Source organism: Aethalodelphis obliquidens, unplaced genomic scaffold (assembly GCF_003676395.1).
Source record: "Aethalodelphis obliquidens isolate GAN/ISIS:26980383/991018 unplaced genomic scaffold, ASM367639v1 scaffold94, whole genome shotgun sequence".
NCBI lineage: Eukaryota > Metazoa > Chordata > Mammalia > Artiodactyla > Delphinidae > Aethalodelphis > Aethalodelphis obliquidens.
This window is the reverse complement of record NW_020838038.1, coordinates 4,235,379-4,307,467: the sequence shown is the minus strand read 5'-3', so window position 1 is coordinate 4,307,467 and position 72,089 is coordinate 4,235,379. Positions and strand designations below refer to the sequence as shown.

The 72,089-nt window shown below is 41.7% G+C and overlaps 1 long non-coding RNA gene across 2 annotated transcripts; it reads right to left on the bottom strand.

Annotated features, from left to right (window-relative positions):
- Window positions 1-26,637: 26,637 nt before the first annotated feature.
- LOC113614341 (uncharacterized) lies at window positions 26,638-60,073 on the bottom strand. 2 transcript variants are annotated; one of them, XR_003430593.1, is made up of 4 exons: window positions 59,910-60,073; window positions 45,207-45,321; window positions 28,675-28,783; window positions 26,638-26,994 (listed from the first exon to the last, which is right to left on the bottom strand). It is a non-coding gene; the product is annotated as an uncharacterized LOC113614341 (long non-coding RNA). The 2 variants fall into 2 exon arrangements; XR_003430592.1 differs by lacking the exons at window positions 26,638-26,994; window positions 28,675-28,783 and adding an exon at window positions 36,651-36,698.
- Window positions 60,074-72,089: the final 12,016 nt, after the last annotated feature.

The following is a 72,089-nucleotide window of genomic DNA, read 5'->3' as shown; positions in this document are numbered from 1 at the left end:
AACTCTACAAACAATAAATGCTGGAGAGGCATTTATTGGAGAAAAGGGAACGCTCTTGCACTGTTGGTGGGAATGTAAATTGATATAGCCACTAGGGAGAACAGTATGGAGGTTCCTTAAAAAACTAAAAATAGAGGTACCATATGACCCATCAATCCAAGTACTGGGCATTTACCCTGAGAAAACCATAATTCAAAAAGAGTTATGTACAACAATGTTCATTGCAGCTCTATTTACAATAGCCAGGACATGGAAGCAACCTAAGTGTCCATCGACAGATGAATGGATAAAGAAGATCTGGCCCATATATAAAATGGAATATTACTCAGCCATGAAAAGAAACAAAACTGAGGTATTTGTCGTGAGGTGGATGGACTTAGAATCAGTCCTACACAGTGAAGTAAGTCAGAAAGAGAAAAACAAATACCGTATGCTAACAGAGATATATGGAATCTAAAGGAAAAAAATGTTTATGAAAAACCTAGGGGCAGGACAGGATTAAGGACACAGACGTAGAGAAAGGACTTGAGGACACGGGGAGAGGGAAGGGTAAGCTGGGACGAAGTGAGAGAGTGCCATGGACATATATACGTTACCAAATGTAACATCAATAGCTACTGGGAAGCAGCCACATAGCACAGGGAGATCAGCTCAGTGCTTTGTGACCACCTAAAGGGGTGGGATACGGAGGGTGGGAGGGAGATGCAAGAAGAAGGGGATATGGTGATATGTGTATATGTATAGCTGATTCACTTTGTTATACAGCAGAAACTAACACTCCATTGTAAAGCAATTATACTCCAATAAAGGTGTAAAAGGAAATAAAAAAAGAAAGCCCAGAGAAAAACCTACACACCTATGGTCAACTAATCTATGACAAAGGAGACAAGACTATACAATGGAGTAAAGACAGTCTCTTCAATCAGTGGTGCTGGGAAAAATGGACAGCTACATGTAAAAGAATGAAAGTAGAACACTCCCTAACACCATACAGAAAAATAAATTCAAAATGGATTACAGACCTTCATGTAAGACCGGACAGTATAAAACTCTTAGAGGAAACAGGAAGAATACTCTGACATAAATCACAGCAACATCTGTTTTGATCCACCGCCTAGAGTAATGCAATAAAAAAGAAAACTAAACAAATGGGACCTAATGAAACATAAAAGCTTTTGCAAAGCAAAGGAAACTACAAACAAGACGAAAAGACAACCCTCAGAATAGGCAAAAATATTTGCAAACGAATCAATGGACAAAGGTTTAATCTCCAATATATATAAACAGCTCATGCAGCTCAGTATTAAAAAAACAAACAACCCAATACAAAAACGGGCAGAAGATCTAAATAGACATTTCTTCTAAGAAGACATAGAGATGGCCAAGACGCACATGAAAAGCTGCTCAACATCACTAATTATTACAGAAATGCAAAAAAACCTACAATGAGATATCACTTCACACCTGTTAGAATGGGCATCATCAGAAAATCTACAAACAACAAATGCTGGAGAGTGTGTGGAGAAAAGGAACCCTCTTCCACTATTGGTGGGAATATAAATTGATACAGTCACTATGGAGAACAGTATGGAGGTTCCTTAAAAACCTAAAACTAGAATTACCATATGACCCAGCAATCCCACTACTGGGCATATATCCAGAGAAAACCATAAATCAAAAAGACACATTTACCACTATGTTCATTGCAGCACTGTTTACAATAGCCAGGTAATGGAAGCAACATAAATGCCCAGAGACAGACGAATGGATAAAGATGTGGTACATATATAAAATGGAATATTACTCATCCATAAAAAGGAATGAAATTGGGTCATTTGTAGAGACGTCGATGGATCCAGAGACTGTCATACAGAGTGAAGTAAGTCAGAAAGAGAAAAACAAATATTGTATATTAATGCATATATGTGGAACCTAGAAAAATGCTACAGATGAACCGGTTTGCAGGGCAGAAATAGAGACACAGATGTAGAGAACAAACGTATGGACACCAAGGGGGAAAGCCGTGGTGGGGTGGTGGTGGGATGAGTTGGGAGGTTGGGATTGACATGTATACATTTATATGTATAAAATAGATAACCAATAAGAACCTGCTGTATAAAAAAATAAAATTTAAAAATTAAATAAAATTTAAAAAATAATAAAACAGAAAACAAAGTTCTTCCCTTCCCATAGATGTATTTATATGAATGAATTATTTCCATGCTTATATGTATAAATACAAAGAAGAGGAATAAAACCTACCTTGAACCAAAAAAGAAAAAAAGAAAAACAACCCAGAAACCACCAGTTAAACAGAGGAAAACCCTATCAGGGCACTTGCTCCAGTAGTAAACAATTCTGAAGTTGGTCAGAGGTGGGGAATCGTCTCCCATGAAGCCAGCAGCCCACCCACAAGGAGCGTCCTCATTGCAAAGCTGGGGGACCGTGCCGAGGCGTCTGTGAGTAAACGTGAGCTGAGCCCCAGGCCAGCTGCTGCTGAACTGTTCCCACCCTTCCCAGGTAAAACACCGGAATATGTACAAGGACTTGAAAGCCTAGAGGAAGGGCCGTGGAGCCACACCAGCGACAGCACGCCGGCCGACTTGGTGCCTGCAGGCCAGCTAGGATTGTCCTGGGCCCGGGCACTCTTCTGGAAGCTTTCCATTTCCCTGCCTGAGATACCCCTCCTGTCCCAGCCCCCACTGCTTTTTTCCCTTCCTCACCTCTGCCTGGGGAGAAATTACAGCGGCAGGTATGGGTGACACATCCTCTTCTTTAGCAGGTGGCAGCTTGGCAACTCCTGCAGAAAGTCCAGCAGCACCCCACTCACACTGGGCCAGCCACAAACCCGTATCCCCTCACTCCCACCCACCAGCCCAGCCCTGACAGTGCTGACGGGGCAGAGAAAATGGCGTCAGGCACGGCTGCGGGGAATCTTGCTGCCTGGAGCGGTGTTTATATTGACCTCAACAAGGCACACCTGGGGAGGGCTGGCCCGCACGGTCAGGCTGCCCAGGTCAGCCAATCCTCACCCCTCAGGGGCTCACAGTTGCAGAAAATGGACCTTGCTGAACCGGCCAAGTCCAAGGAACAGGTGTGGGCTCCTGAGAGTCAGGATAGACAAGGGGCTGCAGCTCCGGCTTGTTTTCTAATCATTTTACCTGGCCCATGAGTGGGAGACAACTTCAAGAAAACCCTCTCCTAATGAGAGGAAGCCAGGAGTCAGGGAGAGGAGGGGTGGTGGGTGGAGACAGAGGCCTGGTGCCCCAGCTGCAGTGGAAGTCTCTGGAAGACAGGTGGAGGGAAGCCCCACAGAGTGATGCCCAGGGTCACAGACCTGTCAGAGCTGCTGTTTGTTAGTTCAAGTCCTGCTCTGAAGTGCTCTGTGTCAGCTCTGAGCAACAGGTGAGCTGGGGTTGCTCTGCATTGAGGGCTATATGCATGGTTCCTGTGTGCCCAGCCCTGCCGGGATACCTGCCAAGGGAAGTTCCATATCCTGGGAGGTGCCTGACCAAGAGAGCCCGGGTGGCTGCTGGGTACCTGCCCAGGTGAGTTCCATATCCTGGGAGGGGCCTGACCACGAGAGCCCCGTGGGCTGCTGGGGACCTGGTAATGGATGTCAGGACAGTCAGTGAAGCCACTGAGGATATACATCCAGTAGTTCCTAATTCCTACACACTGCTGGTCATTCTACCATCCACCAGGACATGGTATTCTGTATTAGACTTCAATGATGCCGTCTTCTGTATACCATTAGTCCCAGAGTCACAAGAAATTTTGGCTTGTGAGTGGCAGGACTCAACATACAACAAAAACAATACTGCTGGGCCATCCTGCCCCAAGGGTTCAAAAATTCCCACACCATCTTTGGGGAAACGTTAGCTAAACACCTAAAAGTTCTACCTCTGGAAAAGGGAACCCTCCTTCAATATGCAGATTACTTTCTGATCTCCAGCCCTACTAAGGAGGCCTCTGAACTACCTAGCCAATAAAGGATAGAAGGTGTCCAAGAAAAAGGTGCAAATATCACAGACTAAGGTGGCCTACCTGGGCTTCATTCTCACAGAAGGTCAGATAAGCCCATCCCAGGAAAGGGAAGAAGCCATTTGCAGCCTTACCACTTCTTAAACTAGAAGATAGCTCAGGGGTTCCTGGGAAGGCCGGGGTTTGCTGCATCTGGATCCCTAACTACAGTCTAATAGCTGCGCCTCTATAAGAAACACTGAAAGGAAAAGATGATGATCCTTTTGTATAGAACCCAGAAGTGGTCTTTCAAGAATGGAAAGAGCAGTCAATTCAGACCCTTGCCCTGGACCTCCCTAATTTAGCTATACCCTTTGACCTTTACATTCCCAGTCAAAGGTGAATCGCCCTTGAAGTATTAGTGTAAAAACTGGGACCACCTGAAATGGAACAACGCAAGAATGCCCTACAGGTAGGATAAACTACGGTCACCAAGGGCTTGGCCCGCCGCCCCATCCAGCTAGGATACTGGGGGTACCTAAAAACCTGGAAATCAGCAGCCCGCAAGGCCAGCTCCCTCCTAAGGGAAAAGGACCCCATGTGCTTATCCTAACCACCCACCATGCCCTGAAGATGCAGGGGTCGCTCCGTGGGCACACTGACCTCGAGTGAGGAGGCCCTCCAGCTCCAACCTCCAGAGAGACAACCAGGGGCAACGGGCCCCCATGACGACTCGTGTGACCATCACTTGACCTGGACCTTCTCTCAGAAAACAACAAGAGTGTGCCCCAAAAGAGCAGACTACTGCTTGCAGGACTTACTGCACCCAGAGGGGTGCTAATAAGCTTGGCGGGGGAACCGTATATCACGCTGTCACCATAGAAAAGCCTACAGACACCGCGGTGATGGCAGCCAATGAGACCGGCTGGACTCCTGTCTACTTCAAAAGGCCGTTGACTCAGTGGCCGTCATGGTCCTGGATCACCACCGACCCTGGACTGTTTGGGAGTTGAGCAGGCAGGGCTCTGACACCTGGTGCTATTTGCACGTTAATTCAGGGGCCTAATTGAAGAAAGCACAGACCACTGGTCAGAGCATCTAGGCTGGCAGAAACCGTCAGCCTAAGGTGGCCTATCAAATGTGGGGCGGGGTAAAAACGGCCCCCCCCAGCGTCTCTGCACATCTCTTTCCTGGACCCTTCAAGGTCATTGGAATCTATAACACTTCCAATGCTGGTGCTCAGGCGGACGAGCAGTGAGGCAGGAGGCCTGGGGACAATCAACCTCACCTGGAGGCTGCTGGGGAGAAGTTCTGCCCCTCCCCCCCGGGTATGAGGACTCCCAACTCAGCACGAAGCAGTAACAGAAGAGGGGTCTGCACCCTCAGCGCCCCAAGAATGAGGAACGGGACAAAAGGCAGAGGAGGGGTTTGTCACCGGCAAAGCCCATGAAAAATTCCTGGGAGATAAAAATAGAATCTGGGCAATAAAATAAAGTCTAACCTTTTTTTCCTTTGTGCTTTGTCTAATTTCACGTGCTCCTAGGGTCCCGCATGCAGAGGTCCCACACCCGGCACTTCAGACCCGATTTCCTAGTGCAGAATGGCTGGGTCAACACCTCAGCTCCCGGGGCCCGCGTGCAGACTCCTCGACATAGAGCCTGAGCTGCAGCCAACCCGGCCCTCGAGAGCTCCGCCCCCTCCCTCCCGCTGACGCTGCTGGGATCCCTACACAGCAGCCCGACCCACAGCCCGTGAGGGAGCGCACGCTCTCACCTTGCATTCTCTGATCAAAATATAAAGTTTCCTTTGCTTCTGAACCAAACTCAGTCTCGATCTGTTGGCTCCAATGACACTGGGCAGGGGGACCCTTGTTGGGGCCAACTCTGGAGGATCAGTAACAGAAATTGAGAACACTGTAACTTCAATGAACAGATGTGTGAGCCAAACTGTAATTAACATAGAGCAGTGTATAAGGCTCGGGTAAAATAAGATGTTTCTAACACTTCCATTTGATATTTCCATCACTTTATTATAAGCAAGTTCAGTGAAGGGGTTTGTCTTATTTGTCAGGTCAACATTAGAGAAATGAAGTGATTTCTTTCCAAGGATGTACATCTAATAATCTTGGCTGAAGCTTCAATCTTGTTTTGAATGCTTTGCCATTGAAAATGCTACCTCTCTTTCAGCTCACCCATTTCTGAGAAGTATAAAATCTTATAGTTTATTATTACCAAAGGGGAAAGGTGGGAGGAGGGATAAATTAACAGTTTGGGATTAACACATACACACTGCTATGTATAAAATAGATCATCAACAAGGAACTACTGTATAGCACAGGGAACTACAGTCAATATTTTGCAATAACCTATAAGGGGAAATAATCTGAAAAAGAATAGGTATTTTTATCAACATCATCTATCAACGACAGATAAAATGTAACCTAAGGGAGGCCGATGGTGAGCGCTTCTGACCCTGAACACTTCAATCATCTAAAGTTCGGACTCTGCCTACTTCCCAAGGCCCTTAATGAACATACGTGTAGCCGTAGCTTAAAAATTTCCCAGTTTGGGGTTCGGGGAGACACTGATTTGAAAAAATCGCTGGTGTTCTCCTTACATGCACGGGACCCTTCCTACTGCTAAAACATGCCTGTCACACCCAGGAGATGGTACACCATTTGATCAGGAAGAGTTTGGAAAAGGCATCTCATCTCCTCATCTCTTGGTGCTAGGGTTCACCCCTCCAGCATCTTTCCTAACAATCTCCCCACTTGGCGATGTCAGCACTGTCAACATCCTGTTGCACACAGTTTGGAATCTGTCCAGAGGATGAAGCGGAAGGATGAGAAACAATGAGAGACAAGTCCTAGGTGTTCGGACAGGCACATGTCACGCTAATTTCCAATCAGGAAGACGTATTGACCAAAGGCTAAGATTACCCACGGAAACAGAATAGGGCTTGAGGAAATCCTGCTGTTTTGTGGCCAGTTTCCAAAAACACAAGTTGAAAAATGGAACACAGGGGCACTGAAATTCACGAAACTTAAGAGCTGAAAATATCTATCGTTGAAAAATGTCTTGAGGTAAGTCACCGAAAAGGACTTGTAAGCAAGGGAGAATGGCAGGAAAGGGATTTGAAGAGGTAGAAAGGACTCGTCATTAAAGCACAAGAAAAGGGGCTGAACATCGGCAGCGATGCAGTTGGCCAAAAAGGGCGTATGCGTTTTTTCTGAATATATTCAAGAAAAGGGCATACGCCCTTTTTAGCCAACCAAGCAGGTGGGCACTGGAAATCAATACTACAAAAGGTATCACTTCGCATCAGTCAGAAGAGCCATCCTCATAAAGTGTAAACACTAGAAATGCAGGACAGGGCGAGGAGCAAAGGGAGCCCTGTGAGGCTGATAGTGGAAATGTAAATTGCCAACGGCCACTCTGGAGAAGTGTATTGTGTTTACTAAATCATCTAAAAAATGAGCTACAGAGCATAGGGCACTTGCACTCATGGGTGTATATCTTGGGAAAAACAAAAATCGACAGGACACTGGCACCCCAACATTTACCGCCTGTCTGTTTAAAAGAGCCTCGACTTGGATATAACCTAAATGTCCCTGGAAGGAAAAAATGGATAAAAGAGATGTGGTACTTATGTAGAGTGGAATATTAGCCCAGAAATTAATGAAATGAGTCCAGTTGCAACAACTCCAAAGGAGTTACGTACGATCATTCTAAGTGACATACATCATAAAGAAAAAGACACATATCATAAGATAGCACTTAAATGTGGAATCAAAAATGGCTACACATGAAATAAATTTAAAAAGATAAACATAGTCAAATATGTAGAAAACACACATAAGGCTGCTAAAGGGGAAAGGTAGGGAGGGGTGAGGCATTATCCAGGAGGTTGAAATTAGCAAATATACCGTTCCAAATACCAAACTGATAATCGAAAAGGCCTATACGGTACCTCAAAGAATGGTACTCAGCACAATCAAGTCACCAGAAAAGAATATATATGACTGGTAAGAGTCTGAAGAAGAATTTACTGATGTCTCTCTATACGTTAATCAAGTGGATGTACAGCAGCAAGAAACAGACCACTGAAAGTCAGCTGTAACCAATATAATAATAAATTTTAAAAAAGACAGTGAGACAGAAAAATTCTTACAACTTTTGCTCAGGGGCTGTTAATCAACATGGATTGAATACATATAGACGCACAGCAGGATGAGACATAAGGCTGGAAACTGATCGCGCTAAGAGAATTAGTGAGGTTGGGTGAGGAAATGCAGACCCTTTAAAGTAATACTGCCTGGTACCCATTGCATGGGTCCCAAATCTGCAGGTTCAAGGGCACTGCCTACAGGCAAAACATGCATGGGAAACCCAGAGGACTGTACACCGTGTGAACGGGAAAGGTGTCTAAAATGCACCTCATTTTTCATCTCCTGGTGTTCAGGTTCACCATTCCACCCACTTTACTAAAATTCTCCCCACTAGGAGAATCAGCACCTTTAACCTCCTGTTTCGCACAGTTTGCAATTTGTGCAGAGGATGAACGGGAAGAGGGGGAAACTATGAGACACCAGCTATGGGTGTTTCGACAGGCACATGTCAGTCAAATTTCCCATTGGGAACAAGAATTAACCAAAGGCTCAACCTGCCGACCCGAAACCAGAATAGGGCCTGAAGCAATCCTGCAGTTTTGCAGCCAGCTCAAAAAAAGAGCGAGTTGAAAAATGCAGCTCATGGGCAGCGCAATTCACAAAACTGCAGAGTTATAAATGACACCTAACGACCAAAAATATATTGAGGTAAGACAACGAAGAGGCTCTGAATGCAAGGCAGAATTTCAGGAAACCGATTTCAAGAGTTAGATTGGTCTAGCTATTAAAGCACATGAAAACCGTCAGAACTTCGACAATGATGCAGTTGGTCAATAAGGGCGTATGCGTTTTTTCCTGAATATATTCAGGAAAAAACGCATACGCCCTTTTTGGCCAATCAAGCAAGCGGGCAATGCAAATCCGCACAATAAAGAAGTCTCACTTACCACCAGTCAAAAGGGCCATCCGAAAAAAGTGTAAAAACCAGAAATGCAGGACAGGCCATAGAGAACAGGGAGCCTTATTATGGGGATGTGCGTGGTGTAAATTACCGAGAGCCACTCTGGAAAAGTGGATGGTGTTTCCAAAAACATTTAAAGAACAGAGCGACAGAGCATAGGGCACTTCCACTCATGGGCGAATATCTTGGGAAGACTAAAAATCAACAAGACAAAGGCAACCCAAAGTTTAGGGCTGCTGTGTTTACAAGAACCTCGATTTCGGCTGACCTTAAATATTCCAGGAAAGAAAACAATGGATAAAGAAGTTGTGGTACTTATGTACAATGGAATATCACTCAGCCATGAAATCAATGTCATAAGGCCAGCAGCAGCATAATGAGTGGATTTACGTCCGATGATTCTAAGTGAAATAAGTCACACAGAAAAAGAAACTTATCATAAGATATCACTTTTAGAAGGAATGTAAACATCGCTACACATGAACTAAATTACAAAACAAAGCAGAGTCACATTTAGAAAACACACTTATGCCTGCTTAAGTGCAAAGGTGAGGTGGGGTGATGCTTACTTAACACAAGAGTTTGAAATTAGCACAGATACCGTTATATGCATCAAATATGTAATAGACAAGACCTACTCCTTGCTCAATGAACTAGATTCAACACCCCCTCTTCACCAAAGAAGAATATATCTGACTAGTAAGAATCTTAAAACCTATGTATTGATATGTCGCCGTAGGGGAATCAAGTGTGTGTAGAGCGGCATAAACACAGCAGTGAAACTCAGCTAAACCCCATTATAAAAATAAATTTCAACCACAGACACAAAGACAGCGAAAGAGAGAGAAATTCTTACAAAATGCGTTCAGGGGCTGTGATGCAAACCGGACTGACCACATCTACAACCACAGCTGGATGAGACATAAGGCTGGACACTCTTGTGGCTGAGACGATTGGTAGGGTTGGGTGAGCAAAGGCAGACCCTTTAAAGTAATTCTGCGTGCTACGCATTCCATGGGTCCCAACTCTCCAGGTGTAAGGGAATCTTCCTACAGCTAAAACACGCATGGGAAACCCAGAGGATGGTACACCGTGTGATCTGGAAAGGTTTCTAAAACGCACCTCATTTTTTAATCTCCTGGTGCTCGGGCTCGCCATTCCAGCTGCTTTACTAACAATCTCTTCACTTGAATAATCAGCGCCTTTAACCTACTGTTTTCCACAGTTTGCAATTTGTCCAGAGGATAAACGGGAAGAGGGGGAACCAATGAGAGACTAGCTGTAGGTGTTTGGACGGGCACATGTCACTGTAATTTCCCATCAGGAAGAAGAATGAACCAAAGGCTCAGCCTGCCACTTCAGAACCAGAATAGGGCCTGAAGCAATCCTGCTGTTTTGCGGCCACCTAACAAAATGCGAGTTGAAAAATGGAGCTCAGGGGCACTGCAGTTCACAAACCTGCAGAGTTATAAAGGACAACTATCGTCCAAAAATATATTGAGGTAAGGCAACGAAGAGTATTTGAAACCAAGGCAGAATTTCAGGGAACAGATTTCAAGAGGGAGATTGGAGTCACCTTTAAAGCACATGAAAAGTGTAAGAATTTCGACAATGATGCAGTTCGCCAAAAAGGGCGTATGCGTTTTTTCCTGAATATATTCAGGGAAAAACGCATACACACGTTTTGGCCAACCAAGCAAGTAGGCGTTGCAAATCTTCACTACAAAGAAGTCTCACTTCCCACCGGTCCAAAGGGCCATCAGAAAAAAGTGTTAAACCCAGAAAGGCAGGACAGGCCATGGCAAACAGGGAGCCTCGTTACACTGATGGACGGGATGTAAATTGTCAACAGCCACTCTGGAGAAGTGTATGGTGTTTCCTAAAACATCTGAAAAACAGAGCTACAGATCAAAGGGCACTTCGACTCATGGGCGTATATCTTGGGAAAACTAAAAATCAACAAGACACAGCCACCCCAAAGTTTAGGGCTGCTCTGCGTACAAGAACCTCAACTTCGGTACACCTTAAATATCCCAGGAAAGAAAACAATGGATAAAGAAGTTGTGGTACTTATGTACAATGGAATATCACTCAGCCATGAAATCAATGTCATAGGGCCAGCAGCAGCATAATGAGTGGATTTACGTCCGATGATTCTAAGTGAAATAAGTCACACAGAAAAAGAAACTTATCATAAGCTATCACTTATAGAGGGAATGTAAATATGGCTACACATGAACTGAATTACAAAACAGAACTGAGTCACACATTTAGTAAACGCACTTATGCTTGCTTAACGGGAAAGGTGAGATGGGGTGATGCATAAAACCAGAGTTTGAAATTACCACAGATAGCGTTCCATAAACCAAATATGTAATAGAAAAGACCTGCTCCTTGCTCAATGAACTGGACTCAACACCTCCTATTCACCGCAGAGGAATATATCTGACTAGTAAGAATCTTAAAACCTATGTATTGATATGGCTCCATAAGGGAAACAAGTGTGTGTAGAGCAGCATAAACACAGCAGTGAAAATCAGCTAAACTCCATTATAAAAATAAATTTCAAAAACAAAACACAAAGACAGCGAAAGAGAGAGAAATTCTTACAAAATTCGTTCAGGGGCTGTGATGCACCCAGGATTGACCATATCTACAACCACAGCTGGATGATACATAAGGCTGGACAGTAGGGGCTGAGAGGATTGGTGAGGTTGGGTGAGCAAATGCAGACCATTTAAAGTAATACTGCGTGTTACCCATTCCATGGGTCCCAACTCTCCAGGTTTAAGGGAATCTTCCTACAGCTAAAACATGCATGGGAAAACCAGAGATGGTGCACCGTGTGATGGGGAAATGTTTCTAAAACACACCTCAATTTTCCTGTCCTGGTACTCGGGTTAGCCATTCCAACCACTTTACTAACAATCTCCCCTTTGGAGAGTCAGCACCTTTACCTCCTGTTTCGCACACTCTGCAATTAGTGCGGAAGATGAACCAGATGAGGGGGAACCAATGAGAGAATAGCTGTAGGTGTTTGGACGGGCACACGTCACTCTAATATCCCATAAGGAAGAAGAATTAACCAAAGCCTCAGCCTGCTGCCCGGGAACCAGAATAAGACCTGAAGCAATCCTGCGGCTTTGCGGCCAGCTCACAAAAAAGCGAGTTGAAAAATGGAGCTCAGGGTCACTGCAATTCACAAACCTGCAGAGTTATAAAGGACAACTATTGTCGAAAAATATATTCAGGTAAGGCAAAGAAGGGAATTTGAAACCAAGGCAGAATTCCACGAAACAGGTTTGAAGACATAGATTGGAGTCTCCTTTAAAGCACATGAAAAGCGGCAGAACTTCGACAATGATGCAGTTGGCCAAAAAGGGCGTATGCGTTTTTTTCCTGAATATATTCAGGAAAAAACGCATACGCCCTTTTGGCCAACCCAGCAAGCGGGCAATGCAAATCTGCACAACAAAGAAGTCTCTCTTCCCACCGGTCCAAAGGGCCATGCGAAAAAAGTGTAAAAACCAGAGAGGCAGGACAGGCCATGGAGAACAGGAAGCCTTGTTACCCTGATGGGCGGGATGTAAATTGCCAATAGCCACTCTGGAGAAGTGTTTGGTGTTTCCTGAAACATGTAAAAACCAGAGCTACAAAGCATAGGACACTTCCACTCATGCGCATATATCATGGAAAAACTAAAAATGAACAAGACACAGCCACCCCAATGTTTAGGGCTGCTCTGTTTACAAAATCCTCGACTTCGGTACACCTTAAATATCCCAGAAAAGAGAAAAATGGATAAAGAAGTTTCGGTACTTATGTACAATGGAATATCACTCAGCCATGAAATCAGTGTCATCGGGCCAGTAGCAGCATAATGAGTGGATTTAGGTGATGATCCTAAGTGAAAGAAGTAACACAGAAAAAGAAACTTATCATAAGATATCACTTATAGAGGGAATGTAAACATGGCTACACATGAGCTGAATTACAAAACAGAACAGAGTCACACATTTAGAAAACACACTTATGCCTGCTTCAGGGGAAAGGTGAGGTGGGGTGCTGCATAAAACCAGAGTTTGAAATTAGCACAGATACCATTCCATAAACCAAATATGTAATAGACAAAACCTACACTTTGCTCAATGAACTGGACTCAACACCTCCTATGCACCGCAGAGGAGTATATCTGACTAGTAAGAATCTTAAAACCTATGTATTGATATGTCTCCGTAAGGGAATCAAGTGTGTGTAGAGTGGCATAAACACTGTAGTGAAAATCTGCTAAACCCCACTATAAAAATAAATTTTAAATATCAAAAAAACACAAAGAGAGCGAAAGAGAGAGAAATTCTTACAAAATTCGTTCAGGGGCTGTGATGCACCCTGAATTGACCTTATCTACACCTACAGCTGGATGAGACATAAGGCTGGACACTTGGGGCTGAGAGGATTGGTATGGTTGGGTGAGCAAATGCAGACCCTTTAAAGCAATACTGCGTGCTACCCATTCCATGGGTCCCAACTTTCCAGGTTTAAGGGAATCTTCCTACAGCTAACACATGCGTGGGAAACCCAGAGGATGGTACACCATGTGATCGGGAATGGTTTCTACAATGCACCTCATTTTTCATCTCCTGCTGCACGGGTTCGCCACTCCAGCCACTTTACTAACAATCTCCCCATTTGGAGAGTCAGAGCCTTTAACCTCCTGTTTTGCACAGTCTGCAATTAGTGCGGAGGATGAACGGGATCAGGGGGAACCAATGAGAGACTAGCTGTAGGTGTTTGGACGGGCACATGTCACTCTAGTTTCCCATCAGGAGGAAGAATTAACCAAAGGCTCAGCGCGCCGCCCCAGAACCAGAATAGGGCCTGAAGCAATCCTGCGGTTTTGCGGCCAGCTCACAAAAGAGCGAGTTGAAAAATGGAGCTCAGGGTCACTGCAATTCACAAACCTGCAGAGTTGAAAAGGACAACTTTCGTCGAAATATATATTGAGGTAAGGTAAAGAAGGGAATCTGAAACCAAGGCAGATTTGCAGGAAACAGCTTTCAAGAGGTAGATTGGAGTCTCCTTTAAAGAACATGAAAAGCGGCAGAACTTCCACAGTGATGCAGCTGGCCAAAAAGGGCGTATGTGGTTTTTCCTGAATATATTCAGGAAAAAACGCATACGAACTTTTTGGCCAACCAAGCAAGCGGGCAATGCAAATCCGCACTACAGCAAAGTCTCAGTTCCCACCGGTCCAAAGGGCCATCCGAAAACAGTGTAAAAACCAGAGGCAGGACAAGCCATAGAGAACAGGCATCCTTGTTACTCTGATGGGCGGGATGTTAATTGCCAACAGCCACTCTAGAGGAGTGTATGGTGTTTCCTGAAACATCTAAAAAACAGAGAAACAGAGCATAGGGCACTTCCACTCATGTGCATATATCTTGGGAAAACTTAAAAGCAACAAGACACAGCCACCCCAAAGTTTAGGGCTGCTCTGTTTTCAAAAACCTCGACTTCGGTACACCTTAATATCCCAGAAAAGAGAAAAATGGATAAAGACGTTGTGGTACTTATGTACAATGGAATATCAGTCAGCCATGAAATCAATGTCATAAGGCCAGGAGCAGCATAATGAGTGGATTTAGTTACGATGATTCTAAGTGAAAGAAGTCACACAGAAAAAGAAACTTATCATAAGATATCACTTATGGAGGGAATGTAAACATCTCTACATATGAACTGAATTACAAAACAGAGTCTCACATTTAGAAAGCACACTTATGCCTGTTTAAGTGGAAAGGTGAGGTGCGGTGATGCATAACACAAGAGTTTGAAATCAGCACAGATACCGTTCCATAAAACAAATATTTAATAGACAAGACCTACTCCTTGCTCAGTGAACTGGACTCAACACGCCCTATTCACCGCAGAAGAAGATATCTGACTAGTAAGAATCTTAAAACCTATATATTGATATCTGTCTGTAAGTGAATCATGGCTGTGTAAAGCTGCATAAACACAGCAGTGAAATCAGCTAAACCGCATTGTAAGAATAAATTTCAAACACAAAACAGAAAGATAGTGAAAGAGAGAAAGTCTTACAAAATTCGTTCAGGGGCTGTGATGCACCCTGAATTGACCACATCTACACACACAGCTGGATGAGACATAAGGCTGGACACTCTTGGGGCTGAGAGGATTGGTGAGGTTGGGTGAGCAAATACAGACTCTTTAAAGAAATACTGCGTGCTACCCATTCCACGGGTCCCCACTCTCCAGGTTCAAGGGGAAATTCCTACAGCTACAACATGCATGGAAACCCAGAGGATGGTACACCGTGCGATCGGGAATGGTTTCTACAACGCACCTCATTTTTCATCTCCTGGTGCTCGGGTTTGCCATTCCAACTGCTTTACTAATAATCTCCCCACTCGGAGAGTCAGCGCCTTTAACCTCCTGTTCCGCACAGTCTGCAATTAGTGCGCTGGATGAACGGGAAGAGGGGGAACCAATGGCAGACTAGCTGTAGGTGTTTCGACCGGCACATGTCAGTCTAATTTCCCATCAGGAAGAAGAATTAAACAAAGGTTCAGCCTTCCCTCCGGAACCAGCATAGGGCCTGAAGCAATCCTGCGGTTTTGCGGCCAGCTCCCAAAAAGGCGATTTGAGAAATGGAGCTCAGGGGCACTGCAATTCACAAACCTGCAGGGTTATAAATGATAACTATCATCCAAAAATATATTGAAGTAAGGCAACGAAGAGGATTTGAAAGCAAAGCAGAATTGCAGGAGACAGTTTTCAAGAGGTAGATTGGACTGTCCTTTAAATCACATGAAAAGCGGCAGAACGTCAACAATGATGCAGTTGGCCTAAAAGGGCGTATGCGTTTTTTCCTGAATATATTCAGGAAAAAAGGCATATGCCCCCTTTTTGGCCAACCAAACAAGCGGGCACTGCACATCAGCACAAAAACTAAGTCTCACTTTGCATGGTTCAAAAGGCCATCCTGAAAAAATGTAAAAACCAGAAATGCAGGACAGGTCATGGAGAAAAGGGAGCCTTGTTACACTGATGGGTGGGATGTAAATTGCCAAGGGCCACTCTGGCGTAGTGTATGGTGTTTCCTAAAACAACTAAAAAAACAGAGCTACAGAGCATAGGGCACTTCCACTCATGGGTGTATATCTTTAGAAAATCAAAAATCAACAGGACTTAGGCACCCCAAAGTTTAGGGCTGCTTTGTTTATAAGAACCTCGACTTCGGTACACCTTATATATCCCAGGAAAGAGAAAAATGGATAAAGAGGTTGTGGTACTTATGTACAATGGAATATCCCTCAGCCATGAAGTCATAAGGCTAGTAGCAGCATAATGAGTGGATTTAGGTACGATGATTCTAAGTGAAATAAGTCACAGAGAAAAAGAAACTTACCATGAGATATCACTTATAGAGGGAATGTAAACATGGCTACACATGAGCTGAATTACAAAACAGAACAGAGTCACACATTTAGAAAACACACTTATGCCTGCTTAAGGGGAAAGGTGAGGTGGGGTGATGCATAAAAGTAGAGTTTGAAATTAGCACAGATATCGTTCCATAAACCAAATATGTAATAGTGAACACCTACTCATTGCTCTATGAACTGGACTCAACACACCCTATTCACCACCGAGGAATATATGTGACTATTAAAAATCTTAAAAAGTATTTATTGATATCTCTCTATACGTGAATCAAGTGGGTGTAATGCGGCATAAACACAGTGGAAATCAGCTAAACCCCATCATAAAAATAAATATATTCAGGAAAAACGCATACGCTCTTTTTGGCCATGCAAACAAGCGCCAAATGCAAATCAGCACTACAAAGAAGTCTCACTTCACATTCGTCAAAAGGGCCATCCTGGAAAAGTGTAAAACCAGAAATGCAGCACAGGCCATGGAGAAAAGGGAGCCTTGTTACGCTGATGGGGGGGATGTAAATAGCCAAGGCCACTCTGGAGAAGTGTATGGTGTTTCCAAAACATCTAAAATGCAGAGCTACAGAGCCTAGGGCACTTCCACTCTTGGGCGTATATCTTGGGAAAACCAAACATCGACAGGACACAGGCACCGCTACGTTTAGTGTTACTCTGTTTAGAAATGACTTGGGTACAACTTACATGTCCTTGGAAGTAAAAAATGGATAAAGAAGATGTGGTACTTATGTACAATGGGATATTACTGAGCAATTAAATCAGCGAAATAAGGCCAGTTGCAGCAACTCGTGGAGTCTGAGGTACAATCATTCTATGTGACATAAGTCAGACATAAATAGAGACTTATCATAAGGTATCACTTATAGATGGTATCTAAAAATGGCTACACATGAACTCAATTACAAAACAGAAACAGAGTCACACATTTAGAAAACACACTTATGGCTGCTAAAGGAGAATGGTGGGGTGATGTATAAACGAGGAGGTTGGAATTAGCATAGATACAGTTCCATAAACAAAATAGGTAATCGACAGGACCTACTGTATAGCTCAAAGAGCTGGACTCAGCACACTGTTGTCACCGGAAAAGGACATATAAGACGGGTAAGAATCTGTAAAAGAATTTATTGATGTCTCTCTTTAAGTGAATCAAGTGGATAGATGTAGAGCAGGAAGAGAGACAGTATTGAAAATCAGCCATACCCCATTATAAAATTAAATAACAAGAACAAAAAAAAAGACAGTGAGAGAGAAATTCTTACAAAATTTGTTCAAGGGTTGTGATGCAACCTGGACTGAACACATCTAGACACACAGCTGGATGGGACGTAAGGCTCTACACTCGTGGTTCTGAGAGGCTTGGTGAGGATGGGACAGCAAATGCAGCACTTTTAGAGTAATACTGCCTGGCCCCCATTCCATGGGTCCCATATCTCCAGGTGCAGGGGACCCTTCCTACAGCTAAAACATGAATGGGACATCCAGAGGATGGTACACCATCTGTTCGGGAAGAATTTGGGAAAGTCACCTCATCTCCACTTCTTCTGGTATTCGGGTGCCCCAGCTCCTTTCCTTAGAGTCTCCCCACTTTGGGAAGGCAGCACACTCGAGAGCCGGTTTTGCACAGCTTGGAATTTTCCATGTGCAGAAGGGGAATGGGGGGATGGAATGAGACACAAGCCCTAGATGTTTGGACAGGCATATGCCACTCTAGTTTCCTAATCTGGAAGAAGAATTTCCCTATCCTTCAGGTGCCCCAGTAACCGGAATAGGTCTGTAGAAATCCTGCCCCTTTGTGGCTGCTTCCCTAAACAACAAGTTGAAAACTGGTGCTCAGGGGCACTGCAATTCACAAACATGCAGGGTTGTAATTGACACCTCTAATGGAGTCATTTCTTGAGCCAAGTATTCCTAAAGGCCTTGTAAACAAGGCAGAATTGCAGGAAAGGGATTTCAAGAGGTAGTTTGCACTCGCCATTAAAGCACATGAAAAGCTGCTGAACATCGCCAATGATGCAGTTTGCCAAAAAGGCTGTATGCGTTATCCCTTAATATATTCAGGAAAAACCCTTACTCCATTTTTGGCCAACAAAACAGGCGGGCAATGTAAATTAATACTACCAAGAGGTATCACTTCCACCAGTCAGAATGGCCAAGCTCACAAAGTGTAAAACCTGAAATGCAGGACAGGGCGTCGAGAAAAGGGGACCCTGACAAGCTGATGGTGGGAATGTAAATTGCTAACAGCCACTGTGGAGAAGTGGGTGGTGATTCCTTAAAAGTCTCAAAAACAGAGCTTCAGAGCATATGGCGCTTCCACTCCTGGGCCTGTATCTTGGAAAAAACATAAATTGACAGGACCCAGGCACTCCGAAATTTATGCAGCCCTGTTTACAAGAGCCTGTACTTGGAAGCTACCTAAACGTCCTTGGAAGGAAGACTGGATGAAGAAACTATGGTAGATATGTACAATGGAATATTACTCAGCCATGAAATGAATGGAATAAGGCCATTTGCAGCCACTTGGAAGGACATAGATACATTCATACTAAGTGTCATAAATCAGACAATGATAAATATCATATGATATTACTTATCGGTGGAATCTAACAATTGATACAAAGGTACGATCTTACAACACAGAAACAGAGTCCCAGACTTAGAATACAAACTTACGGTTACCAAACTGGAAAGGTGTGTTGGAGGCATAAATCATGAGGTTGGAATTAGTATATACATATTTACAGAGAGAAAACTTGTAATCAACATGGACCTGCTGTAGAGCACTTGGAACTCTTCTCAACACCCTTTAGTAACCTCCATGGGAAAATAATTCCAGAAAGAATATATAGTCATCTCTGTATAAGTGAATCATGTTGGTGTATATCAAAAACGAACACAACATGGTAAATCAACTAAACTCCATTATAAATTTAAAATTGAATTATAGAAAAGAAAAATGATCACTAAATTCGTTTAGTCTCAGTTAACGTGCTAGTGTCACATCCCTGGACACAGACTCAATTTGGTCCCAAGGCTGGACTGTTGTGGGCCTGAGGACCTCGGGAGGATATGCCAGCTAATCCGACCCCTTAAACATGTAGTACCTGGTCCCCTCTGCATGGGATCACAATCTCCAGATCTAAGTGTTCCCTCATACTACTAAACTAACGCTCTGACACCCAAAGGATGGTGGACTCTCTGGGCTGGATGACATTTGGAAAATCACCTGGTCTCAACATATCCTGGTGTTTGGGTTCCGACCTCCCGACTCCTTCGTTAGGGTCATCCCACTCTACAAGACAGCACCCTCAACAGGTGATTTTGCAGGGGTTTATACTTGTTCGGGGGATGAAGGGTAAGGAGGAAGAATGAATGGGACAGAAGCCCTTACATGTTTGGTCAGGCACATTCCACTCTAATTTAAAACCCAGGAACAGGACTTTCCCTACATCTAAGGTTGTGTCAGTAACCAGAGAGGGACAGTAGAAATCCTGCCGCCTTCTGTTTTTCCCATAACAACAATTCTAAAACTGGACCTTATAGGCACTTCATATTCACAATGCCTGGGGAGCTGTAAATGACAACAGCCCTCAAGAAATGTCTTGGGGTAGGTAATCGAAATAGACTTCAAAACAAGGCAACCTTTCAATAACCCTTTTTCAAGGGGTAAATTTTACTCACACTGTTCAAAAAAAAAGCACATATGAAGATGCTCACCGTTGCTTTATGTTAGACAAATGCAAATCAGATGTACAAAGAAGTATCACCTGGAACCACTCAGAATAGCCATCCTCACAATGTCTAGAAACAAGAAATGCTTCAGAGGGTGTGGAAAAAAGAGAAACCTACTACTTATTATTATTATTTTTTTAATCTGCGTTGCGTCTTCGTTGCTGCATGCGGCTTTTCTATAGTTGCAGCAAGCGGGGTTTACTCATCGTTGTGGTACACAGCCTTCCGTGTGCAGTGGCTTCTCTTGTTGTGGAGCACAGGCTCTAGGCACACAGGCTTCAGTAGTTGTGGCACGTGAGCTCAGTAGTTGTGGCTCGTGGGCTCTAGAGCACAGACTCAGTAGTTGTGGCACACAGGCTTAGTTCCTCTGCAGCATGTGGGATCTTCCTGGGCCAGGGCTCGAACCTGTGTCCCCTGCACTGGCAGGCGGATTCTTAACCACTGTGCCACCAATACTACGTTACTGGGGGCAATGCCAATTGGTAACAGCCACTATGGGGCACAGAATGGAGGTTACCAGATTAAGGGGAGGTAGGAGGGATAAACTGGAAATTGGGATTGACATATACACACCACTATATATAAAAGAGATAACAAATAAGGGCCTACTGTATAGCACAGGGAACTCTACTCAATACTGTGTAATGACCTATATGGGAAAGGAATGCAAAAAGGACTGGATATATGTATAACTGCTTCACTCTGCTGTGCAGCAGAAAGTAACACAACATCGTAAATCAACTATACTCCAAAAAAATTGAAATGAAATGAAATAAAATAAAATAAAATAGAGCTACCAGATGATCCAGCAAGTTCACTCCTGTGTGCATATCTGGAGGAAAGCATAAATCGAAAAGACACATCTTCCCCAATGTTCACTGCAACACTCTTTACAATAGCGAAGACATGGAAGCAACCAAAATGTCCATCAACATATGAATATAGGTAAAGAATATGTGATACATATATATAATGGAATATGACTCAGCCATAAAATAGAATAAAATAATGCCAATTGCAGTAACATGGATGGACCTAGAGATGATTGTACTAAGTGAAGTAAGTCAGACACAGTAAGACAAATATTGTATGATATCACTTCTAGGTGGCACTTAAAAATTGATACAAATGAACTAACTTACAAAACAGAGGCAGACTCACAGACTTGGAACACAAACTTATGGTTACCAAAGGGGAAAGGTCGGGGGGCAGGGATAAATCAGGAACTTGGGGGAAACATACGAATACTACTATATATAACGTAGATAAGCAACAAGGACCTACTGTATAGCACAGGGAACTCTACTCAATATTCTGGGAATACCTTTATCAGAAAAGAATCTGAAAAAGAATGAATATATGCATATGTGTAACTGAATCACTTGCTGTGCAGTTGAAATGAACACAACATTGTAAATCAACTATACTCCAAGAAAATTTAGATTACAAAATAAAGAAAATCGCCTATATTTCAAAAGATAAAAAGAATTCCCACATATTTTTATGGCTTGATAGCTTACTTTTTTAGTGCTCAATATTATCCCATTCCCAGAATTATTAATACTATATCATTTCATTCACCTATTGGAGGACACCTTAGTTTCATTCACATTTTGGCAATATTGAATTAGGTGCTATAAATATCCATATGCAGGTTTTCGTCTGGAAGTATGTTTTAAACTACTTTCAGTAAATATACATGAGAACACTTGCCGGATTATACAGTAAGGGAATGTTCAATATTATAGCAAGTGTCAATCAGACTACCAAAGTAGCTGTATTATTTTTCATTTCCACCAATAACACATGACATTTCCTATTGTTCCACATCCCTTACAGAATTTGTTCTTGTCACTGTTCACATTTTAGCCATTCTAATGGCTAAACTCGTATGCAATTGTATTGTTAATTTGCTTTTTGATGGCAGCATGTAATCTGAATTATTCTTCTGTATACTTATATGCATAGTGTCTATTTTCTTTGGTGAGGTGTCCGTAAAGTATATTGGTCCACATTTTATTTAGGCTGCTTTCATTTTTTTCTACCCAATCTGTATTTGTTTTATTTATTTTCATGCCTTATTGCATTAGCAAGGACGTGGAGTAAAATATGGAAAAGGAGTCATGAAAGGGAACATCCTTGCTTTTACCTGAACTTAGTGGAAAAGCTTCATGTTTTTGATCATTAATCATGATGTAAGATAAAAGTTTCCTGTAGATCTTTGTTATCAACTTGAGAAAGCTCCAGTCTATTTCTTTAACTGAGAGTTTTTATGAAGAATGGGTGTTAGATTTTTTCAAAGGTCTTCTGAATCTATTGATATGCTAATGATTGACTTTAGAGTGTTTATATGATGGATATAATTATTTGATTTTAGAATGTTGAACCAGCCTTGCATACCTGGGATTATTCCCTCTCATTCATGATATAAAATTCTCTCAAAATATTGTTGGATTCGATTTGTTAATATTTTGTTGAGGATTTCTGCATTGATGTTCCTGAGAGATATTGGTCCGTTTTCTTTACTACTCATATGTTCCTCTAAGTTTGGATGTTGTGGATTTAGTATCAGACATTCATTTGGGGGAGATTCTCAGTCATTTTTAAAAAATATTTTCTGTTCTTTGTTATCTTTATTCTCCTCCTGCCATACCATTATGTATAGGTCACAGCATTTTCATTGTTCCACAATTATTGATTACTCTGTTCTGTTGATTTCTTTCCTGCCCATTTTCTCTTTTCTTTTGAGATTTAAAGGTTTCTCTTGATATGCCTTCAAGCTCACAGATGTTTCTCCTCAGCCAGCTCTTTGACTGCTAAAACGAAATACGGGAGACTTGGTATTTTATAAACAACAGAATATTTTTGTTTTCTCGTAATTGCTGAGGCTGAAAAGTTCAAGAACAAGTTACCAGGGGCGTCGCTGGTGGCGCAGTGGTTAAGAATCTGCCTACCAATAAAGTGGACACAGGTTCGAGCCCTGGTCCTGGAATATCCCACATGCCATGGAACAACTAAGCCCGTGCACCACAAATACTGAGCCTGTACTCTAGAGACCACAGGCCACAACTACTGAGCTCGTGTGCCACAACTACTGAAACCCGCACGCCTAGAGCCCATGTTCTGCAACAAGAGAAGCCACCCAATGAGAAGCCCGCACACAGCAACAAAGACCCAACACAGCCAAAAAATTAATTAATTAATTAATTTTAAAAAAAGAACAAGTTGCCAGCTGACTTAGTGTCTGGTGAGGGACCAATATCTGGTTCATAACGTGGGTCTTCTCGCTCAGCAATGAAATCATGTGATGGGCATGAGATCTTCTGTGTGCTACATTTATTAGGTCACTAATCCCATGTTTGAGGTGTCTGGCCTCATGACCTAATCACCTCCCAAAAGCCCCACCTGCTAATACCATCAACATGGGAGCTGGGTTTCAAAATTTTAAAATTAGAGGTACAAAATGTTTACACCATAACAGGGACCACAGAGTTAACTGATTTTTCCTTTCATGTTAAAGGTTTGCACATTTATATTTATTATATACTCCCAAAACCCTTGTTGTTTTTTTTAAGATTCTTTTCCCGTATATGCCAGTACACACCATTGAGTAGAGTTACCTGTGCTATAAAGCAGGTCCTTATCAATACTTATCTATTTTATATATACTAGTGTGTATAGGTCAGTCCCAATCTCCCAATTTATCCCTTCCCTACTTATCCCCTGGTAACCATAAGTTTGTTTTCTATATCCATAACTCTATTTCTGTTGTGTAAATTAGTTCATTTGTACCTTTTTTTTCTTTTTTAGATTCCTCATATAAGCAATATCAAATGATATCTGTCTTTCTGTGTCTGACTTGCTTCACTCAGTATAACAATCTCTAGGTCCATCCATGTTGCTACAAAACCCTTAATTGTTAAGGATAACTCTCAATTTTTTCCAGTATCATCAGCAATTCTTTCTGGCAGACATTTGATAACACTTTTTAAACAGGGATATTGAGACCAAGGCTCCTGACCTGCAAACAAACAAAACATCATTTATATAGTGAAAACTTTGCACGTCAAAGGATGAAAGCACTTGGTCTAAATCCCTTTGCACCCACTGCTGACAGAGGGCAGAGGAGTTTGACTCACTAATCTTCCTTACGTGCACTTCTTCCTAATGGGGTATTCCATCTAAAACTTATAAGAAGCGGGAATGCATCATGGAACACACCAATCTCTACTACAGATTCTGAAGCAGAAAAAAAACAAAAACATGATGAATCCATCCAAAGGGTTCTGTCCACATTGTTACAATAGTTTCCCTGGCACTGTGAACCCTTTTCAAATCCTATCACTTGAACCTACTTTCATTTTTTTTCAGCAAAAATAATGCTAATCTGCAGTCACACACTCCAGTAATATTACACTATCCCTTGTGCAAGGATGTAGGGATTCGAGGAGCTATGGGAGGCTATCATGAGAGGTTGCCTAGAGTAATTAGGACATTTCATTTAATGTTGGCTCTACTCCCTAAGATGTCTGCTGTCCTCTTCTTTTTGTAGCTACTAGCATTGAGAAAGTGAGCAAGATAAGGCCCTTCTCTTTTACTGCCCATGAATGTAGCTGTGATTAACCCCACAGACCTTGGTGCTTCCAGAATCCCCTGAACCTACTGACCCTCCATGCATGGCATGACATAGATAAGGATGGTGATGTGTATACTTGTATAGAACATGCTATAAAATTTTTGACTCTTCCCTTCCTCATAATTCCAAAGAATAGATTTCTTTGGATTTCTGCTTAATGCTACTGGAGTTGGTACATAAGTTGAGGGAGGTATCAGGGCACACCAAAAGAGAAGGTATCTGCACAGAAAATACAAGCAGGTACATTTCTGTGTAGTTTCAGCAGCTCATTTCCTATATCAACCATGGTGACAGGTTGAGCCTTCCTCTTTCTACTAGTAGTACAGCAAACATAAAGGATATTTAGGCTGCTTGTTTTATCCCCACCTCTCTCAATTGATCTGCATTCACATATAGGACAATGAAGGGTCCTTTCTACCATCTTAACCAATACTTGAGAACCAGAAAATGTCCAGATTTTTCCAGGGATTATTTTCATATTCCCCAATCAGGCATATGAAGGGATCTTACCTATTGTGTTTGATGAAGTCATATCTCTGATGGCATCCCACCATCAACAAAACTGGACAGAAATTTGAAGGGTCTTAGATTTACCATATTTGAAATTCCAATATTTTAGCCTGACACGTTTTTGGATTTTAGAAAAAAATATTTTAAATGAGACAAAAAATCATTTTTATGACACAAAAAGACAGCAATAGTTTTATATTTTTATCTGTTCCACTTGCACACAAAAGTCTCATGGGGTTATGTAAGGCAGTCCTTTTGGGTGCTGTGCTTGGTGCAAATATGGATTAAAGCTTAGGAATCTTGGGCTTCCCTGGTGGCGCAGTGGTTGATGCAGGGGACACGGGTTCGTGCCCCGGTCTGGGAAGATCCCACATGCCGCGGAGCGGCTGGGCCCGTGAGCCATGGCCGCTGAGCCTGCGCGTCCGGAGCCTGTGCTCCGCAACGGGAGAGGCCACAGCAGTGAGAGGCCCGCATACCGCAAAAAAAAAAAAAAAAAAAAAGCTTAGGAATCTTAAGCTACAGTCACCTGAAACTTTTAAAGTAGGATGCAAGCAATCCTGTCGAACATTTGAACAGAGCAAGACACTGTCTTTATTTTATTTGTCAGGTAATTAATCTGTCTTTTTCCCCAAGGAGAGAAACAACTGACATCTTCCATCAATGTGTTGTACAAAAATCTTTGAACACAGAGTGCAAGCAGAGGCTGATACAAGATGTGAAAAATAAAATGAGAGACCCTTGTGGCATTTTCTCCTAACTTATTGCAATCTCCCATTTAAAATGTGGGAATAATCAATCTTCTGAGGAAAAAGGCCCAAGGAAGGTTTCTGCTTCTGTGGAATAATGGGATTGCTAAAGATTTCAGGAGGCAAGACGAATTAGTAAGAATGACCATGAGAAATCAGAGAAAAGTCAGACCCATGGATGAAGTGATGTTTACCTCTATGAATCAATGAGAAGTAGGAGCAAATGAAAAGAAAGCTGAATACAACATTTTCTGAATAAATGTAACCTTTCAGCTGTCACAGAAAAATTAATACTCACTATGATACAACATATTTAGTTTAGAAAGTTAACTTAAATTTAAAGATTAATAATTAGATTTATTGAAGAAACGAAAACATATTTGTGGTTTAGAATAAATAATGTGTTCTGCTACAGATAAGAAGACTACATAAATAAATAGAAATAAGACTAAATAAATAAATAAATAGGAAAATAACAAATTAGATGTTATTAAAAACTGACACTCATCTAAAGAAAGAGAAGGAGAGACAGAAAGAGAGAAGAACTCATAGCAAGCATATATTAAAAACTCCTCAATAAGAAGTCTTCAGATGTTAAAAAAAAAAGAAGTCTTCAATAAGAAGATAATGTAATAGCAAATATGGGGAAAATATACCAAAAGGTATTTACAAAAAGAGAGTACAGAATGTTAAGTAAACATATCAAAAGATGCTTGGCTTCTTAGTAGTCAATTAAATGCAAAAAAAGTGATACATTTAATTATCACTTACCAACCAGAAAGTTCAAATGAAAATGACAGGTATTATCAGGTTTGACGAGAATGTATATAATCCTTGAATCTCATTCACTGCTGCTGAGGATGAAAAATCATACAAATGAGTGAAGTAAGTCAGAAAGAGAAAGACAAATACTGTATGCTAACACATATATATGGAATTTAACAAAAAAAAACTGTCATGAAGAACCTAGGGGTAAGACAGGAATAAAGACACAGACCTACTAGAGAATGGACTTGACGATATGGGGAGGGGAAAGGGTAAGCTGTGACAAAGCGAGAGAGTGGCATGGACATATATACACTACCAAACGTAAAATAGATAGCTACTGGGAAGCAGCCACATAGCACAGGGAGATCAGCTCGGTGCTTTGTGACCACCTAGAGGGGTGGGATGGGGAGGGTGGGAGGGAGGGAGATGCAAGAGGGAAGAGATATGGGAACACATGTATATGTATAACTGATTCGCTTTGTTATAAAGCAGAAACTAACACACCATTGTGAAGCAATTATACTCCAATAAAGATGTAAAAAAAAAGAAAAAGAAAAATCATACACATGTTTTGAAAATATTTAGAAATATCTAAAAAGATAAACACATGAAAGCTATGACTCGAAAATTTTACTACTACATGTATACTGAACAATAATTTATACACACACCACCAAAGCTCAAGTTCTAGAATTTTTATACCCATGCTATTCTCAATAGGCACAAACTGAAAATCACTCATATTGTAATACAAATTGGAATAAATTAATTGTTAAATATTTACACTATGGAATCCTATGCAACAGTGGCAATGCATGATCACAACAGGAAACCATATAGACATATTCACAAGCAACATAAAATAAAAAAGCCCAATCCAAAAGTGATTTTACTGTGCCATAACATTTATATAAACTACAAAATACAGGTAACATGATCTTTTTCTTAGATACAAGAACAATATTAAACCTTAAGGGGAGTCACTAGAGTGGGATCAGAGGGCCTCTGAGTATCTGGCAATTTTCTGTGTCTTTATCTAGAAGCTATGTATAGAGTGTATTCAGATTCTGAATTTTCTGAAATTTGTCATTTCCTTACAAACCATGCATGTTTTTAGTTGTTTTTTATACATAACAAAAAGTAAAAACGATATACTAGGGAAGGTAATTATATTAGCACTTTAATATCCATGCTTTTCAAGGTGGAACTGAAAGGTATTAAATACTTGACATTGTGATTACTTCTTAAAAGGTGAAAATTTGAGATTAATAAATAAGACATAACTCTTCATATATAATCCTCAAACAGGAGGGGTAGAAAGGAGTATTATTTTTTTTTAATTAATACAGAATTGTTAAGATAGAAAATAATGAAAACAGACTAGGTTTAAAAAAGAGCACACTGGACTTCCCTGGTGGCACAGTGGGTAAGAATTTGCCTGCCAATGCAGGGGACAGGGGTTCAATCCCTGGTCTGGGAAGATCCCACATGCCGCAGAGCAACTAAGCCCGTGTGCCACAACTACTGAGCCTGCACTCTAGAGCCAGCAAGCAACAACTATTGAGCCTGCATGACACAACTACTGAAGCCCATGCACCTAGAGCCCATACTCCACAACAAGAGAAACGACCACAAGGAGAAGCCCGTGCACCACAACGATGAGTAACCCCTGCTTGAAACAACTAGAGAAACCTTGTGCAGCAACAAAGACCCAATGCAATGAAAAATAAATAAAATTAAATCTTTTGACTTCTGAGATGACTCACTCACGTGGCTGTAGGTAAGAGGCCTCAGTTCCTTGCCACATGGATCTCTCCTTAGGGCTGCTTGAGTGTCCTCATGACATCGTAGCTGGCTTACCCCAGGATGAGTGATCTAGCAGAAACCAAAGCAGAAGCTGCAATGTCTTTCATAACTTTGGAAGCTGCACTTTGTCATTTCTGCAATTTCTTATTAGTTAAACAGTCAGCCCTTTTCAAGTGTGAGGAGCCACACAGGTACATGAAGACTGGGAGATAATCAGGGGATAATTAGGGCCATCTTGGAGACTGGCTTCCAAAGTGGCTGACTAGCCAAACACTGAATTTTGTTTTCTTCACTTCTGTAGAGAAAATGGTCAGTGAATCTCATTGGTGGTCTTTCAGATGTACCAAAGCTACCTCTTGCTCTCACCCCCAGCCGTGTGGCTGACAGGGTCTTGGTACTCCAGCCGGGTGTCAGGCCTGTGCCTCTGAGTTGGGAGAGCCGAGTTCAGGTCATTGGTCTACCAGAGACCTCTGGCACCTTGTAATATCAAATAGTGAAAGCCTCCCAGAGACATCCGTCTCAACGCTAAGACCCAGCTCCACTCAGAGACGAGCAAGATCCAGTGCTGGATATCCCATGCCAAACAACTAGCAAGACAGGAATGCAGGCCCACCCATTAGCAGAGAGGCTGCCTAAAATCATAATAATGCCACAGACACTCCAAAACACACCACCAGATGCAGACCTGTCAACCAGAAAGACAAGATCCAGACACACCCACCAGAACACAGGCACCAGTCCCCTCCACCAGAAAGCCTACACAACCCACTAAACCAACCTCAGCCACTGGGGGCAGACACCAAAAACAACGGGAACTACGAATCTGCGGCCTGCGAAAAGGAGACCCCAAACACAGTCCCCAAAGCCAAATATGACAGAGGAACACACAGCAGGTGAAGGAGCAAGGTAAGATCCCACCAGAACAAACAAACGTAGAGGAAATAGGCAGTCTACCGGAAAAAGAATTCAGAGTAATGATATTAAAGATGATCCCAAATCTTGGAACTGGAATGGAGAATATACAAGAAACGTTTAACAAGGACATAGAAGAACTAAAGAGCAAACAAACAATGATGAACAACACAATAAATGGAATTTAAAATGCTCTAGAAGGAAACAATAGCAGAATAACTGAGGCAGAAGAATGGATAAATGACCTGGAAGACAAAATAGTGGAAATAACTACTGCAGAGCAGAATAAAGAAAAAAGAATGAAAAGAATTGAGGACAATCTGAGACACCTATGGGACAACATTAAACATACCAATATTCGAATATAGGGGTCCCAGAAGTAGAAGAGAAAAAGAAAGAGACTGAGAAAATATTTGAAGAGATAATAGTTGATAACTTCCCTAATATGGGAAAGGATATCATTAATCAAGTTCAGGAAGTGCAGAGAGTCCCATACAAGATACACCCAAGGAGAAACATGCCAAAACATGTATTACTTAAACTATCAAAAATTAAATACAAAGAAAAAATATTAAAATCACCAAGGGAAAAACAACAAATAACATACAAGGGAATCCCCAAAAGATTAACGGCTGATCTTTCAGCAGAAACTCTGCAAGCCAGAAGGGACTGGCAGAACATATTTAAAGTGATGAAAGGGGAAAAGCTACAACCAAGATTACTCGACCCAGCAAGGATCTCATTCAGATTTGACAGAGAAATTAAAACCTTTACAGACAAGCAAAAGCTAAGAGAATTCAGCACCACCAAACCAGCTTTACAACAAACGCTAAAGGAACTTCTCTAGGCAGGAAACACAAGAGAAGGAAAAGATGTACAATAACAAACCCAAAACAATTAAGAAAATGGTAATAAGAACATACATATCAATAATTACCTTAAATGTAAATGGATTAAATGCTCCAACCAAAAGACATAGACTGGCTGAATGGATCCAAAAACATGACCAGCATATACGCGGTCTACAAGAGACCCACTTCAGACCTAGAGACACATACAGACTGAAAGATAGGGGATGGAAAAAGATATTCCATGCAAATGGAAATCAAAAAAAAGCTAGAGTACCAATTCTCATATCAGACAAAAAAAACTTTAAAATAAAGACTATTACCGGAGACAAAGAAGGACACTACATTATGATCAAGGGATCAATCCAAGAAGAAGATATAACAATTGTAAATATTTATGCACCCAACACAGGAGCTCCTCAATACATAAGGCAAATGCTAACAGCCATAAAAGGGGAAATCGACAGTAACACAATCATAGTAGGGGACTTTAGCACCCCTCTTTCACCAATGAACAGATCATCCAAAATGAAAATAAATAAAGAAACACAAGCTTTAAATAATACATTAAACAAGATGGACTTAATTGATATTTATAGGACATTCCATCCAAAAACAACAGAATACACTTTATCTCAAGTGCTCCTGGAATATTCTCCAGGATAGATCATATCCTGGGTCACAAAAAAAGCCTTCGTAAATTTATGAAAATTGAAATCGTATCAAGTATCTTTTCTGACCACAATGCCATCAGAATAGATATCAATTACAGGAAAAGATCTGTAAAAAATACAAACACATGGACGCTAAACAATACACTACTTAATAACCAAGACGTCACTGAAGAAATCAAAGAGGAAATTTAAAAAATACCTAGAAACAAATGACAATGAAGACCCAAAACCTATGGGATGCAGAAAAAGCAGTTCTAAGAGGGAGGTTTATAGCACTACAATCCTACCTCAAGAAACAAGAAACATCTCAAATAAACAAGCTAACCTTACACCGAAAGCAATTAGAGAAAGAAAGAAAAAAAAAAACACAAAGTCAGCAGAGGAAAGAAATCATAAAGATCAGATCAGAAATAAATGAAAAAGAAGTGAATGAAACAACAGCAAAGATCAAAAAAACTAAAAGTTTGTTCTCTAAGAAGATAAACAAAATTGACAAACCATTAGCCAGACTCATCAAGAAAAAAAGGAAGGCTCAAATCAATAGAATTACAAATAAAAAAGGAAAAGTAACAACTGACACTGCAGAAATACAAAGGATCATGAGAGATTACTGCAAGCAACAATATGCCAATAAAATGGACAACCTGGAAGAAATGGACAAATTCTTAGAAAAGCACAAGCTTCCAAGACTGAACCATGAAGAAATAGAAACTATAAACAAACCAATCCAAAGCACTGAAATTGAGACTGTGATTAAAAATCTTCCAACAAACAAAAGCCCAGGACCAGAAGGCTTAACAGGCAAATTCTATCAAACATTTAGAGAAGAGTTAACACCTATCCTTCTCAAACTCTTCCAAAATATAGCAGAGGGAGGAACTCTCCCAAACTTATTCTATGAGACCACCGTCTCCCTGATACCAAAACCAGACAAAGATGTCACAAAGAAAGAAAACTACAGGCCAATATCACTGATGAACACAGATGCAAAAATCCACAGCAAAAGACTAGCAAACAGAATCCAACAGCACATTAAAAGGATCATACACCAAGATAAAATGGGATTTATCACAGGGATGCAAGGATTCTTCAATATATGCAAATCAGTGTGATACACCATATTAAAAAACTGAAGGATAAAACGATATGGTCATCTCAAGAGATGCATAAAATGCTTTAGACAATATTAAACACCCATTTATGATTAAAAAAATCCTCCAGAGAGTAGGCATAGAGGGAACCTTCCTCAACATAATAAAGGCCATATATGACAAACCCACAGCCAACATTGTTCTCAATGGTGAAAAAGTGAAACCATTTCCACCAAGATCAGGAACAAGACAAGGTTGCCCACTCTCACCACTATGATTCAACACACTTTTGGAATTTTTAGCTACAGCAACCAGAGAAGAAAAAGAAATAAAGGGAATCCAAATCGGAAAAGAAGAAGTTAAGCTCTCACTGTTTGCAGATGACATGATACTATACATAGAGAATCTTAAAGATGCTACCAGTAACCTATTAGAGTTAATCAATGAATCTGGTAAGGTTGCAGCACACAAAATAAATGTACAGTTATCACTTTCATCCCTATACACTAAAGATGAAAAATCTGAAAGAGAAATTAAGGAAACACTCCCATTTACCACTGCAACAAAAAGAATAAAATACCTAGGAATAACCCTGCCTAAGGAGACAAAAGTAGTTTACTCAACAAACTATAAGACACTGATTAAAGAAATCAAAGATGACACAAACAGAGAGATATACCATGTGCTTGGATTGGAAGAATCAACATTGTGGAAATGACTATACTACCCAAAGCAATCTACAGATTCAATGCAATCCCTATCAAACTACCAATGGCATTTTTCAGAGAACTGCACCAAAAAATTTCACAATTTGTATGGAAACACAAAAGACCCCGAACAGCCAAAGCAATCTTGAGAAAAAAAACAGAGCTGGAGGAAGCAGGCTCCCTGACTTCAGACAATACTACAAAGCTACAGTACTCAAGACAGTATGGTACTGGCACAAAAACAGAAATATAGAGCAATGGAACATGAGGGAAAGCCCAGAGATAAACCCATACACATATGGTCACATTATTTATGATAAAGGAGGCAAGAATATACAATGGAGAAATCACAGCCTCTTCAATAAATGGTGCTGGTAAAACTGGGCAGCTACAGGTAAAAGAATGAAATTAGAAAATTCCCTAACACCATACACAAAAATAAACTCAAAATTGATTAAAGACCTAAATGTAAGGCCAGACACTATAAAACTCTTAGAGGAAAACATAGGCAGAACACTCTATGACATCAATCACAGCAAGATCCTTTTTTTTTTTTTTTTTTTTTGCAGTACGCGGGCCTCTCACTGTTTTGGCCTCTCCCATTGCAGTGCACAGGCTCTGGACGCGCAGGCTCAGCAGCCATGGCTCACAGGCCTAGCTGCTCCGTGGCATGTGGGATCTTCCCAGACCGGGGCACGAACCTGTGTCCCCTGCATCGGCAGGCGGACTCTCAACCACTGCGCCACCAGGGAAGCCTGCAAGATCCTTTTTGACCCACCTCCTAGAGAAATGGAAATAAAAACAAAAATAAACAAATAAGACCTAATGAGACTTAAAAGCTTTTGCACAGCAAAGGAAAACGTAAACAAGACGAAAAGGCAACCCTCAGAATGGGAGAAAATATTTGCCAACGAAGCAACTGACAAAGGATTAATCTCCAAACTTTACAAGCAGCCCATGCAGATCAATATCAAAAAAACAAACAACCCAATCCATAAATGGGCAGAAGACCTAAACAGACATTTCTCCAAAGAAGATATACAGTTTGCCAACAAACACATGAAAGAATACTCAACATCACTGATCATTAGAGAAACGCAAATCAAAATTACAATGAGGTATCACCACACACAGGTAAGAATGGCCATCATCAAAAAAATCTACAAACAATAAATGCTGCAGAGGTGTGGAGAAAAGGGAACCCTCTTGCACCGTTGGTGGGAGTGTAAATTGATACAGCCACTATTGAGAACAGTATGGAGGTTCCTTAAAAACCTAAAAATAGAACTACCACTACCATATGACACAGCAATCCCACTACTGGGCATATACCTGCAGAAAACCATAATTCAAAAAGAGTCATGTTCCACAATGTTCTCTGCAGCTCTATTTGCAATAGCCAGGACATAGAAGCAATCTAAGTGTCCATCAACTGATGACTGGATAAAGAAGATGCTGCACATCTTCAATATAAAATGGAATATTACTCAGCCATAAAAAGAAATAAAATTGAGTTATTTGTAGTGAGGTGGATGGACCTAGAATTTGTCATACAGAGTGAGGTAAGTCAGAAAGAGAAAAACAAATACTGTATGCTAACACATATATATGGAATCTAAACAAAAAGAAAAAAAATGGTTTGGAAGAACCTAGGGGCAGGACAGGAATAAAGACATAGACATAGAGAATGGACTTGAGGACATGGGGAGGGAGAAGGGTAAGCTGGGATGAAGTGAGAGAGTGGCATGGACTTATATACACTACCAAATGTAAAATAGATGGCTAGTAAGAAACTGCTGCATAGCACAGGGAGATCAGTTCAGTGCTTTGTGACCACTTAGAGCGGTGGGATAGGGAGGGTGGGAGGGAGATGCAAGAGGGAGAAGATATGGGGATATATGTGTATGTATAGCTTGTTCACTTTGTTATAAAGCAGAAACTAACACACCATAGTAAAGCAATTATAGTCCAATAAGATGATATAAATAAATAAATAAATAAATAATTTATGCCCCCCCAATTAACTCTTTTTAAAAAATCAATAAATAAAAAACAGCACTCGATAACATGGTAACTCTAAACCTAAGTATTTTCAGTACTATAGTAAATGTAACTGGATTAATATCTCCTATTAAAGTGTAATTTTTTATATTACGTGCAACTAAATTTTTTTCACAATATACAGGTAAAATAAAAGAATTACGTTAGAAAGGAGAAAACATTCCATGTATTTTAAAACAATAAGCATATAATATCATGCTTATAATAAGCATATAAAAAGCATATATAATATCATATAATATATAAGCATATAATACCATGCTTATAATAAGCATATAATAAGCATCTTAGATAAAATAGTCTTTAAGTTCAGAACAATTTGTCATTATTGTAATTAGTATTATTATCCCAATTTGTGAAAAATATCTCAATACATTTTCTATTTGAAAAAATATTTTAATATTTTTTTCTTCACTCTTTTGTGGTCTAATACATGGTAAGTATTTAGGTGCTAACATAACCTAAAAATATATGTTGTTTTTTCACAGCCGAACAAAACTGAATCAAGAAGAAATAGATAACTTGAACATACTGATCACTAAAAGCAAAATAGAATCTGTAATTAAAAAGAACTCCCTACCAACAAAAGTCCAGTATCAGATGGTTTCACAGGCAAATTCTTCCAAATATACAAAGCAAAACTTACACTGATTCTTCTCAAACTCTTCGAAAAGATTGAAGAGTAAAGAATACTTCCAAAGACATTCTATGAAGCCACCATCACCCTGATATCAAAAACAGATGGGGGGGACTTCCCTGGTGGCACAGTGGTTAAGAATCCGTCTGACAATGCAGGGGACATAGGTTCGAGCCCAGGTCTGGGAAGATCCCACATGCCGCGGAGCAACTAAGCCTGTGTGCCACAACTACTGAGCCTGCGCTCTACAGCCCAGGGGCCACAACTACTGAGCCTGATAGCCACAACTGCTGAAGCCCGTGCACCTAGAGCCCATGCTCTGCAACAAAAGCAAAGCAATGGACACCCAATCCATCCAAAAATAAAGAAAGAAATCTACTGAAACAAACAAACGAACAAACAAAATACAGATGGGGACTTTTCTAGTTGTCCAGTAGTTAAGATTTCGCCTTCTACTGCAGGGGGGGGCAGGTTCAATCCCTCATGGTGGAGCTAAGATCCCACATGCCTCACAAACAAGAAACCAAAACATAAAACAGAAGGAATATTGGAACAAATTCATTAAAGACTTAAAAAACAAACACAGAGAGAAAGACACTACCAAAATAAGAAAATTGCAGACCAATATCTTTGATAAATATAGATGCAAAAATTCTCAACTGAATATTAGAAAACCGAATCTGACAACACATAAGAGGATCATACACCATGACCAAATTTGATTCACCCCAGTGTCACAAAGTTGTTTCAACATATGCAAATCAACCAACATGATACACCCCATCAACAAAGGAAAAACACAAAACAAATGATCATCTCAATAGATGCCGGAAAAGCACATCCATTGATGATAAAAACACTTACCAGGGCTCCCCTGGTGGCGCAGTGATTGAGAGTCCGCCTGCCAATGCAGGGGACACAGGTTCGTGCCCCGGTCCGGGAAGATCCCACATGCCGCAGAGTGGCTGGGCCCGTGAGCCATGGCCACTGAGCCTGTGCGTCCAGAGCCTGTGCTCCGCAACGGGAGAGGTCACTACAGTGAGAGGCCCACGTACTGCAAAAAGAAAAAAAAAAAACTTACCAAAGTGGGTATAGAGGAAACATATCTCAACATAATAAAAGCTATTTATGACAAACCCACAACCAATATAATACTCAATGTTCATAGGCTGAAAGCCTTCCCCCTAAAATCTGGAAGAAGACAAGGATGCCCACTCTCACCTCTTCTCTTCAACATAGTACTGGAAGTCCTAGCCACAACAATCAGACAAGAAAAAGAAATAAAATCTAACCACATTGGAAGGGAAGAGGTAAAGTTGTCATTGTATGTAGCTGACATGATAATATATATAAAGGAAACCCTAAAAGTTCCAACCAAAAACTACTAGAACTGATAAACAAATTCAGCAAAGTAGCAGGACACAAGATTAACATACATAAATTGGTTGCATTTCTTGGTTTTTCTTTTTTTTTAAATTTATTTTGGCTGCATCGGGTCTTCATTGCTGTGCACGGGCTTTCTCTAGTTGTGGCCAGTGGGGGCTAGTCTTCATTGTGGTGCGCAGGCTTCTCATTGCAGTGGCTTCTCTTGTTGCGGAGCATGGGCTCTAGGCATGCGGGCTTAAGTAGTTGTGGCACATGGGCTCAGTACTTGTGGCTCACGGGTTCTAGTGTGCAGGCTAAGTACTTGTGGCACACAGGTCTAGTTGCTCCACGGCATGTGAGATCTTCCTGCACCAGAGCACAAACCTATGCCCCCTGTATTGGCAGGCGGATTCTCAACCATGGAGCCACCAGGGAAGTCCCTGGATGCATTTCTTTACACTAACAATGAAATATCAGAAAGGAAATGTAAACAAGCAATCCTTTTTAAAATGGCATCAAGAAAATAAAATACTTAGGAAAAAACCTCACCAAGGAGGTGAAAGACTTATATGTTGAGAACTACAAAACATTAGTAAAGGAAACTGAAGATGATCCAGAGAAATGGAAAGACATCCCATGCTCTTGGATGGGAAGAATTAAAACTGTTAAAGTGGCTATACTACCCAAAGCAATCTACAGATTTAATGTGATTCCTGTCAAATTGCCCATGACACTTTCCCCAGAACTAGAACAAATAATCCTAAAATATATCTGGAACCATAAAAAGTCAGAACTGTCAACACAATCCTGAGGAAAAAGAACAAAGCAGGAGGCATAACCCTCCTAAACTTCAGACAATACTACAAAGTTACAGTAATCAAAACCGCATGGTATTGGCACAGAAAGAGATACATGGATCAATGGAATGGAATAGAGAGCCCAGAAATAAACCCACACACCTGTGGTCAATTAACCTTCGACAAAGGAGGCAAGAATATACAATGGGGAAAAGACAGTCTCTCCAGCAAGTGGTGTTTTGAAAGTTGGACAGCCGTATTCAAATCAGTGAAGTCAGAACATACCCTCACACCATACACAGAAATAAACTCAAAACGGTTTACATGCTTAAATATAACATAGGACACCTTAAAACTCCTAGAAGAGAACATAAGCAAAACATTCTCTGACATAAATCATACCACAGTTTTCCTAGGTAGTTCTCCCTAGGCAGTACAAATACAGTAAGTCACCTACATAAGCACCTTCAAGTTGCAAACTTTCAAAGATGCAAACGTCCATTTGCATGTCCAATTCGCATGTAAGTTAGTTCACGTGTCTGGCATACATTGTCATGTGCGTTCATCCTCTATAAGTGGTTGCGCTTTTGTGTTCTTTACAGTACTGTATAGAGTACAGTAGTACAGTACCTTTATTTCAAGCCCAAGATGTCTGGAAGCAAGCGTAAAAGCAGTGGTGATGTAGCTGGTACTGTTAAGAAGGGCCACGCGATAACGATGGAAACAAAAGTGAAAGTAATTAAGAGAGTGGAGCGAGGCAAAAAGATGTTAGACATCGCTCATTCTTATAACATGAATCATTCTATCGTTGTCACGAATCTACAGAACAAGGACAAGATCATGGAACATGTGAAGTCTGATGTACTGATGATGCTGACAAAACACTGAAGAAGCATGGAAAAGCGATGGAGGAGATGGAGAAACTTCTCAGTGTGCAGATGCAGGATCAACATTAGTGCTGAGTCCTGCTCAGCTTGATGCTGATTCAAGAGAAAGCTAAAAGCCTTCATGAAGACTTGAAGAAGAAACACGGGAAAGAATCAGAGGGCACATCTTTTAATGCCAGCCATGGCTGGTTTCATCGGTTCAAGGCTAGAGCCAACCTTCATAATGTAAAAGTAAGTGGAGAGGCAGCAAGGGCAGATAGGGTAGCTGTCCGGGAACTCCCGGAAACACTTTGAGAAATTATTGATGATGGTGTGTATTTACCCAACCAGGTTTTTAATGTGGATGAGACCCAACTGTACTGGAAGAGGATGCCAGACCGAAGTTACATCAGTAAGGAGGAAAAGTTGATGCCGGGCTGTAAAGCAGCAAAGGACAGTCTAACTGTTGTTTGGTGGCAATGCTTCCGGTGAACTGAAGCTGAAGCCTCTCTTAGTTTATCATTCAGAGAACCCGAGAACCCTTAAACACATAGCCAAGGGCTCTCTTCCTGTTGCGTGGAAGCATAACCCCATATCCTGGATTACACAGGCCACGTTCCAGGACTGGTTTTGCCACCACTTTATCCCAGATGTAGAGAAATATTGCGTGGAGGAGGACGTTCCAGCAAAACATTCTTTTGCTGCTCGACAGTGCTCTGGGCCACACCCCATCCATGGATGACTTTCATCCCAACGTCAAAGTAGTGCATCTGTCACTGAATACTACGTTGCTCATCCAACCTATGGACCAGGGAGTTAGAGCGACTTTCAAGAAATATTATTTATGTCACACTTTTTGTCAGGCAGTAAAGGTAAGTGACAAATCAGTAACAACCTAGGGACAACTTTGGAAGGACTGTAACATCTACAAGACCATAAAAACATTGAGTTTGCATGGTGTGAAGGTATAGTGGTCACCATGAATGGGGTTTGGAAGAACCTTTGCCCACAGTTCATGATTTTTTTGGATTTGAGAAGGTAGATCAGAAGTCTGAAGAGATTTTCAGCAATGTAGTGACCCTCAGCGAGAAGCTGGAGCTAGATCTGCAAGAGGACGATTTCATTGAATTCCTTGCTGTGCAACATGAGGAGCTTACTGATGGAATTGGAGGCCCAGAGAAAGGATGAAGAGGGACAGGAGGAAGAAGTAACTGAAGAACTTAAGAGATTCACGACACAGAAAATGGCAAGGGAATCTTCTTTATTTGAGGAAGCACTGTTAGTTTTTGAGGCACAGGACCCGAACCTAGAATGGTACCCAAAGGTGGCAGCAGCCATTCAGAATGCAATCCAGTGCTACCTTGTCATCTATGATGAGAAAAAAAGAGCTACGACCCAGACAACAATGGACCATTTTTTCAAGAGGGTACATAGAATTAAATCCAGCGAGGAACCAGAACTTGCGCCATCAACGTCAGGTATGAGTGAAATGGCAGCTTGCCCTCTGTCTCCTACTGCTGATAATCCTTCACCTCAACCTTCTCCCACCTCCTCTCCCTCCTCTAATCAGCAACTCTTCTCGCCTGTTCCCTCGATGCCAGCCTGAGTATCCCAGCTGTTGTACTGTATTACTGTACTTTTCAAGTTACTGTACTGTAAGACTAAAACTGTTTTCTTTATTTTTGTGTTTGTTTTTTAAGTATCGTTTGTGTGAAGAGTATTATAAACCTATTACGGTACAATACCATATAGCCGACTGTGTAAGATGGGTACCTAGGCTAAGTTTGTTGCACTTACAAACAAATTGGACTTACAAATGCACTCTTGGAACAGAACTTGTTCATATATAGGTGACTTACTGTAAAAGCAAAAAAGAAACAGGAACTAATCAAACTTATAAGCTGTTGCACAGCAAAGGAAACCATAATCAAAATGAAAATACAACCTATGGACTGGGAGAAAATATTAGCAAATGATGAGACTGACAAGGGCTTAATTTCCAAACTTCACAAACAGCTCATACAACTCAATAACAAAATAACAAATAACTCAATGGAAAAATGGGTAGAAAACCTAAAGAAACATTTCTCCAAAGAAGACATACAGATAGCCAATAGACACATGAAAAGATGCTCATCATCACTAATTATTAGAGAAATGCAAATCCAAATTACAATGAGGTATCACTTCACACTGATCAGAATGGCCATCATTAAAAAAATCTACAATTAACAAATGCTGGATGGGGTATGGAGAAAAGGGAACCCTTCTACACTGTTGGTGGCCATGTAAGTTGATGCAGCCACTATGGAAAACACTATGGAGGTTCCTCAAAAAAACTATAAAGAGAGTTGCCATATGATCTAGCAATCCCACTTGTGGACATATATCTAGACAAAACTATAATTCAAAAAGATATATAAAACCCTATGTTCATTGCAGCAGTATTTATAATAGCCAAGACATGGAAACAAGCTAAATGTTCATTGAAAAATGAATGTATAAAGAAGGTGTGGTATATGTATACAATAGATATTACTCAGACATAAATAAAGAATGAAATAATGCCATTTGCAGCAACGTGGATGGACCTAGAGATAATGATACTAAGTGAAGTAAGTCAGAAAGAGAAAGACAAATACCATATGATATCACTTATATGTGGAATCGAAAACAGGCCACAAATAAACATGTCAGTGAAACAGAAACAAACACACAGATATAGAAAACAGAGCTGTGGTTGCCAAGAAGAGAGGGATGGAAAGATTGGGAGTTTTGGAATAGCAGAAGCAAACTATTCTACATAGGATAAACAAACCACAAAGACCTACTGTATAGCGGAGGAAACTATATTCAATATCCTGTGATAAACCATAATGGAAAAGACTATACATATATATATATATATATATATATATATATATATATATATAACTGAATCACTTTGCTGCACAGCAGAAATTAATACAACAATGTATAAAGGCTGCAGAGGGTGTGGAGAAAAGGGAACCCTCCTGCACTGTTGGTGGGAATGTAAACTGATACAGCCACTATGGAGAACAGTATGGAGGTTCCTTAAAGCTAAAAACAGAACTACCATATGACCCAGCAATCCCACTACTGGGCATTTACCCTGAGAAAACCATAATTCAAAAAGATACTTGTACCACAATGTTCACTGTAGCACTTTTTACAATAGCCAGGACATAGAAGCAACCTAAGTGTCCATCAAGAGATGAATATATAAATCAGATGTGGCCCATATATACAATGGAGTATTACTCAGACATAAAAAGGAACAAAACTGTGTTATTTGTAGTGAGGTGGTTGGACCTAGAGTCTGTCATACAGAGTGAAGTAAGTCAGAAAGAGAAAAACAAATACTGTACGTGAACACATATATATGGAATCTAGAAAAATGGTACTGACGAACCTAGTGACAGGGCAGGAATAAAGACACAGATGTAGAGAACGGACTTAAGGACAGAGAGCAAAAGGGGAGACAGGGACGTAGTGAGAGAGTAGCACTGACATATATACACTACCAAATGTAAAAGAGCTAGTGGTAAGCTGCCGCATAGCACAGGGAGATCAGCTCAGTGCTTTATGTCCCCCACAGGGGTGGGATAGGGAGTGTGGGAGGGAGCCTCAGGAGGGGGGGATATGGGGATATATGTATACATATAGGTGATTCACTTTGCTGTAAAGCAGAAACTAATACAGTGTTATAAAGCAATTATACTCCAATATACATGTATTAAAAAAACCCCACAACATTGTAAATCAACTACACTGGAAAATATTTCTTAAGTGCCAAAGATTTTTTGAATGTAAGTTTTATTGTGTGTGTGTGTACCACAGGTTCAATATATATGAATTATGTCAAGTTGATTACATTGTTTTTCAAAATAAAGAATTTTTGATATTCTACATCAGCTTCATTATATAAATGCAGAAAAACTATATTATTTTTTTCTAAAGTTCAGACATAACCATTTTGCTCATTCAGTATACTATAAACCACTAACTGTTAAAAAGGGATTTGTGACCTCTTTCTTCCAAAGAAATATTTCTGCACTCACACAAGTTTAATAGAATGTTCCACCATGAACTGACTTCCCACCTTAGAGACACCAGATTTGCATCCTGAAATCTCCTTCTTGCAAAAATGTCCAATTACCATCCTAGCATTACAGAAAAGAAATGCTTTTTTCCAGATCTCAAATTCCATACAATTTTATCAAGACATCATGTATTTTTTTTCACAGACACAGACTGTATTTTATTTTTACAACAGATAAATCAACTGACACCAAGCACTGTAAATGGATGACCACAACAAAAGCAACAATGACTGCAATTACCAAACATGAAACACACTCACACTATGTCATAATATTGACATTCAGTCCAGGAATCCTCCACTGTAAGAGCTCCTTTACTTTGCAGTGAAAGGCATCATGTATTTTTAAATTATCAGAACTCACCTGAGATCTTCAAAAATCAACAAAAACATAATTTTGTGTTCTCTTTCATTTATTCTGGTTCTAAGTGGTCATTTCTAAACGAAAGTATTTAAGTATGCTAACGTCATCTTATAACATCATATTTCAAATGACTACTGTCTCTCCAAAGATGAAATATGAGGAACTCATAATTAGGCTCTCCAAAGTACTACGCTCTGAATCTGTATTACCCTTCTGCTGAACTCCACACTGTTCATTATTCTCTGAGAATATTCTTTTTTCTTGTATGGCCATCACATGCTCTTTCATTTCATGAAGTGTTTCCCTACAATTTTATGCCTAGTTTATTTCTGAGAATATGCATTATTTCTGATTGATATTTATAGACACAAAGACTTCTCTATAATTCCCTGTGAGTTTCAAGAACTTCTTTTTTTTAATACCTAGATTCTGAAGCTCTCCACAAAGCATTACTAAAATTGCATTTACATATGTATCTACATATTAATCACACATTAATGCATTTACAATTGTATTATGATTTATTGCTAATTTCGGAGCATAAATGTAGCTGTCTTATTTACCACCCTCTTGGAAATCACTTTAATATTTGCACTTAGGACTTGAAAGAGAATGGACAAATAAAAACCTGAAGAATACAATTTATATATTTCTCATAAAATTAGGTGATTATCTAACCTTTATCCAGAAGAAGGAAGAGCCCAGATACTCTGTAGGAATGATACTCGAGAATGTGTGGTGTTCCAGCAGGAAACCATCCAGTAATCCATGTGGCAGTGTTTACCTGTGACCAGCTGGGATAAGTGACCTATGCATTCCTTACATGCAACATATCAGGAGTGGAAAAAGGGAATTTGTCAGTTGTGGCAATAAGTATAATGAAGATTTGTAGCAGGTCATGCTCATATATTCAACACAGGTACAATCAAAATTTTGCTCAATTCTGGTAGATCTAAGTCTCTATCTGTTACCTTGTCTTTAACGAGGAAATGTCAGAACTGACTTACAAAAAAAAAGTGTTTTGTTTGTTTGTTTTAATTACAGTCACGGTGAGTAAGACACAGCTCAGAACAGCTAATGTGACTTAGTGATTCTCTCATCAGGAAATACAGGTTCTACTTCCCTGTTTATTCTCCACATCCTGTAGTAAGTTAAGTTTCAATGAAAGATAAATCTACAGGGCGAAAAATAAAAGGAAACTTTCATGTGTTGATAAGATCATTCTGACAGGTTTTACCACGTATGTCAGTGTTTCTGGCGATGGACACAAGCCAGAGCTCCCTACTCTGACATTTTCACCGACGTCATTCCCCTTGATCCTCAATTTGAAAGTGGATAAATATGTTTTCTATGTTTTCTTCTTTAAGAAATTAAATAATGAATGCTTTCTAGACATGATCCTCTAATGATTTTCAGTCAGTGGTCATCAACAGAGGAAAAACACAGAATCTCATACCCACAGAAAGGTGACATTCAGTCAGGTAAGAAAATTCTCCCCGAAATCAGAGTTTCATCTTTAACATGCAATCAGAGGCTTTCACAGGTTCTTTATCACTCTGCACTCAGCCCTACCATATGGGATTGGCTCTAAGAATCTCACATCAGATGACTGACAAATATGTCACAGTACACTGATCTGGTACCAGATCCTGCCTCTCTAATTGCAATATTCTAGGATATTTCCTGGAGCCCTCTACTCTATACAGGTATACTTCCAAGTAGAAACAGAAGCCTTGATTCTCACTGGGACCCCTGCTCTGTCCAAGCAACCTCTCTAGAAATATGATGTTCTAATCTCTCCTGATTAGAACATTTCAAGGTCTCTTCCTGTGCTAATTTACTAAAGGTAAAAGAGAAACAAGAAAAAGCAAATTATGCAGGGAGAAATATATAAGATTCCTTTACTTAATGTATTTATCTGATATACCCAAATATTGAGAAATATAGATTCATTTCATAATGGTCAAGGAAAGAGGAGGAGGAACCTCCATGCCAACAGTATATATAAAATGGAATCAATATTGCATAAGCTCCAGCTTAAGCTTACCTACGAGGTACTAACTCTTCTCATAAAGAAGCAATAACTCTCCATCATTTGAAGCACACTGAGGACTCAAACAGCTGGACACTGAGGGTGTAGTCTCCTTACTAGAATTCTGTACCTGCAACACAGAGCAATGAAATATTCCCAAAGAATTATTAAGGATGAGGTGGGGAGCCGAAATAAGAAAGATGAATTCATAGTCTGCCCTACCATCTGTTCTGCGGGATATTACCACCATCGTGGCCCAATATGACCTTCCCACTTTTCTCTGGGCCTCCCTACTTTCCACCTCCATCCTCTCATTATATCTTACCTACACTTGGAAACGACTCTAGTTTTTCCACTTATCTTTATCAACAAATAATCCAAAGAGCAACTTTGTATATAACACCTTAGAAACCTCAGGTCTGACTCAGTAATACGTGACCTCCAAAGTCCAAAGTTTTCCTAATTCCCTTTATTATTTTTTTTCTAATTTCCATGTACTTACACTCTCTGGACATCCACTGTTCTCAGGTTCGTCTTCCCTGCAAAATCTGTCAACCTAGACATAGACTGAAGTACCACCCTCTAATTATCTCCTAGGGAATCCAGTTTTTAAAAATGCCTCAGCAAGCCTTATGGACTTTGTTAAAGACTCCTTAAGATAACCCATGGGAGATAGCAGTACACCCACAGATATCTATTTAATACACCCTCAGAGTATTTTTTTTCTTTTTTATAAAGTCTCTCCTGTCCAGTGAAGACTCTCAGCTCTTCTTCTTCAACATATGCAGTGTCTCACCCTTCTGATTACTCTCTGCTCTATCCCAGGGTCACTCCCTTTCCTGATATTACATTCTTTCCCTATTTTGTATGTTAGTAAAATCAAATAACATAAAATATAACATGTGAATTATTATAAAGTACACTGTTCAGTGATATTAAATACATTCATATTATTGGGTGATGAACATCACCATTTATCTTTCTAATTCTTTTCTACGTTTAAAAACTGTAACTCTATATCCTTTAAACACAACTTTCCTTTTTGTTCCATAACCACCTGAAAAGCATCATTACCCTCCCAATTTCTATGGTTTTGACCACACTAAGTACCCCATATAATTGAAATAAGTAGTTGTATTGTTATGACTCACTAAAAGTCACAAAAATGGCATTTTGGTAGCTAAATTTCCTCAACATTCATCCATGTTGTAGCATATTCCTAGATCTTTACCTTCTTAACAGTGAACAATATTGTATTATATGGGTATACCACACTTTGTTTATCCAGGAACTAGTGGATGAACACTTTGGTTGCTTTCATATTTTAACTATTGTGATTATTACTGCTATAAATATTGAAGTACAAATATTTCTTTAAGACCCTGATTTCAATTCCTTTGGGTACACCTCATAGTACAATTCCTGGATCATGTAGTAATTCTATTTTTCAATATCTGAAAACTTGCCATACTCTTTTGCAAAGCAGCTGTATCATTCTACATTCCCACTGACAGAGCACAATGCTTCCAACTCCCTCACATCCTCACCAATACTTGTTTTCTGCTTGTGTATGTGTCTGTGTGCTTGTGTGTGTGTGCATGCACACAAATATATAAACATGCATTTAGTGATACGGAGCGTCTATTCAAGTGCTTAGTCATTTGTACATCTTTCTGAAGAACCATCTATTCAAGTCTTTTATCCATTTTTGAACCAGGGTGTTTGCTTTTTGTTGAGTTGTAGGAGTTCTCTGTATATTCTGAATAGAAATCTCTTCTCAGATAGATGGCTTTCAAATATTTTCTCCTATCTTGTGGGTTGCCATTTTATTCTGTTTACATTTCTTTGATACACAGTTTTTTTAAATTATGTACTGCAAATTGTTTATTCTTTTGTTAGCTGTACCTTTGTTGCTCCTTCATTTCACATTGAGGAAAACAGTGCCAAATCCAATGTCATGAAGCTCTTGTCCTGTGTCTTCTTCTAAGACTTTTTATTTTATTAGGTCTTATATTTAGTTTCTTAATACGTTTCCATTAATTTTTGCATATGATGTTAGGTAAGGGTCCATCTTCCTTCTTTTGCATGTTGACAACAAGACTTCTCAGCACCATTTGTTGAAAATACTATCCTTTCTACTTTGAAAAGTCTTGGCAACTTGTCAAAAATCATTTGGCCATATATCAGGGTTTATTTCTGGGTGTTCTATTCTATTTTATTAGCCTTGAATAAGGGAGAAAATAGTATAACCTATCCAGGTTGATGAAGAACATAAAGAAAGACCAGGACTGAGAATTAGGAGGGCAATACAAAACAGCAGGGAGTAAAAGACAGTGTGAGAGAAGAGCTTGTATTTGCATGTTCATGGAAATATGATCATGTTTAACCACTAAATGTTTGAACAATACGGTAAATGTGCTAGCAAGAAATATAACACTTACCCATCTCTGGGAAATATACTATGGGCATAAAGATAAAATACACACAAATATATTAAAAAGGGAAGGGTTTTCATGGTGTGAGAATATGGTGGGATTTGAAATACAATTTACTTCTGTTCTACCATTGTCTCTAAAATTTATCAAAGTGTATATACAAGCAATTCCAATTCTGGTAATGTGCTTGACAGGTTTATATATGAACTTCAGCAGACCAGTAAATGTACATTCATAGGAGGACTGTTCCCTAATCCAGAAAACACAACACAAAGACTGGAAAGACTAGAGTTCACTTTGTCAACACACATACAGATGCAGTGATGGTGAACGGTCCAAAAACAGAAGGTGAGCATGGGTGCAAGAGGTTAATCCCCAGGCTGGGGTCGGGTGCAGAGTTTGAGGGTAACACAGGTAGAAAAGGCTTTTGTCCTATCCTGGATTTTTGAGGTATGGAAATTCACAGATCACTACCTTCATTTCAAAATGAATGAATTCACTATTCAATTTTTTAAAACAGGAGAAGTAAACATGAGTGATAATAAATTTCAAACTGTCGCTAATCAAATAAGATACTAAGAAAAATTAAATAATATGATTTAAGAATGAAGTGGAGAGATTGTCCAAGATGGGAGCATTCAAACACCCAGAGCTTGATGCCTCTCATGGGCACACCAAAGTCACAATTGTTTACAGAACAGCAATTGATGAAAAAGGCCGGGACCTAACATAAAAGATGTTTTAGAGCTAAAGATATAAGGAAGGCACCTCGGCAAGACAAGAAGGAAGGGCAAAATCTCAACAGAGTCAAGACCCATACCACCAGGTGGGTGGCCCACAAATGGGAGAATAATTACAATTTCTGAGGTGCTCCCAGGTAGCAAGGGGTATGAACAGAACATCAGGCTCCCAAGCCCAGGGATCCTGTGCTGGAAAGAAGGGTTCCTAGAAAGTTGGGCTTTGAAGACCAGTAGTGCTTATTTTCCAGAGAGCCAGAGGGTTGTGGGAAATAGAGATTCCACACTTAAAAGATGCTCACAGGGCTTCCCGGGTGGCGCAGTGGTTGAGAGTCCGCCTGCCGATGCAGGGGACACGGGTTCGTGCCCCGGTCCGGGAGGATCCCACATGCCATGGGGCAGCTGGGCCTGTGAGCCACGGCTGCTGAGCCTGCGCGTCACGAGCCTGTGCTCCACAACAGAAGAGACCACAACAGTGAGAGGCCCGCGTACCGCAAAAAAAAAGAAAAAAAGATGCTCACAAAATCCCACATGACCCGATAATCAGAACAGAAGCAGTCATTTGAAAGGATCCTGGGTCACACCTACCTCCTGATCTTGGAGAGTCTCCCAGGGAGGCAAGAGGCAACTACAGCACAGCCTCAGGGACATAGACACTGGCAGCAGCCATCTGGGGGAGCTCCTTCTACCTCGTGGCCACTGGTACCAGCAAGCATAATTTCCGAATCCTCCCTCTATCTTTTTAGCCTCAGGACCTAACCCTACCCATTTCCACCAGACCATAGACACAAGTACTAGGATGCTGCAGGCCAAGCAACTAACTGAGCAGGGGCATAGCCCCAACCACCAGCAAACAGGCTGCCTTCAGACGCTCTCAATGCACAGCTGCCCCTGGACATGGTCCGAGCCACCAAAAGCCCCAGGACCAGCCTCCACACCTCAGTGGGCAGGCACCAGCCCCAGAGTCCCTGGCCCCTCTGACCAGTGAGCCTGCTCTGGACTTGGAATCTGCCTCACCGTTGGCAGGTGATTACTGCACAGGGACTGGATGGAGCTTGGACCTACCCAACAGCAAACCTGTTCTAGCAGTGGGATCAGCCTCCTACACCAACAGGCACGCACCAGCTCCAGGAATACCACAGCCCAGCAGCCTGTGTGACCAGAACACTCACCTGCAGGCCAGAAGCAGCCATGGACTCAGCTGGGTCCTGACCCTGCCCATCAGAATGCCAAGACAAGACTCGGGATACCGAAGACCCTGCAGATAGCTGTGTCAGGGACAGTGATCCAACACCAACACTGCAACTCCTGGGCCCTGCAGCCAGAACTCAGGACCTGTGTCTTCCTCCCAGTAGCCGTCATAGCCGCAGCACCAGTGACTGGGAACTAGTCCTGATATCACCTGGACTGCAATTCTACCCATAAGTGATCCAGCACTAGATTTGGTGTCCCCCAGCGCTGTGCAGCCAGCTGCCTTATGATTTAGCCTCACCAAGCAGCACAGACAGCCTCCATACAAGGCAGAACCAGGCAAACAAGCACTCTGGGGGCAGCCAAGCCTACCAGACCACCCACAGTAGTCAGCCCACCACAACAGAAGAGCCCAAGCAGTCCACATAGGGGGTACACCTGGAACATATAATTCTAGTGACCAGGGGACAGTGGGCCACTGGGACACATAGGACCTCTCCTACAAAAGGCCACTTCTCCAAAGTCAGGAAATGTAACGAACCTACTACATACATAGCAATAAAAACAGTAAGTTAAGAAAAATGAGGTGACACAGAAACACGATCCAAATGAAGGAACAAGAAAAGAACTCAGAAGAAGATCTAAGTGAAGTGGAGATAGGCAATCTCCTCAACAAAGAGTTCAAGGTAATCACTATAAAGATGATCAAAGAACTCAGGAGAAGAACTGACAACCAGAGCAAGAAGTTAATTTTTTTAAAAAAAAAGAGACCATTAAAGAACAACAAAACAGAGGTGAGGAATACAATAACTGAAATGGAAATTACACTAAAAGAAAACTACTGTAGACTAAATGATACAGAGGAATGAATCAGAAAACTGAAGGACAGAGTACTGGCAATCACTGAAGATGAACGGTAAAACAGTAGATTAAAATGAAATGAGGAAAGTTGAACAGACTTGTGAAACAACATCAAGTGTACTAATATTTGCATTATACTGGTCCCAGAAGCAAAAAGGAAAGAGAAAGCAGTGTAGAACATACCTGAAGACATAAAAGCTGAAAACTTTCCTAACCTGGGAAAGAAAACAGACATCCAAGTCCAGTAAACACAGTAAGGCCAAAACAGGATCAACCCAAAGAGGACCACACCAAGACTCACTGTAATTAAAATGGCAAAAAAATAAAGATAAAAAGACACTATTAAACGGAGCAAAGGAAAAGCAACAAGTTACAAACATGGGAACTTGCATAAAGTTATCAGCTGACTTCTCAGGATAACCTCTGCATGCCAGAAGGGAGTGGCATGGTATATTTAAAGTCATGAAAGGGGAAAATCTATAACCAAAAATACTCTATGCAACAAGTCTCTCCTTCAGATTTGATGGTGAGATCTAAAGTTTTACAGAGAAGCAAAACTAAAAGAGATCAGCATCGCCAAACCAGCTTTATGAGAAATCTTAAAGGAGATTTTCTCAGTGAAAAAGAAAAGGCCACGACTGAAACATAAAAATTAGGAAAGGAAACTTACTAAAGGAAAAACCTCATTGGATAAGACAAATATTCAACAAAGGCAGTAAATCAACCATGTACACAGCTAGTAGGAAGGATGAAAGAAAACACTAATAAAATCATCTATATTCACAATAAGAAGTTAAGGGACACACAAAACAAGTAGATGTAAAATATAAGGTCAAATTCAGTAACTGTGGGGGAGGAGAGTAACAATGCAGAGTTGTTAGTGTCCATGTGAAATTAAGAGCTCAGCAACTTAAATAATCACACACACACACACAACTGAAAGAAATCCAAACATAATATTAAAGATAGTCCCCACATCACAGATGAAGAGAATAAAAGGGGAAGAAAGGAACACTGAAGAAATTAAAGAGGGATTCTAAAAATACCCACGACAAATGAAAATGAACACACAATGATCCGAAATCTATGGGACACAGCCAGTGCAGTTCACAGGGGGAAGTTAAGTGATACAAGCTTATTCTTAGGAAACAAGAAAAATATCAAATAAACAACCTAACATTACACCTGAAGGAATTAGAAAAAGAAGAAAAAACAAAACTCAAAGCTGTCAGAAAGAAAAAAATTAAGAAAACAATACCATATGCAATCACACCAAAAAGAATAAGATACCTAGGAACAAACACACCTAAGCAGGTAAAAGTCATGTACTCAGAAATCTATCAGCCATTGGTGAAAGAAGTTGAAGGCAACAGAAAAAGATGGGAAAATATAGCAGGTGCATGGACTGGAAGAATTAATACTGTTAAAATAACCACACTACCAAAGACAATCTACAGATTTAATGCAATCCCTCTCATAATACTAAAGCGTTTTCACAGAACTTGAAAAAGTAATTTTAAAATTTGTATAGAAACACAAAGACCCCAAATAGCCAAACAATCTTGAGAAAGAACAGAGCTGGAGGCATCACGCACCTTGACTTCAGATTATACTGCAAAGCGACAGTAATCAAAGAGAATCGGACCGGAGCAAGAACAGACACAAAGATCACTGGAATAGGATAGAGATCCCAGAAAGAAGCCCACACACTTATATTTAATTGATTTATGACAAAGTAGGCAATATGGAGAAAAAACTGTCTCTTCAATCAGTGGTACTGGGAAAACTGGTCAGCTACGTGGAAAAGAAAAAAATTAGAGTATTTTAGCACACCATATATAAAATAAACGCAAAACTGAATAAAGACCTAAATGTAGGACCATAAAACCCCTAGAGGAAAATACAGAACATTCTTCAGCATAAATGATAGCAACAGTTTTAGGTTCAGTCTACTAAGGCAAATGAAACAAAAGCAAAAATAAACAAATGGGACTTCACTACACTTAAAAGATTTTGCACAGCAAAGGAAACCAAAGACAAAATGAAAAGACAACCTGCTGAAGGAGACAATATTTGCACATAAGAGGTTAACACCAAAAAGATGACCAAGCAAGGGTTCATATCTCAACTACAGAAATAGCACATACAACTCAATATCAGAACAACACCCAAAATCTTTTTTTAAAAAATGAGAACACCTAAATAGACATTTTTCCAAGGAAAAAATAGAGACAGCCAGAACTCACAAAGATGCTAAACATAGCTAATCGGCAATAAAATGCAAACCAAAACAATGAGATATATCACCTCAGTCTTGTCAGAATGGCTGTCATCAAAAAGGTCACAAATAACAAATGTTAGTGAGGATGTGGAGAAAGGGAAACTCTTGTACGCTCTTGATGTGAATGTGAAGTAGTGCAGCTACTGTGGAAAGAAGAATGGAGGTTCCACAAAAAACTAAAAATAGAACTACCATAACATCCAGCAATTTCACTCTTGGGTATATCAGAAGAAAACAAAAACACTATTTCAAAAAAATAACTGCACACCAATGTTCATAACAGTGTTATTTGCCATAGCCGAGATATAGAGTCAAACTAAGTGGTCATCAATAGGTTAGGGGATAAAAAAGATTTTTTATGATGACTTCAGCAAAAAATGAAATTTGCAAGAACATGGATGGACTTGGAGGGTATTATGCTTAGCAAAATAAGCCACAGAGAAAACAAGCCTGGTAGGTTATCACTTACACGTGGCATCTAAAAAACTGAATACAACAACAAAAACAACAAAACAGACTCACACATTAAAGAAAAAACTAGTGGTTACCAGCAGGGAGACACAGGGTGGAGGAGCAAAATAGTGATAGGTGATTCTGAGGAAAAATCCACTATGTATAAAATCAATAATCTACAGTGACGTACTGTATAGCATGGGGAATAGAGCCACTCTTTTATAATAAGTATAAATGGAGAACAACCTAAACATTTATGAATCACTATGTTGTATCTCTGAAACTAATATAATAATGTAAATTAACTATAGATCAATAAAATATAAAGTAAGAAACAATAAAGGGGAGACACTGATTATTAGATAGAAATCAATTAAATAAACACAAGTTTTGGAAATCAAGGAATTAAAAAACAACATGTAAGACACAACATTGGCATTTAAAGTGTACGATCTATTCATTTAAGTGGTGAAAAATGGTACCCATTCTCACAATTTTGTGTATCTAGGATAAATTATTATCTACAAAAATATGTTAACAAATATTCACTCAAAAAGAAAGAGAAAATTTGGATTAACCCATTTTAGTATACAAATTTAATATCAAAGTCTCTATGTAACATTGATTTGAATAAGTTCTGTTAGCCACTTCTAATTTCTTTGTGATGTAAAATCTTTTAAAGCATAAAAATCAGCCTTTCTACATTATTCCATTAGACATAGATAGAAGTTAAAAGTAATGAGAAGACAGAACAATCAACCAGGAAGGTGAATTTACTGAGAAACAGTCACTCGTTCTCCCTCCTCCTTTTCTTTTCCTCCTTTTCCAGGTCTCTTTCGGTTCCAATCAAGAGAAGTCTTGAGAATTCTGAGAATATTTCTTTGAGGGCTTCAAATCACCATACCTACATCCTCTGCCACAACTACACACACGGGAACAAAAATAAACCTCTGCTATCTACTCATGTAGGAGGGATTCGTGCAAAACAAACTCCTACATGGAGACCAAGAGGTGAGTTTTCTACCTGTTCTTCATAATGTCCTTCCATTATAGTAAATCCCACACATTACGAGGCAGAAGGGGTTATGTGAACTCTTCCTTGAAGTCAAAAAACTTGCATTCATTTCAAGTACCTGGTGATCATAGGGTACAGCCAGGGAAGGTGCCATCCCCCTTGGGGGGAGGGCGGTGAATGGGCTCCCGCAACCATGCACCTCCTGATGTACAGATTCTGGAGAAACAAAGGGCGGTCACACCGCAGACAGCCTGTCAGGCTGTCGGGCCACTGGGCAACCCCACCAGCCTGGAAGTGCCCCATCAGTTGCTGACAGCAAAACTCTGTCCCCCCTGTGAAGCCAGGCAATTTGGGCCAGAGAGTCAGAGGAGACGGGTAATCAACTCCTCCTCTCTGCTCACCTCCTTGGGGTTACAGCAACCCCATCCCCAATCCCAACTCTGATCCTGGAGTGCCAAAGTGGGAGTGCAGGTGGGCTCTGCCGGTGCTTCAGCGCCCTCTGGGAAGCCCCCTAGTTTGAATATGATTTGAGTTTGATCCTGTGAAACCATCAGAATCTCCCACCAGAGATAAATTAGGAGATTCTGGCCTTTATTAGCACGCACGGTGAACACGGTTGTCCCGGCTGTATTTTCCAGCCCTCCTATTTTACCCACCTACTTTTAACCACCTTCCTCCCTGTGAGTACCTTTGACCAACCCTGAGCTCAGACTCCTGACCTATTACAGTGACTTTCTCAGTCTTTCTTTAAAAATGGACAGGTAGGGCTTCCCTGGTGGCGCAGTGGTTGAGAGTCCGCCTGCCGACGCGGGTTCATGCCCGGTCTGGGAAGATCCCACATGCCGCGGAGCAGCTGGGCCCGTGAGCTATGGCCGCTGAGCCTGCGCGTCCAGAGCCTGTGCTCCGCAACGGGAGAGGCTGCAACAGTGAGAGGCCCGCTTAACACACACACACACACACACACACACACACACACACACACACACAGGACAGGTAATAAAATGAATTTAACCTAGAAGCAGCAGCTCAGTAACGGAAATAAAACCATCAGAAGTTATCTCATCACAGCTACAGCCATCCAGGGCTCTGTCTTATCTGCTGGGGCACAAGAATGGGACCTTCCTAAACTTGAAGGGCATCCAAACAAATAAGTAAAGGTGTCGCTCACCTCTGGCTCTTGGAGGGATTGCTAGGCAGTCTACCCAGGGTATACTAACTGCAAAACACTGTCATGGTTTTGAAACACCTATGTTCCAGGAAAGCTTTTTGGGGTGCATGGGGAAGGTTTCTTTTTGACATCAAGCAAAAAATAAATCACCAAGCTCTTTGAGCACAGGGGTTCTTAAGAGGGAAGTAGAAAGAAGGAATGGACAGAAAAGACGATCTCCTCTGAGGTGAAGGTAGTTTTCCCAAAAGAGTAGGATTTAGGCTCAGTTTAAGGAGAAAACTTTTAAATAGCTGGGACAGCTCCAAACTGCAGTTTAGGGAACGAGAGCTTCAAAAGAACAGTGCTTTAAAAGTCCTGGCATTGCAGCAAGAGGATGAAGAGTTGGTTTTGCATAGTTTTGAACACAGGAGTAAAGAAGCAGAGGCATCTCTGACTAAAAGGCCCAGAGATCCTATGGCATCAATGGGTCAGTTGCAGGAGGCAGGGGTTGTGGGGGGCGATATTTCTCTCTCAACGTTTCCCAGGGCAGCCACCCCTCCCTACCCCACCCCCCTACTCCCTTCACCCTTCCTCCCTCCACTGTTGGGTCCCCAGGGACAGCACTTCTTAAGCTGGAGCACTCAGGCACCATCTCTGCAGTCTGGATTCTTCCTGGAGCCTGGCAAGTTCTGGGACAGAAAGCCAGGTCTGCAAGGCCGCTGGGGTGCAGTCGGACCTGGAGGCCTGGAGGGGAACTGGAGTCCTGTAGCCCACCCACGTCTTTGAAGCCGAGGGAGGAACACGTCCTCCTAACAGTACTTGGCTCCTAACAGTCTCATGGCTCAGCGTGCTCCCCACCCGATGGTGATCCATAATCACTTGAGGCAGCAAGGCCCCCTCGATTCCGCCTTAAGGGTCTTCGCACATATGTGAGAGCGCAGGCCCCAGATCTCTTTAGTCAGCTGAGGCCAGTGCTGCCAGGGTCCCTCCAGTCCCATCCCCCAGCCCCTCCCTCTGGGACTGTATCTAATAGAAGAAAGAGCACAGAGGAATTGGATGAATCAAGGGACCTGGGAGCCTGGGTATGAGTTTGAAGACCGAGAACCTAAGGCACAATTACATATTATTGGAGACTCTTGTGGGGTGTGTGGGGGGAGGTTTGGAGGCTGAGAGGCTGAGTCGACCTGGTGAGTGCAGCCCCAGGACACCACACAGCCCCGCCCCCCTTTCCTTGCCATCAGACAAGGGGTGCCGCAACTCCAGCCGGGACTCTGCACTTCCCCGTCCCTGATTCTCCTCCAGAAGAGCAGGCGGCCCCCCTCTGAGGGCAGCAGCAAGACAACGCACCAAGTCCCCCTGCACTAAGGCGCTACTGGAAGCTCTTCCTGAACAGCAGTGCTGGCTTGGAGCGAACCCGTGCACCGCCAAAGTTGGTCTCGTCCTGCAGCTGAGGGACGCAGGCTTTAAGTCAGCTGCCCTGGCTTTAAATCAATCAGCCTCCCCCTTTAAGTCAGGTGACCCGAGTTTAAATCACTGTCTGCCCCTCAAGACTGCAACTTCAAAAGTTGGGAACTTCACTTCGATCCCAGCAGCTCACATAGCTGAACGCACACTGCAGTCACCCCCAAGCCTGGCTTAGAGGCAGGATATAAGGTAAGGGGATGGGCGTGCACTCATGGTGATGAGGGTGTACTTCATGTACCAGAAGGGTCTAGGTACTCTGGGGTACAGCGAGCAGTGCACGATACAGCACCTCCCTGGCAAAGCTGTTGATGCACAGGGAGAGCAGGCACACCCAGGCATGCAGAGGTTCCAGGGCGGGAGCTGGGGCACAGCCAGCCGGGATGGTGTGAAAGCAGAGGATCTGAGCCTTCTTGAGAAAGACAGACACAGAGGATGGATGAGAAGCAAAGACCAGATGAAATACGGATTTGAAAAACACACCCTGCTCTTGAAATTGGGGTGGGGAGGCACCCCAGATTTGAGTCTTCTTACTCCCCAGTACCTAGTGCTTTGGCCTTTGCCCAATTACTTATAAAATTACTGATAACATCTAACCCATAGAATACTGCATTTGTAGTGGTATTGCGTGTTAATGTTTCTATAGTGGAATAATCTTTTCTACAAGAAAAATGTACACTATCTGAAATAAATTAAAACCCCTCTTTATAAAGTACTATATCGGACTTCCCTGGTGGCACAGTGGTTAAGAATCTGCCTGCCAACGCAGGGGACATGGGTTTGAGCCCTGGTCAGGGAAGCTCCCACATGCCGCGGAGCAGCTATGCCCATGCACCACAACTACTGAGCCTGAAGGCCACAACTACTGAAGCCCGTGCGCCTAGAGCCGGTGCTCCACAACAAGCGCAACAAGAGAAGCCACCGCAATGAGAAGCCCACGCACCGCAACAAAGAGTAGCCCCCGCTCGCCACAACTAGAGAAAGCCCGCGCATAGCAACGAAGACCCAACACAGCCAAAAATTAATTAATTAATTAATTAATTGTTTTTAAAAAGTACTATATCCTTCTGTACAACTTCTCTGGGAAGAACAGAGAGATGGCGTGGGAGAGTGAGAAAGACCAATATTTAGTGCACATCTCTCATGCAGGTGCTCTGCTGGCTCAGATACATTTATCCCCACTTTACAAAGGAGGAAATAAGCTCAGAGAGGTTTAGTAATTTTCCCAAAGCCAAACAGCTATTGAGTGGCAGAACCAAGATCTGAACCAAGTCTGTTACCTTGAAAGCCTAAGTCCTCATCACAACAAAACTCAATTAATATTTACATTTATAGAATTACATTGCAAACTGGGGAGTTCTTGGCACAATCCTGAATAAGAGTGAGAAAGAAAGAAACAGCATTGTTCCTGCAGTCAACCAAAATTTTTGGAGCAGCTGCTAGATACCTGGCCCTTTTTGGGGTTCAGCAGTGATCACGACAGGAAGAGTCCTGCTTTCATGAACCATGTAGTGGGGAGGAGAGACGGGTGCAACTTGGGTGAGGGATTTCACCTTGCTGGGCCTCTGTTTTCTCATCTGGAAAATGGGACAGGTGTTCCTCATTTTGTGGGATTGTCCAGCCCTCACATTCTCTGATTCCATAAGAAGCATTTGTTTTCCTGTTTCTTTAAAATTCATTCAGGCCATGAGCCGTGATGAATGTTGTTAGCTGCTCCCCAAATCACACTATTCCCACCCTTTTCCTGTGATCAGGTCTTTCCTGAAACATGACTCACAATCAGTCAAGTCACAGAACCTAAGCGGCAACCAGCAGAAAAATTCCAACCCTTGCTTCTCAGGAGCTCTGCGGTCTACCTGCCAGGTAAACTTAACTCACCTGGCACAAGGTGGCCATCCCTGGTTTCACAACAACATGATCTCAGGCACAAACCTCCTTGTTTTTCCATTTTGTCTTTAAGTTACTTGTTGAAACAACTGTACAAATATGACAAAGATATAAAATCAGGCATCTTCTGCCCCCAGTGCCTACTAATAAATGATTTTCTGCCACTTTAATGATAAAGGTAGAACATTTCAACATTCTGCTGCCCTTATTATTTGTCATTTTTGTTGATATTTCTATTGAACACATCTTTCAATATTTTAACAATGGAACATTTATTTAGGTTGTTCCTGATCCAGCCTTCAGTGGTAAAGGTTTTGTTGTTATATTTCTACTATGTTTCCTTTAAAAATCATTATCCTATTTAAATGGATTAAGTCAATTCTATAGGCATTTATTTTATGATTTTGATGAAATTAATACATAGAGGGCAGTAGTACAAGTTGATTGGACTTGAGAACCTCTATTAGCACAGTTAAGTATAAATATTACCTATATGTAAACCAAAGTACATGCTGAGTGAGATTCTCTGACACTTTTTCACTCTCTGCCCCTCGAGCCTGTGAGAAATGGAATATTTCTTGCCATCTCAGTAAACAAAGGACGTCCCAGTCGTCAGCACTTGCAGCCCTCCAGTGTGAGCCGCGGGCCCTACGGAACTCAGGATATGCAAATACAGAATGCAGGCCCCAGAGAGCTGAGGTGCAAATGAAAGGAAGGATTTCAGTGAGCCCAGACTCTGGCATCTTCGCATACAAAGAAAAGCGCTACATTCCTCACGTTGGGAGAGCTGGTTTTCCTTAGTTAAAAATCACCTTTTGATGTTCCCCATTACCTGCGCCAGGCCCCTGCCCGGGCCCCCCCCCCCCCCCCCCCACGGTACTTTAGCTCAGGAAAGAAGGAGCGCAGAGGGACTTGGCTGAATAAGGGGCCTGCGAGCCTCGGGAGGAGATTTCAGCCGCTTTCCCCGCAGTCGGGAGGAGGGGCGCTGACGCTGCAGCCGGACCCTGCGCCTCCCTTGCCCCGTTTCCCCTCAGGACGCTCAGGCCGACCCCCTCCCCACGCCCCCCAGGCCCCGCGAGCCAGGCCGAGGGCAGGGGGGAGAGGAGGGACCGAAGTTCCCCGGGACCAGACACTGGGGGCCGCTCTTTCTGCACAGCAGCGGCGGGTGGCAGCGAACCCCTGCCCCTCAGAAGCTGGTCTTGCGCTGCCGCCCGGGCACCGGACCAGGCGGAGGGTCGACGCCCACTTACCCGTCCCGCCGTCCCCACGACTGTCGTGGCTTCGGCCGCCGGGGCCCCTCCAGAGCTGGTAGCCTCAGTGAGGCCGCCCTCCCCTCGGCCTCCGAGGCAGTTCCGCGACGGCGGAGGGAAGAGACCCCGAGCCGGCAGTTCAAGCTCGGAGTTCAAGCTCTACGGAAACGCGGGCTCCGTTCTAGGCGCAGGGGGTGGGACCGCTCTGCCCCGAGGCCTTCTGGGAGGGAGGGGGCGGCGGGGGAAGAAGCCGCCAGGAGCGCAGGGCCCCAACGGGGGTCCTGGATGGGCGGCCCGGCCTGGGGGCCCCGCCCACTGTGACCGCAACCCAGGCCTTTTTCCTGGAATCCTACACAAAACATTTAGAAAGATACACGGTCTAGAGTAAATATTCACAAATGATTGTTGCTGCTGTGCTTCGTATTCTATTAAAGGTGTAAAATCCATAAAACACTTTAAGTTCAAAGTTAACTATGAATTTTTACCTGACCTTATTATGTCTCTGTTATTCCCAATTGTGGTTAATGAATCAGAGACTGTGGCATCACTAGTTAAAAATGAGCTTCCTAAAAAAATAGAACTCAGACCCACCGGACCTACTGAATCACAATCTGCACTTTTACAATCTCCCCAGTGTACTTGTGTACCCATGGATAGTTGAAAGGCTCATTTCTACCTCGACATGTCTTTTCTGTCTGAGAAATACACACATTTTATCCAGTTTGATATAAATAAAACAATCAAATATGCATATGCCTGTGTTGAAACCATCATTTTATCATTTCTTTTCCAGATAAGTATAGTCTCTATACTGGTTTTGTGGATCACATGCCATACTCTTTTCTTGTAGTTAGAAATAAGATAGAGAAACTTACTTTGTAAAAAAAAAAAAAATATATATATATATATATATATATATGTAGATAATTGAAGACACTCTTCTAAATTAAAACCAGTTCTCTTAACTTGCTGTTTTCTTCTTGGGTCACATCATGAACTCTTCCCGTGGCCACATGGCATGTGTACTTTTAATTTCAGGGACTGCTGACATACCAGGATATGGCCATAGGTTTCTCTCAAGAGGAGAGAGAATGCCTGGCCCAAGATCAATGGGAATTGTACAGGGATGTGATGTTGGAGAAGTATAGGAACCTGCTCTCCTTGGGTGAGGATACCTTCCTTCCAGAATTCCTTATCCACCCACAGGATAAGCTACAGAACCCATAAGCTACATATGCATCCAACAAATATTTCCTAAAACAATCCAGCACATCAATACTACTTATAATGGCTATTATCATTAATCTAATATACTCTGGTCAAAGAACACAAAGAATAACAAAAATCTTTAATCCAGCAGCATCCACCCTCATGAAAATCGCTCTTGTCACAAAAGTAGGACTTTCCCCATTTCACTTCTGAGCGTCTGAAGTAACACAAGGCATTCCATGAACAACAGGCCTGACGCTATTTACATGACAAAAGTGCACCCCTATCAGTTTTATACCACATGTCACCATCCATCAACCTAAATATACTATTAATCATAGTGATATTATAAATCATAGCTGGAGGCTGAGGCAGACTGAGCCATACTCACCTGGAGAAAATTACACCCTCCTCATCAATTGCCCATATAGGATGAATATGCTGGCAGTGGACTTCAGTGTTCTGGTAAGTCCACTCGGTCATGGTGTCTTTGCTATTCCCCATGTCTACTTCCCCATGTCTACTTCCTGTTCCTCCCGCTGTGTGTGTGTGTGTGTGTGTGTGTGTGTGTGTGTGTGTGTGTGTGTGTGTGTGTGTGGTGTGTGTTGGGGGGCTGTGAGATGTGTGCACACAGTGTTTGGAAACTTACCTCTGTCTCAGGCTTGTCTTCTTGGCTAGTCAAACCACATCTCCAATTTTCACAGAAGCCATAGGCACGGTACTTAAACTACAGCAAGCATTCTGGAGGTTCTTCTGGTCACGACATATTTTCAAACACCGAAAATAAGATTTGAGGACAAGTGACACTGAGCAAATGCATCTCTTGGGATAGGCTAAGTGATGGCGCAGTGACGAACAATCCCGAGTTGTCAGTGGCTCAGAACCACAGAAGGTTTTTAACCATGGCTTTTTCCAGAACGCACAACCGAAACCAAGTATGGAGCTGATGTCACTTTATCATGCTCTTCAAGCCTGTATTCACTTTTTTGTTGGCTAGCCGAGTCCCGTGGTTCTTGCTGCTGAATTCCTCAGTGATCAGGTGGTAAACTCTGAAATCGATACAGCGAATGTATAACAAGAAAATGTCAGTGCTGTCCACAGTTACAACAGCAATCACAGTTTCTTTGTCACTCATGCTATATCTGGAGAGAGTTGTCAGGGTGTTTCTTCTCCGTGTTGTCACGTAGGAACCCAGGCTGACAGAGGCCCCACCATCTTATGATACCACGGTATCAATCTGAGGCCGTAGGGTTTGTCACAGCACGGAAGGAAGTGTGGACAGTCACCCACCAGTTCTTACTTAATTCAGCTTGGAATCAGGGGCAAAATATACATATAATCCTGCTGTGCATCCCAAAAGAGAAGAAAACTAGAGATCATGGTGAGACCCAGGAATGTCTACCAAGACAAGCCAGCAACGATTACAGCACTGTCCCTCCCCTGGCCAACCGTGTCCCACTGTGTTTAGTCATCCAGGTTTATCCTCTGATCATGTGCCTTTTAGCACTGGCTCATCACGTGCCTAGATTTGTTAATTGCCCTGACCCTGCTCTCTCACAGGCCCCTTAGCAGCGTTCCCACATGTTCCAATAAATACGGTCACAAACGGTCCCCTGACCTGTATCCCATCCCGTGCCCCCATCTGGCTGATGCTCCCAGTGTCACAACAGAGCAGCCACTCAGTGATGGGAAAAATGAATGGTCCACACCATGACGGACACTGAGCCCCACACCCATAAAAGGTTCACCCTACCCCAGTGGCGCTGGGCGAGATGATGTACAGAAGAATATAAGCAAAGAAAGTGAGTCTGGAAATCACATTCTATGAAGAACTGCCAAAAGAACCGGGCAGCATTTAACCTGGAAGGGAAAAAAAAGTGTTGAAAAGCAGACATTGTGCCTATAAATATCTTGACGAATGTAAAATAAAATTGCCTTCCCAAAGCCGAAGAAGGCCAGTGGGTGGGGTTGCATTCTCTCTTACAGATTTTCCCACTGTGTATCTCAGAGTGGAGCAGGGGACCCCGTGGAGTGGGGACCGGGGCCTCCAGGAGGGACTCCCGCCTTGGGCTGGAGTTGAGATTCAGTGGCTACTCAGTCTTGATTCTATGGTTTCTGTCCCTCTGTGTAGATGTACCCGTGGTGTCCTTCTGAAACTTTATTCAAAGAAAGAGAGAGAGACTGGCTGCCTGTGCAGGGCTCTGCATGGGCGGGATGGGGGGAAAGATGCCATAATTTTGAGAGGCCCTCAGAGAAGAGATGGAATAAGTCAGCTTTCCACATAGGATCAGTGGTCAAGGGCTCCTTCACGCCACCAAATTTGCACATGTCTGTTCCGGCCTCACTTGTCTCAGGCTGTGTGATGTAAAAGTCAGCAACCCAGGCTCAGGGGCTAGGAAAGCCTGAACTTGAACCTGAGCTGTGCCCCATACTGGCTGTGACCTTTCACAAGTTGCTCCCCCGTTCTAAACTCAGTTTCCTCCTATCCAAAATGGGGCTCCTGGTGGTCCTGTGGTGGGTGCTCATAAGGGGCCAGGCCACAGTCCCTTGAAGACCCCTAATTTCAATGACGCGGGTGGACAGTTCTGTGCATGCCCCTAGCCCTGGTGCCATGGATTCTGTCTGCATCGTGGCCTTGTGGCTTCCTCTAGAGGGTGCCCATCCCCCGGCAGGTACACCCCTGGGGGCAGTCCTCAAGCTGTGAAAGCCAGGGGTCTGTGCGTAAATCCCCCAGCTTCCCCTGTGCAGTGGAACAGTTCTGAAGTGGGTTCTATGCTGGTTCCCAGATGTCCCCTGCAGAACTGAGCCCCACTCACCCACAGTGATTACCTGTCCATTGAGGTACCTTTTCGACTTTTCTCCCTTCCCATCTCACTGTGCCCTTTCCCCCACTTCAGCCTCCTGGAACCACCTCCTAAGTAAACCACTTGCACCCAAATCCTCCTCTCGGGTTCTGCTTTGAGAGAGCCCACATTCCTCCCGGTAGCTCTCTCATAGGTTCGTTGCGAGATTTGAATGAGGTAACTAATATAGGTGGAGAGAGCTGGGCACATAGTAGATGCTCAATAAAGTTAGCTCAGGCTGTGACTGTTATTAGCACAATTTCAATCATATTCCTTAAGGTCTAGCTCCTCTTGACTCTGAAATCCTGTAAAAGTGAATGTAAAAAAGAAAAAAATGCCGTGCAGAGAAAAAAACGGTGCCTTGGGAAAACACTTGTGTCAGTAAGTGGGCAACTCACCTCCACGTACCCACCCCTGCCCGCAAGCTAAAGAATCAAAGGGATTAGGAAGAAGTGGCCAGAGTAAATCTGGTGTCCTCTTCCTTCTCGATCATTTGCTCCCTCTTGAAACCACAGTGTGTTATCAACATCGAAATGAAGACACTGTCTTTAAGCATGCAAGGGGGTAGGTGTTTGCAACCCGCATTTTCGATGTTGTAGCCCAGTGTTTAGAAATTATAAATCCTACATCAACCCAAACATTTCTTTTTAAAATAAAATTTTATTGGAGTATAGGCGATTTACAATGTTGTGTTAGTTTCAGGTTACAGCAAAGTGATTTAGTTATACATACACATATATTCATTCTTTTTCAGATTCTTTTCTCACATAAGTTACCACAGAACACTGAGTAGAGTTCCCTGTGCTATACAGTAGGTCCTAGTTTATTACCTTTTTTATATATAGTAGTGTGTATATGTTAATCCCAACCTCCTAATGTATCCCTCCCCCCACCCCGTTTCCCCTTTGGTAACCATAAATTTGTTTTTGAAGTCTGTAAGTCTGTTTCAGTTTTTTACATAAGTTCATTTGTATCATTTTTTTAGATTCCACATATAAGTGATATCATATGATATTTGTCTTTCTCTGTCTGACTTACTTCACTTAGTATGATAATCTCTAGGTCCATCAGTGTCACTGCAAAGGCATTATTTTGTTCTTTTTTATGGCTGAGTAATGATCCACTGTATATATGTATCACAGCTTCTTTTTCCATTCGTCTGTCGATGGACATTTAGGTTGCTTCCATATCTTGGCTATTGTAAATAGTGCTGCAGTGATCATTGGGGTGCATGTATCTTTTCGAATTATTGTTTTCTCAGAGTATATGCCCAGTAGTGGGATTGCTGGGTCATATGGTAGTTCTCTTTTTCTTTTTTTAAGGAACCTCCATACTGTTCTCCATAGTGGCTGTATCAATTTACATTCCCACCAACAGTGTAAGAGGGTTTCCTTTCCTCCACAGCCTCTCCAGCATTTATTGTTTCTAGACTTTTTGATGATGGCCATCGTGACTGGTGTGAGGTGATACCTCGTTGTAGTTTTGATTTGCATTTCTCTGATAATTTGTGATGTCGACCATCTTTTCACATGCTTTTTGGCCATCTGTATGTCTTTGGAGAAACGTCTGTTTAGGTCTTCCGCCTATTTTTTGATTGGGTTGTTTGTTTTTTTGACATAGAGCTGCGTGAGCTGTTTGCATACTTCTGTCAGCCCCAAACATTTCTTATGTCAAGAAAACTTAACGTTTTTCTTTGACCATCCAACTCTAACTTTAGTAGAGGGGGGTGGGTAAAACAAATTCTTCCTGATTCTTGGAAACCTCAAATGCATCACAGTGTTCTGTTTGATATCTGAAAATCATTCATTTTGTTACTATCCTTTCTGCAGCAGAATCATTTCTTTAGTCTTTCGCCAGAATATTTATATACAAGAGAAAGTTATCTTTGGGTCATTCACTGTATTACTTGCCCAGTCCTTTCCATTCTGCATCGATTGATTCTCTGTAAAATAAACAGCCATGTCTCTTTTAAAAATTGATCTTAAAGTCTTAACACACATTGCTTAAAGGATGGCCAAAAAATACACCCTTATGTGCAAAGAAAAGTCATACAAAAATGAGAGAATTGCATCCAATTAGCATCCAGCATTATAAGATGCTGTTATAAAATACATTTGTATCCATGTAAATTGTATTATGTAATAACATAGCAACTTTTATTATGAGTTCATTGTTTGGGGGAAAGTTTAGGCCCTACGTGGCAGTACAGAAGAGGAGTTAGTCAGTTATCCTTATGCACCGTCTGTACCCAAAGGAAAAAGCAACCTAAATGTCGATGTATGTTTTGTTTTTTTTTACTGTTCTAACATATGTTAGTATTAACAATACACTGTTCGATAATTTGGTCTTAATTTGACAGCAGCTATGTGTCATTCTAAGGAAATCAAAACTTTAGTACTACCCGACTTGGGTAGTACCAGTCAATTTAGGAAAGGACCTAAAGTCATTTAGTTACCAGGAGCGTGGCTTCTGGAATCAAATTGCCTTGGTTTGATTCCTGGCTCCCTAGCCTACTGCCTGTGGACTGAAACTATTTAACCTTTCAGTGTCTCAGTTTCCACATCTACAAAATATACATAATAGTATCTGGCCCATAATATTGTTTTGATGATTACATGAAATCATCCATATATAATCTATAAACATTCACATATAGGGCTTAGCTCCAGCCCAGAATTATTAAATATTTGATAACCATGCACTGGTAATAGGAGTAATAGTGGCAATGGCTTCTTTATCAAAATTCAACGATCGTTCCCATTGGAAAGCAGCTTCTTTAGTCATTAGGAATATGCTTTGGTCATTATTAATTCAGTTTATACAGTGCATATTCAAGAGCATAGGTATCGCTACAACCAGGTCATTGAATATTTTTTCTTTCAGTAATAACATAAACAGAAGTTTGGAGGTATGGCCTGGAATAAATTTTTTTAACTCAGTAGAAGATTTTCAACATTCTGGTGATGAAATCTAAAAATAATAGCAAACACAGGCCAAATATATGTCAGGCACTAATCTTAGTAATTGATATGTGATCACTCACTTTAGCCTCACAAGTACCCTCTTCTTAGCCCAGCTTTATAAATGGGGAGACTGAGGCAAACAGAAGTTAAATATGGCCTTGAGGACATAGGACTAGAAGTTGTGGGGACTTGGGAGTCATACCCAGGAAACAGGGCTCCAGGGCTGTGTGCCTGAAGGCAGGATAAGTGTGTCCAGGACCCACGGCTACTCCTCTGGGGTGGACACCTCTCCTGGACTCCTCCCCAGCAAACTCTCCTGGGTCAGCTTCTCTGCTATCCAGCCCCTTCCTGATGCCTGCACCTCATGGTGCAGTATGTTCCTCATTCATGATTAAGCCTCTCTGCCCATGACCACATCTAAAGCTCAGATGAGAGGAGAGTTTCCCCTGACAGGTGATAGGAGATCATGTGGTGAACTTGGCACAGGTAAATGAATGTCAAAGTCATGTTCCTCCTGGGAAAGATGTTCTCACATCATAGTGGTCTTCTCTAAGCAAAGCAAGGATTTTCAGGTAGGTAGAGTTGTTGACAAAGTGGATATTTAGAGAAATCTCAGATCGCTCCGAAAGAGAAATCGTCAACCTCATTTACAGAAGACTGGCCTGTGAATCTGAAAACTGTGGAATTCCTTGTTTTTATGTCTGAGATCCCCAAATGTGCCAGATCCTCCTACTGTGGCAACTTCCTCCCACGTTTGTGTATCCTCAAATAAGATGTTGCGCTAATGAAGAAATTTTCAAGAGAAACAGTCATCAGCTGTGTCAGATTTGAAATAGCAACACCTAGATACAGCCAGATGTATCCATTCATAGTCGTGCATATGCATAGTTTGCTTTATCCTTGCCCCAGCTCTTTACATACCGAAGGAGTGAAATTGTTGGCACCACAAAAGTTGTGATGGTTTGATTTATTTTTTTTCAATAGGAAAAATCAAAACTTCAAAACAGAAAGCAAAGGCAGATGTTTAGGTTTGCCTGGTGTGGATTGAAACCCTGTCCTCCTTATTTATTAAAGGTCTTCCGTGTCAGGTTACTGACTGCATAAAGGAAATTTCCAGGGAATGGGTATATCCTGTTAATTTTTCATGCTGGGTCCTGGGAAAAGAATCCGAGACCCTTAGACAGAATTGCACAGTGGGGCCTTCAGAGGAAGGTGTATATATGCACATTACAGTCAGAGCTTATGCAACTTCTGGCAAATCAGCTGAAACAGGCCATCTGAAGTTCACGAAGATGAATAATGGTGGATTATTTGTATTAGTAGTCATTGGTTTCAAACCTGTAACTACAGGCTGTCACATTGATAAATAACTAGGACATTTCATTGAAAAGAGAAATGTACCTCTTGTCATCACAACCTTAGATTGATTTCAAAGTAAGAGCAATGTATTAATTAGGAGTATATATATTTTCAAAGCATTTTTCTTTTTCCTTTTGATTACACAAAATATTGTGGACCTCTTCTTATTTATTTTTCTACCATTTTGGTACAGAACGAATCAGCCAAATGTTGGAGAAGGAACTGAGCAGAAGAGATTAAAATATTGCCAAGAAAAATATTCTAACAAACTCTCAATCCAATGTCTTTTTGTAATATTCTTTTTGGACACTGAAATTAGTGCCTACTCCCTTATTTCATTTCCCTCTGAACTCTATCCACGTTGTAGAATTGAGTGAATTGATTCAGTGGTATTAGACCCTTTTTGCTTACTCGTAGACTAGCACATGCCTAGATGTTTTATAAAAGGACAATATATTTGATCTTAAAGGTCGGGGTTTTTAATCTTTTTAAATAAGTTTTTTAATATTTTTGGCCGCACCAAATGGCTTGCAGGATCTTAGTTCCCCAACCAGGGATTGAACCTGGGCCTTCGAGAGTGAAAGCGTGGAGTCCTAACCACTGGACCTCCAGGGAATTCCCTTAAATTACTTTTTCACATCAGTTTGGATATTCTTTTTTTTTTTATTGAAGTATACTTGGTATACAATGTTGTATTAGTTTCAGGTATACATCAAAGTGATTTATATATATATATATATTTATACATATATATTCTTTTTCAGATTCTTTTCTGTTATAGGTTATTACAAGATAATTGAATATAGTTCTCTGTGCTGTACAGTAGGTTCCTTATTGTTTACCTATTTTATATATAGTAGTGTGTAGTTGAATACTCTTTATTATCACTATTTGATCCCCAGAAAGGGGGCATGCATCTTTAGACTCTAGATCTCGAGGAATTTGAGGCAGTTAGAGAAAAGTAACCCTTAACCCTAAAGCAGGAAGAAACATGCCATGGAAATAGGACTGGAAAAAGACTCATTCATCTGCTTTACCCTCAAATCTAGCTCTGCTCCTGGGTAGCTGAGTTACATTGGGCAAGTCATTTAACATTGCCCAGTTGCCTCATTTACAAAACAAAAATGCTGGGCTAAAAGACCTTTTTCTTCTACCTCTGAAGTTCTACACTAACATTTTCCCCCAGTGGTCATTGATCCTCTGAGGAGTATGAGGAATCACCCTAGAGATACATTTTTTAAGGTAGAACTACTTATACATACAAACATGACAGTATCTCCAGACATTCATGAATAAAAAAAGCAGTTGTCAAATAGTACAGAGAGCATGAGTCCATTTGTGTGAACCAAAATGAATAGTGTGGACAAAGTCTGAAGGATGATTTCCACCCTGATAACAGTGCTTAGCTCTGGGGAGAGCTCTAGAATTGGGGATGATGGTCAAAGGAGAGTTTGTTCTTATCCATATGGTTTGTATTTTTTTTAATTGAAGTATAGTTGATTTACAACGTTGTGTTTGTTTCAGGTGTATAGCGAAGTGATTCAGTTATACATACACACACACATATATATTCTTTTTCAGATTGTTTTCCATGATAGGTTATTACAAGATTGTTTTGTATAAATTTATTTATTTTATTTTTGGCTACGTTGGGTCTTTGTTGCTGCGTGTGGGCTTTCTCTAGTTGCGGCGAGCGGCGGCTACTCTTTGTTGCGGTGCGCGGGCTTCTCATTGTGGTGGCTTCTCTTGTTGAGGAGCACGGACTTTAGGCACGCGGGCTTCACTAGTTGTGGTGCACGGGCTCAGTAGTTGTGGCTCGCAGGCTCTAGAGCACAGGCTCAGTAGTTGTAGTGCGCGGGCTTAGTTGCTCCATGGCATGTGGGATCTTCCTGGACCAGGGCTCGAGCCCACATCCCCTGCATTGGCAGACGGAGTCTTAACCACTGTCCCACCAGGGAAGCCCCATTACAAGATATTGAATATAGTTCCCTGTGCTATACAGTAGGTCCTTGTTGTTTATCTATTTTATATATAGTAGTGTGTGTCTGTTAATCCCAAACTCCTAATTTATCCCTCCCTTTCTCCTTTAGTTATCATAAGTTTCTTTTTTATGTCTGTCAGTCTTTTTTTTTTTTTTTTTTTTGTGGTACGCGGGCCTCTAACTGTTGTGGTCCCTCCTGTTGCGGAGCACAGGCTCTGGACGCACAGGCCCAGCGGCCACGGCTGACGGGCCCAGCCGCTCTGCGGCATGTGGGATCTTCCTGGACCGGGGCACGAACCCGCATCCCCTGCATCGGCAGGCGGACTCTCAACCACCGTACCACCAGGGAAGCCCCCTGTCAGTCTATTTAAAGGTGCATTTTAAAAAGGAATTTAATTTAGTGATTAGAAATAGGAAATGAATGTAAAACTGTAAATATAGATGCCTCTCTATAAATAGTCAATAAGTAAAATCATTTAGCTTTTCATAGTAGTTGACTGAGGTGAAGAAATTCGAAGGGGAGAGAGAACAGGGAAGACAAATTAGGTATGTATACATTGAATCAAAAATCACTGTTCTGGGACTTCCCTGGTGGCGCGGTGGTTGGGAGTCCGCCTGCCGATGCAGGGGACACGGGTTCGTGCCCCGGTCCGGGAAGATCCCACATGCCGCGGAGCGGCTGGGCCCGTCAGTCATGGCCGCTGGGCCTGTGCGTCCGGAGCCTGTGCTCCGTGGTGGGAGAGGCCACAGCAGTGAGAGGCCCGTGTACCGCAAAAAAAAAAAAAAAAAATCACTGTTCTGTAGGTCACAAATGGCCCATTATTGGCAATTTATATGGTTCAACATAATGCTAGCCATAATCTTTGAATATCACAGTTAAACAAATTACAGGACCACCTGGGCCACAGCAACTTTGGCGAATACCGCTGTGAAAGCAGAAATATTAGAGGATCCTGGAAAATCCATCACGTTGGAATCTGTAGCCCAGCTTGGTAGGAGCAGGTATTTCATTACCGTAGTCTCTGAAGCAAAACAAAAGTTTGTCCTCTTAACAATTAAAGTCGTTAAGATCCTACCGTAACATTGGAACTGCTTAAAACAGCTGCAAATATAGTTCTTCCTAAAATATCAAATGGTTGAGCCTCATATGTGTTGATTCTGGGTTTTTTGTTTGTTTGTGGTACGTGGGCCTCTCACTGTTGTGGCCTCTCCCGTTTCGGAGCACAGGCTCTGGACGAGCAGGCACAGCGGCCATGGCTCACTGGCCCAGCTGCTCCGCGGCATGTGGGATCCTCCCGGTCCGGGACACGAACCCATGTCTCCTGCTTTGGCAGGCAGACTCTCAACCACTGCGCCACCAGGGAAGCCCTGTGTTGATGCTGGAAGCATTCATGTACTGCACTTTGACGCTTTTTAAATGCTCCATTTTTCGTGAGAGATCTAATTATTGGCCAATGTGGAACTTCTCTTTTACTGTTGGTTTTAGTTATCCCTGAAAATTCTGTGAAGGAATTCCTCAGAGCACCTGGTACCATCAAAGACAGAATCAAGAAGTTGCTTGCTCACAAAAATAACATGAAAAAGAAGGTAAAAATGAAAAACATCGCAGAACCTGGGGGGACTCCTGCCCCTAAGGTTGACTCGCAGCCCTTCAACTCTGAAGAGAGCATTTCCAGAGATGGGAACCCTCATGGAACAAAAAAGAGGAATGAAGAGAGAAAGAAAGAGGGGCTGGAGGAAGAGAAAAGAGATGAGAAAGCGCTGGCAAGCCATGTGCAGGAGGAGCAAAGCCTTCTGGGAGATGTGTTTTGTATCACTTCTGTGA